The 72,089-nt window shown below is 30.3% G+C and overlaps 4 protein-coding genes across 4 annotated transcripts; 1 reads left to right on the top strand and 3 right to left on the bottom strand.

Moving 5' to 3' along the window:
• Positions 1–17,825: 17,825 nt before the first annotated feature.
• Positions 17,826–18,236, bottom strand: LOC148198673 (uncharacterized). Its single transcript, XM_088115890.1, has one exon. It carries the CDS (start codon positions 18,234–18,236, stop codon positions 17,826–17,828), a length of 411 nt encoding a protein of 136 aa, XP_087972016.1.
• A 13,043-nt stretch (positions 18,237–31,279) lies between these two features.
• On the top strand, positions 31,280–33,961 carry LOC124828371 (transcription factor DIVARICATA-like). Its single transcript, XM_047301656.2, has 2 exons — positions 31,280–32,736; positions 33,113–33,961. Exons 1-2 carry the CDS (start codon positions 32,309–32,311, stop codon positions 33,648–33,650), a joined length of 966 nt encoding a protein of 321 aa, XP_047157612.1. The 5' UTR covers positions 31,280–32,308; the 3' UTR covers positions 33,651–33,961.
• A 6,278-nt stretch (positions 33,962–40,239) lies between these two features.
• Positions 40,240–46,008, bottom strand: LOC124828372 (uncharacterized). The gene is made up of 9 exons (XM_047301657.2): positions 45,716–46,008; positions 44,728–44,932; positions 44,404–44,494; positions 43,728–43,873; positions 43,082–43,325; positions 42,056–42,160; positions 41,793–41,975; positions 41,135–41,336; positions 40,240–40,903 (listed from the first exon to the last, which is right to left on the bottom strand). The coding sequence occupies exons 1-9, from the start codon at positions 45,864–45,866 to the stop codon at positions 40,428–40,430; spliced, it is 1,803 nt and encodes a 600-aa protein (XP_047157613.1). The 5' UTR covers positions 45,867–46,008; the 3' UTR covers positions 40,240–40,427.
• An 11,298-nt stretch (positions 46,009–57,306) lies between these two features.
• On the bottom strand, positions 57,307–61,740 carry LOC124828374 (uncharacterized). Its single transcript, XM_088115346.1, has 5 exons — positions 60,564–61,740; positions 59,371–60,269; positions 58,556–59,181; positions 57,568–57,823; positions 57,307–57,453 (listed from the first exon to the last, which is right to left on the bottom strand). Exons 1-5 carry the CDS (start codon positions 61,735–61,737, stop codon positions 57,307–57,309), a joined length of 3,102 nt encoding a protein of 1,033 aa, XP_087971472.1. The 5' UTR covers positions 61,738–61,740.
• Between the last annotated feature and the right edge of the window lie 10,349 nt (positions 61,741–72,089).

Below are 72,089 nucleotides of genomic sequence, written 5' to 3'. Positions count from 1 at the left end.
TTGCACGTGTCCTGATATTCTTCTGTTGCAGAAGGGTTTACATAAATCTAAACTTTTATAGTGAATTTGTTTTGTTAATCTCACTGGGTCAATCATTAATTACTTAGCCCTTAAGTTGACAAACAGTTTTGTTTTGTCAAGGATTAACATATTTTAGTTGTTTAAATCCTTGCTTGCACATTATGTGGCTTTTTAGTAGGTGGAAGAGGTGCTTTAACACTAGCATAAGGTCTTTACAACATTTTAAGTCAATGATGCTTTAACATCATTGAGTTAGTCCTTGATCAACTCGATTTCATTAGAATTTGAAACTTCACTTGATTAAGGATTAAATTGACTTAGTTTGACTTTAGTTTAAGTCAACTCAATTTGACATGTTAAAGCTAACTCTTCTTGATATAGGTATGGGTCGACTTGACTTAATCCAGTTTTAGGTTAACTTATATCTTGATTTATATTTAAATGAACTTAACTCGATCTAGACCTAGTCAATTTAACTCGAATTAGATTTAGACCAACTTAATTCAACATAAATCTAAGTCAACTTGACACACTTAACTCAATTTTGCATGAGTCTTATCTCGATTCTACTTTACTAAGGTCTACTCTACATACTAATTTATAATTTATAACTTGAAATGATATAGATTCACCATACTTTTAGATCTTCAAATTTCAAAAAAATATTTAATACATATCAAATCTAAATTTAATTAAATGTATTAGACTTAAGACTCAAAAATATAATTTGAATTTAAGATAAATCTATTTAAATATACTTAAATTAATAATGTGAATTTCAATAATCTTATATGTTTTTCTGTGAAGATTTTTAGAGAATGATAAAAGACAATTTATCCTTATTCCGTGGTTAAGTGGTGTATTTTAAAAAACACATTCAAATTGTAAAATTTTGAAAGAAATGAAAAAAAAAACTTTAATAGGGTGAGAACTGCCTTTTAGAGATTTTAAAAAAGAAAATAAGAAGACTTTTTCCACTGTTTTTATTTATAATTACGTCTCATGTTTGATAAATTCATATCCTAATTCCCGAACAAACTCAATTCCAAATGAACTCAAACTCAATAAAATCTTATTGTAACTATTCAAATCTTTTTACTAACGCAGCCATCTTATAACTCATATATCATCAATTTAAAAAGTAATAAAACAATGATACAAATAAATATTCATAAAAAGTTAAATATTTTCATATATTGTAATAAAACAATGATACAAATAAATATTCATAAAAAGTTAAATATTTTCATATATTCATACGCTTGTAAAGTTTAGAGACCACAAATAAAGCTTATAAAGCTTTTTTAATCGGTAGGTAATTTACTTGTATATTATGATATGGATAATGATAGTTTAACAATATTTTTTTAACAATATTTTAACATCATCTACGTGTCATTCTGTGATTGGTTCAAAATTATTCCATAATCAATAATAATAATCATAAACACCAACATGGACCAATCACATAATAACATGTAGTTGGTGTTAAAATGTTGTCAAAGTATCATTATTCTTATGATATACTATTGATTTAGCAGTGTGGTGATTAAAATTGCATGCACTAAGTAAAATTTAATTAAACAAGAAATGATATTTTCACACATAAAACTCTTTTATATTTATTTAATATTATTTTTTAATATAAAAATTTATTTTTTTATAATCATTTTATCTTTATAATATATTTAATAAATATAAATGTGTGTTATCACATTATTATTCTTAATTAAAATCCTGACTGGATTGGCAGACGCGCACATGAGTTAGAAGCACTTCCAAACATAAACCTAACCCCACAAAGCACACACTGTCTCACTTTTATAAAAATGACAATCAGTAAGGGAATCTTTCCATTTATGGAAACAGCCTTCATTATTCTATTCATTATTTCATTTTAATAAGATTTTATTGATATATATATATTAAGAATTATTGGAGATGGTGTATATGTAGAGGTTTTATTTTACATCTTTTCCAGGATAATGATACTTTGAATAATATTTTTTTATAATATTTTAATATTATTTACGTATCATTTTATGATTGGTCCAAAATTACTTCACCATCAATAATAATAATCATAAACACTAACATAGACCAATCACATAATGAAACGTAGATTGTGTTAAAATATCGTCAAAAAAAATGTTGTAAAAGTATCATTATCTTTTTTATAATATCAACATCATCATTTTTGTTGCATTTTGTTTTGTTGCATTTTGTTGGATAGAAGTACTTGTACTAATAAATGATACAACATTTTACTATTTCAATAGACAAAATAGTTTTGTTTGCTTTTGTTCATCCAATAAGTGAATGCATACACTCCACATAACAATGTGAACCCAAAGTTTCAAAAGAAATAATTAATTATCATCATTCTGTTCAAAAAATTATCAAATGAAAAATCAGATTGATCCCAACATTCACCACACTGATATAATCATCTATACTTATTATTGATTAATGATGAATCTGCATCATAGTCTTAACATCTTTTAATATATTAACACAATGTATAGAATTAATTTGTATACAAATAAAACTGGTTTAAAAGAATATTTTATAATTTAACTAAAAAATTATTAAAAAGATAACATTTTTTTCAAATTTTGTTTGTAAAATATATTTTTTTAATGTTGTTCATACTTTTAAAGATTTGAGTCAACCTTAAATATTTTGGTGAAGAGAAAACACTTTTCAATTAAGAGACATTGTTTAAGGAAATGGTTGAATCATTAGAATTTTGTATGTAAGGCTTTTGAAGATAAAGATCAAATTGTTAATTTAGGAACGTGATAGTATTTTTGTTGTTGATTAAAATATTTTATATATAAATTTAACTTTTTTAATAAAAGTAGTGAAGTTTACAGTGTAAATTGATCAAGTTGTAAAAGTAGGGGAAGTTGATTAAATAGTAAATTAGAATAAATGATCTGCTGTATGTATACGACATAGTCACAAATTTTGAGTTTTGTGCATAAATTTTTAATTTTCTTAGAATATTCATAATATGTTGATTTTTGTTTATAAATTTTTAATTGAAATTATATGTTTAGAATATATTTAATGTTTCTGATAGATATTAGTATATGACTGAAATCTCGAGTTGGTGAATATATAGATAGTATTAAACCGGTATTGAATATATGTTTTTCAAGCTTAAGTACTCCAAATTATAGTAAATATAATATTTCGTATATATTTTATTAGTTTTATTATTTAATATATTTCATCATTCGTATATTTTTTATTTTTTATACAAAACAAAGTTAATTAGACTCTTCAAGAGTCTAAGACATTATTACATTTACTCACTAATTACTGAATACACTGTTAATTAAAATTATTTTTGCAAAAGAACTAATTAACCTTAAACAGTATAGGCTAGTTCTTAAACAAAGAAGAAAAACTTTAAATTTGGTTCTTAACACAATTATAAATAAAAAATACAAGAATATATGTTACTTTTTATTTGTTTTCAAGATTGTAATAAAGAAAAAAAAAACATGTATTAAATATTTTTGTTGCAATAAAATAATCAACTATTACACATTTAATATGGATAGAACAACTAACTCTAGAAATATATACAAAATGTTGTTCACTAGTGCAGAAAGGGGTTTTAACGTCTCCCAATAGACGTCCGTCCACAAAAGCCCCAACGTATATAATTGACCGGTGGCATATTAGTAAATAAGTGGAACTGTAGACGTCCGTCCTGGGTCGAGCCGGACGTCTATAAGATTATAGACGTCCAGCTTTGGCAAACGGACGTTTAATAGGGTGAACAATTGAACCCCTGTCAGCCTTTGAACGTCCGTCCTTGGTCGAGACAGACGTTTATAATGTTATGAACGTCCGTCCTTGGTGACGGACGTTTATAGGCTGAACAAGTGAACACGTGTCAGCCCTTTGAACGTCCGTCCCTTGTCGAGACGGACGTTTATAATGTTATGAACGTCCGTCCTGGGTGACGGACGTTTAATAGGCTGAACTAGTAAACACCTATCAGCTCTTTGAACGTCCGTCCTTGCCCGCGACGGACGTTTATAATGTTCTGAACGTCCGTCCTTGGTAACAGACGTTTAATAGGCTGAACAAGTGAACACGTGTCAGCCCTTTGAACGTCCATCCCTTGTCGAGACAGACGTTTATAATGTTATGAACGTCCGTCCTGGATGACGGACGTTTAATAGGCTGAACTAGTAAACACCTATCAGCTCTTTGAATGTCCGTCCTTGGCCGCGACGGACGTTTATACTTGATTGAACGTCCGTCCCATGTGACGGACGTTTAATACGCAGACAACTGAACATTTATAAGGTGAACAGTGAAAACCATGTGTTACCTTTGAACGTCCATCCTTGGCCAAGACGGACGTTTATACTTGAGTGAACGTCCGTCCTAAGTGACGGACGTTTAATAGGCTGAACCATGAAAACCATGTGCAGCCTTTGAACGTCCGTCCCTGGCCGAGACGGACGTTTATACTTCAGTGAACGTCCGTCCTAGGAGACGGACGTTAAAAGGCTGACAACTGAACGTTTATAAGCTGAACGTTTTCAAGTACCCATGGCAGCCCTTAAACGTCCGTGTCAGGGGGACGGACGTCTACGAGGCTGACACTGAACGTTTCAATTTCCCAAGTAGGGACCTTAAACGTCCGTTCTCGCATACCCGACGTGTAATGTACTGACAGGGTGGTTGGATATTTAATTCTCTTCAGGTCCTTAAACGTCTGTTTTGGGAGGGCTCGGACGTCTATAATATTATAGACGTCTCTGCCCGCATACCGGACGTTTAATGTACTGACAGGGTGGTTGGATATTTAATTCTCTTCAGGTCCTTAAACGTCCAATCTGGGGGGCCGGACGTTTATAATATTATAGACGTCCGGGCCCTCTTAGGACTGACGTTTATGGGCTGCCATGGGGAGTTGAAACGTTCAGTTGTTCAGTATAATAGACGTCAGCCCCCCCAAAACGGACGTTTATCATATTATAGACGTCAGCGCAACCAAGGACTGACGTTTAAATCCACCCGCGAATATCATTTTTAAATCCTCAAAGACGTCACATTAGTGACGAACCAGACGTCTATAATATTATAGACGTCCGTCCACCAGCTCGCCGGACGTCTAAGAGTATAATATCGTGCTCCCGCGAACCCGTGACCAGTTAACGTTTGGAAACGCGAAAACACTGTTCATCGTCTTCCTCTGCAAAACGCTGTTGCGCCATTGATTTCCAGGTGCATTTTCTCGTTTTTGGACCGTTTAAATTCATTTTCAATCCGATTACATTGCTCTATGATGAAATACCTTTGATTTGAACCGATTAAAAATCGTTTTCGGTCCGTTTTTTTGCAGACTCTTGCGTGTTCTTGGACGGCTTCTTTGACTGTTTTTGGACTGCATTTTAGGCCGTTCACTCCTCCGTTTTCCTCCTTTTCATTTCGAATCTACTTTTCAGGTTAGCTTGTTGGTTGAAAATTTTTTGTATGCATGTAATTGAGTTTTGTGAATGCACGTTTTTTACTGTAAAATGTGACTGTGTAATTGGCTTTTGAATATATCTGTATTAGTTGTGTTATTATATAAGTATCAAATCATTGAGTGACACTTAGTTCCCGTTTGAAATTTAAGACAAACGATTAATCTTTTAATCGTTTGTGTTAAATTTTGAATTGTCCGATTGGACAATTTGAGAAAATTAATTTCCATAATTTGCAATTCCATGTCAATTGGAGTTTAAGGATAAGATTGATAAAATTTCGGTTCAGTACTTGTGTTGTTCTCCGGATGCATATTTGATTGTGGTCATCGTTGACTACTCTCATTTCGTGTATTTCGGAGACCAATGCGAAATGCTGCCGAAATCTTATCAATTTTATGATGTAGACTTCAATGCACGTGGCTGATATAATTATGAAAATTAGTTTTTTTGAATGGGTAGGGCCTAACTTTGTGAGAGTTAAAACACTTGAACTAATGATTTTACGAACATAGTATGGATCGAAGCTGGATGAAGGAACGTCGCATCAGTGAAGAATATGAGAAGGGTGTTTCGAAGTTCTTGCAATACGTTGAACAAAATGCTAAGTCTGTCAACGGGACATATTTGTGTCCTTGTGTGCGTTGTCTTAATCAAATACGGCAAGACTTAGGCAATGTGCGTGACCATCTATTCATGTACGACATAATGAGGACTTATACCGTTTGGACTTGGCATGAAGAACTACTGGAGCAGCAAACCACGTCACGAGGAACGGATTATGTGGAAGAATGGATGAGTGACCATTTAGAGGACATGATACGTGATGTCGGTGAAGATAATTTTGGAAGGGCTAATTTGTATGATTCTCTTATTAATGATTCAGAGCAACCGTTGTTCCCAGGATGCTCGAACTTTACACGTCTGTCTTCAACTTTAAAATTGTTTAGTTTAAAAGCAAGGAATGGATGGACCGATAAAAGTTTCACCGAGTTGTTGGAGTTGTTGAAGGAGATGCTTCCAGAAAATAATACTCTACCTATTCGTAATTACGAGGCCAAAAAATTTTTATGTCCAATGGGTCTTGAATATCAAAAGATACATGCTTGTCCTAATGATTGTGTTTTGTACACAAAGGAGTTTGCTTCGTTAAAGTATTGTCCAACATGTGGTTTATCCCGTTTTAAAAAGAAATCTGACAGAGTCACTGGTGATGAAGGTAATGATGGTGCACCTGCTAAGGTGATGTGGTATTTGCCTATAATACCTAGGTTCAAACGTATGTTCTCTGTTAAAGAAGATGCAAAGAACCTTAAATGGCACTCTGACGAAAGAAAGTGCGATAATCTTCTTCGACACCCTGCTGATTCTCCACAATGGAAAAAAATTGATGATAAATTCCCTGAATTTGGTGCAGATCCAAGAAACTTAAGGCTTGCACTTGCAACTGATGGTATGAATCCTTATGGAAACTTAAGTAGCAAACACAGTTCGTGGCCAGTTATGTTGATGATTTACAATCTTTCTCCTTCGTTGTGCATGAAGAGAAAATATGTGATGTTGTCCATGATGATATTGGGTCCTAGACAACCTGGAAATGATAGAGGTCAATATGAGCTGTTGGTTGATGGGGATCCCCCACGCATTGTGGCTGTCGGACGAGTGCTTGAGGGAGGGGAGACCATTCATGGTGTTGCCATATTACCCCAGCACGTGCGTGTGACCATTGACGAGGTTCGGGATCCCCAGGCTCAAGTGCCTGTACCCACTCCAGAAATTAACTTTGTGGGGGAGGCCATAGGATCATTTATTGTATGGCCTAGAGCATTGATCATGTCCCACATCGCTACTCCACAGGTATAATGTCTTTTTCCTTAGTATTTCTATGTTTATTCTTCATATAATTGTTGACAAAGCTTTGACGTAAATTCTTATCTTCAGTTCACACGTCCTCAGAAGCAGCCAATTCATGATACAGTCATACATGAAGATGATGAGATGGCTGAAGCGGAGGATGATCCTCTATCAAAGTTAGTGACAAAATTACCCAGATTGAAGAAAGCATCATTAGAACTCTACTGGGATTTGAGGGTATTTGGTCTTCCCCCACATGTGCCAGTTTATATCACATTTTCTGATGCATTGGAGGTGATTGGGGGAGACAGGATGTTGAATATTTCCATCATTCAGCTGTGGTGCATGTAAGTTAGTCAATTTGGTCTTTCATATTACTTTTATTTACATTGTTATATAGTTTCTAACAACTTAACTTTGTTGTTTTAGGTACATGGACACAATCGTTGTAGACCAAGGTCGGTCTTTCATGTACGGATTTGTTGAACCTCAGACCATTCAACCGTCTGGTAACACACTTCAAAACAGACAAGATTATTTGCAAACATGGATGGATGAGTCAAAAAGATACGTATACCTTGTGCCATACATTGACGGGTAGGTGTTGTTATATGTGGTCAGTTTATTATTATAGTTTCGTTAATTAGTTGAATAACTATTTGTCCTTCATGATACGTCGCACTGGCAGCTGATGGTAATCATTCCCAAACAATGTAAAATTATATTTTTTTGTTCGTTGCACAGGAGGATGAAAACTGAGTTGAGAACCATGCTTCAAGGGTAAGTGTTTCTCCAAAAATGACTTTGAATTTGATGTTCACCTTCAACTTTTATGATAAAATAGTCATATTAATTATACTTTGGGTTTTCAATCTGTACAGAGTTATTGGTAAATCTCGTGGTCAACTGGTTCAAATTTTGTATCCAAAGGTTGTAAGTCATTTATAGTTTCCTTTTCATTTATGTTATTGAATGATCTAAATTCTTAACTATTTAGTTTGTTATTTTAGTGTAACCACCAGCTAGATTCATGGGAATGTGGCTTCTATGTGATGTGTTGGATTAAGACCATCATTCGAGCAGTCATTACAGATGACTGGAATGAGGTAATGATGTATACCTTAAATACATTACAAATCATATTCATCTTCAACTATATATGAAACAATAATGAATCTTTGTTGAATTTTGCAGCGCTTCAAGACTACATCGCCTATTACAGAAGACACAATTAAACAGATAAGGCAGGAGTGGACCGCTTATCTTTTGCAAAGATGGAGTTAGGAATAGTTATATTTGTTGTTGAACATTGTTTAGTTTTAGTTTAAGTTTTATGTTGATAGTTTGGTAGTGGATTGAACTCCACATTAAGTAGAACTTTGTTTATATAAAACGCATTTTTATATTATTGCAAAATTGTTCTGGGACATTTTTCTGCTTTTCAGGTGTGGTTTTATTGAAAAAATAAACTAATTTTTAAAAAAAAACGCCCAGTAGACGTCCGTTAGTGCACAGTCGGACGTCTATAGACGTCTGTCAGTGCACACACGGACGTCCACCCCCCAGCTCCTACCTAAAACATTTCAGCAAGGTAGACGTCAGGGGGGAGGAGGCAGACGTATATATAGACGTCCGTCCTGACACAACGGACGTTTATATAGGCGTCCGTCCAGACACAACGGACGTTTACATAGGCGTCCGTCCAGACACAACGGACGTTTACATAGGCGTCCGTCCAGACAAAACGGACGTTCATGTAGACGTCCATCCTGACACAACGGACGTTCATGTAGACGTTCGTCCTGACACAACGGACGTGCATGTAGACGTCCGTCATGACACAACGGACGTTCATGTAGACGTCCGTGCTGACACAATGGACGTTTACAGAGACGTCCGTCCTGACACAACAGACGTCTGAGCGATGTCACCCACATAAACGTCGGGCGTATGACGGACGTCAAAAGGCCAAAATATCGGACGTTAAAACCCCTTTCTACACTAGTGATTACCGTTATTTCAAGTATAAATATTTTCAAGTATAAATATATTTAAAACCTTTATGCTAAAACTAACATAAACTAAAGACACACTTATTAAGCTTTACATTCTACTTAATTTCCCTCTTACGTAGATTAATTGAGATGATCATTATAAAAAGAAAACAAACAAATACATAAGAAATAGAGAAGAAAATAATAAACTAATATACTAAAAGAACAATCATATAATATTCATAGAAATATAAACACATTTAAACATTCATAATATAATCATATCACAGTTTCAAACTAGACTCAGTTATCTAAATATGTATCCTTGAGTCAGACTAGTGAAGTTATTCATTTACGGTGATGAAATATTACTCAACTAAATATATATTAAATTATATTAAAATATGAAATTAAATTAAATAATTATTAAATTTTAAATAAAAAACAAAATTTTTAAAAAAATTGTTAATCAGATTTTGAAATCTGATTAACAATTTCTTTTTAATCTTTTTTAATTTAAAATTTAATAAATATTTAATTTAATTTAATATAATTTAATATATTTAAATATATTAAATAAGATTTAATATTATTATTTAAAAATATTAAATTAAATAAAATGTTTATTATTTTTTAAATTGAAAAAAATAAAAAAATTGTTATATGTATATATGTTAATGGATTTCGAGATTGACATTTCGAAATTTGATGGTCTTTATTAGATTTCGAAATTCTATGAAAATTTAATCAAATTTCAAAATTTGTTGAATGTTTCTTTTTGTATTTTAAGAAAAAATTGAGATGTAGGTAAACGTGTCGAATATGTTACAGTGGTTAAATGAGTTTGTATAACGTGAAGGACTTAACAATAAAATTAAATTGAGTTATTTTTGTTAATATAGGTTAATAATTTTTATCAATTAATATTAAATAAAATTTTTATTAACTTTTTAGTTTTTTAGAAGTTTATGGCATAGATCACTATATTTTTATTATTATTAATATTAGCATTTCTTAATCAATGTTGAATATATATTTAATTAAAATTGAATAAATAATTCAATTTTTAATCATACAACATAGAAAAGTCTTATAAATATATAAATTTATACGTCAACATATATTAACATATGAATTGAGAGATTTATGAAAAATGACTTGTATTAAGTATGTTTTAATAAAGACTAATACTTGATCCAAATTAAGATGTGAATTTATAAGTAACACACAAATTATAAAATCAGAATAAATTCATTACAACACATATTATACATCTACTTACGTGTTTTGATGTGAAAAAACTCTTCTCTTGGCTTTTCATGGCATGATATCTTAGTCTACGACTCAATTCATTTCTGAAGTAGGAAATATATGTTATAGAATAAGTGTAGATACTTAATACACCTTAAACAATTGTTTACACCTAAATGCATGACTTTAAGTTCAGATACATTCAATCAATTTTCAATAAGCCTTTTAATTCAAATACAACAAGAAGTCCATCAAATATAAATATTTATATTCATTTTGATTTTTTTCAAAAATATACATATTCAATAATTAAAGAAAATAAAATAAAAAAAATATTAGTACAAGTAAAATATTTTTGTTTGAGAAAAAATATCATTGTTTGAGCGAAAATATCCCCAGTGAAAAAAAAATAGGTAAAACCGAGGTTGAACTACAAATCTGTTTTTATTTGAGCAAAAAATTCTTAACTTAAGAGAAAATAAGGTAAAAAAAACTATTTTCAATTCTATTTTTGTTTGAGTGAAAAATTTTTGTTTTGACTTTTGTTAGATAACAATGGTATTGACACTTAAGACTTACATTGTTACGTGACAACACATGACACTATAACATCTCATACATAAAAAAATTTAAAAAATTTAAAAATATATTATAAACTGATACATCATATTTCATTAAGGTTATTTATATAAATTAATAAAAACTAAATTAAATTACTTTAATACAAAATATATCTTGCATGAAAAAAGAATAATAAGAGAACTAAACTGAATAAAATAAAAAAGAAAAAAAATTAACCTTTATTTTATTTTATTAAGATGGTGTATAAAACATTGAAAATGTACATAAATTAATAATATTGTTGAAAATGAAAAGTGAAGTGTGAACTAATTATTTAATTGGAAGAAGAAAAGGGGCACGGTGGTGAGCCTAGCAAGATACTTTGTGCCATTAAATAATAAAGACTTGTCACTTGCGAGATTCGGAGAGCCAATTTGAAGAACATTTCTCACATGTGTTTCAAATTCAAACTACTCACTCGATGAGTAAATACTGATTTGATCTGATCAATAGTTTTTTATTAGGGTTTTGTTCAGTGTCATAAAGTTATTTTAAATCACACAATTTTATAGGTTCTACTTTATATTATAATTTTTTGTATGATGATAGTTTCTACTAACATAAAAATTTTAATATGGAAAAAAATAAATGTAATAAAATTTGGTTTGGTTTATGGAATAATTAAATGAAAAGTATCTTTTTTAATACTTTTTTTATAATTCTTTTATAACCATCTGCGTAATAATTTGGGATAATGATACTTTGACAATATTTTTTGACAACATTTTAACACCATCTACGTGTCATTATGTAATTGGTCCAAAATTACTCCACAATCAATAATCATAGAATGACATGTAGATGGTGTTAAAATGTTGTCAAAAAAATGTTGTCAAAATATCATTATTCAATAATTTATGATTGATTCATTTTAAATATATGAACCAATAAAATAGTGACACGTAATTTGTTATCAAAAAGTTGTTAAAATATTATGGTCCTAATTAAATTTAGAAGAACATCCAGCCATGTTGATTCCTCAGCTTTTCAAACATTAGTTCTAATTTTCGAACATCTAGTTGCTCCCCTTCGTGATATCTCATTGCACTTTGAGAAGATTTCTTAATGGTTTAGGGTTTATCCAAAGAGACAATTTCCAAACATGATTTATCGTCTTTCTTAAAGAAAAATGTTTTAAAGGAGCAATCTTTAGACAATTATGAATCACCTCTTTTAAGCTATACAAATCTTTTATGTATTTTTTTTTCAGCAAATTAATTTGACATGACAAGTTTTGCAATCAGAATTCAGTTTTAATGATGCTAAAAAAGTTGTTAATTTTCTCTCTTGTCTCCTTTTTTTCTTTTGTTGATGTTGATTTATAGATCATAAAGAAAGGCGATACAAACCAATGGTGGACTTCACAAAAAAAGAGATTTGGTGGTTCAAAATAAAGAAAAATGGTCATACCAATCTTTCAAAGATAGCTAAAATTCTATTTTTACACATAAAAATCACAAGGAAGAAAGAAAAAAAATTACTAAATAGAAAAATTAATCACAATTAGAATTTACACATTTTTTTTTGTTTAAATATAGATAACAACGACAAGCATATGTTGATAAATAGAAATTAATACTATTATTACTACATTCCTCAACAAGAAATTGGAAAATACTGTAGATTTTATTTTATTTAAATCCGTATGAATATTTTCTAGAACTTCTTGACTTATGTTATCTCATCATTAAATAAAAGTTTCTTAAATTATTATTTCATTTCAAGTCAATAAAAAACAATAATTTATTTTACTCATTGATATGAAAAATAACCATTAATATTTTAGAATGTTTATAGTGTTGTAGTAGCTGACAAAAGTAGAACAAAGATCACGAACAATATCAAAACTAGCAAGGATTTTTTAAAAAGAGAATAAATAAACCAAGAATATTTTTAGGAAAAGAGAGAAAATGAAACTAGGAGAAAAGAGAAAGAGAGAAGAATGTTTCTGATCATTTTAGAGTGAAGGAGGTGCTCTATTTATAGAGTTCATGGACCAGGCCCATGATCCAAAAATCCAAAATATCTTCTATTAAAAAAAATAATTTTTAATCAAATAAAGAATATTGAAGCAAAATTATATCGTTGCAGCGTGAAATTTGGGATATATCTCTAAATCAAAACGTTGGAAGCTAAACTTTCGGTCCAGGCTCAGATTTGATGGCTCAAATCTTCTTTTGCAATATCAAATTCAAAAATAAAAACAATAATTTATTTTATTCATTGATATAAAAAATAACCATTAATATTTTAGAATGTTTATAGTGTGTTATGCATAAGATAAACTAATGTTTGTTTTAATTAATGTCTGACATTTATACTCAACTCTAGAGGAGCCGAATTTATGTATGTAGTTAGTCATATTTCGATTTAAAACTATAAGAATTGTTAATTACTATATTTTTAATAATTATATATTTGTATCCACGTAAATTTAAATATTTTACCCATCAATTATAAATATATATTTTTTTAAAAAAGCTAAAAAGATTATTCGATAAAATTGAGAAATACTTTTGAAGGAAACTGTTAAATTAAATTAAATTATAAAATATATTTGAAATATATATAACCTATAGCGCTATTAAAAATATTATTCAAGAACATTTTATAAAAAAGAAAAAAAGAACTTATTCATTAATCAATTCACAAACACTGTTCAGATTCATGAGTAATAATTGTAAATCATAACTAAAATTGGATTACTTTTTTTTATACAAGTTGAACTTTATTAACGAAGAAAAAACATGCAATTATTTGAATTGTTTATACATATATTCTTACTTCACATCATAAAAAACAATACTCAGTACGTGATAGTTGCAGACATACCTTTTATACACGTGCACTATAAAATAAATTATGAAATACATGATCAACACACTTTACATGTGCCAATCATGCACATACAAAGCTAAACACAAGCCCATTCACAATTAAAAAGAATAATTTTTCCACTTATAGTTTTAATTAGTTCACAACCAAACTAATCATAATTTAATACAATCTGTTTAATTATACTATTTTGTACCTATAAATTGTCGAAGCTAATATTTTATTTCAACGGTTGTGTATACTCCGAGAGCTTACGTAAGACAATTTGCATTTTACACACAATAGACAGCACGACATGGAAGGAGAGAAAGGGATATCTCATAATACCAGAAACACCCATGCAATGAAAATGACAATAGATTATTAAGAGGGGTAAAAGGGTAAAGTGGAGTCAAGAAGCAAAACATAATTGGAATTAAATGTGAAAAAGGTGTGAAAATGACGTGAAAAAGGGAAACGAACGCGAGTAGGTGAAGACGCGTAGATTGATTTTCCAAAAACAAAGAGACAAAGGCAAAGGCATGGGAGAAGTTGGTCACATCTGAAGGGGACCACTACGCCCTTTGGCCTTCCTTTCCCAACCGTACGCGGTGGAGTAACACCCAACACCGTGTCGCGTGCCTCCACGCTCCGCTCCCACGTGCAGCTTCAAAGATGCACATGCTCTGTTTCCTTTTGAAATAAATAATAAATAATTGTTGCAGTTCTTCTTCAACTTATTGATTGCTGTAAGGGTTCCTTTTGAGTACTATAATTGAATTACTTTTAGTCCTTTATTATACAATTATAGAATAAAAATACGTTTTAATGTCTTGGAAGCAAAATACTCCAATTGTTTTTTATGCATTTTATTATATAATATAATTCATTTTAATGTCTTGGAAACAACATATTCCAATTGTTTTATTTATTTATAAATGATTTTACAATATAAGATATTACATCCTTATATAGCTTTTTAAGGAATAAATAGTTTATTCTAAGACTGATGGATAACTCTTTTAGAAATATTTCATAATATTTATCTCGCACAGTTAGGAAAATAGATATAATATATAAGCATAAGAAAAACTATTGATACAAAAATGTTTACTTTCATTCCATCAATGCTAACAATAACTTCTAACTAATTATGGGTATTTAGTTGTAGAGTGTTTCTCCCACACTTTATTAACCCTTTGATAGATTTGGGGGAGAATAACTTAGTGGATTTGAGAGGATTTGAAAATAATTTTTTTATTGTTTATTTGAGTGAATTTGGAGGTAAGTGAGAATGAATTTGTAATTGATTGATATGACAGATTAAAAAAATTTACTTCTAAATCCACTCTCACCTACTTCCAAATCCACTCAAATAAAGAACAAAAAAATTTATTTTCAAATCTTCTCAAATTCATTCAATCACTCTTCCTCAAATCCATTCAAGTGAACAAAGACTAAGTTCATCCTGCACCTCCAATTTCTTTTCAATTCCAAGTGTACCCCTGTCAATAGCGTCAGTCCGATATTTTGGTTTTATAAAAAAACTGACCCATTTTCATACCTTCCTCTACTGCATCTCACGCTTCAAACCTTCAAACCCAACACCTCCTTTCTAAAACACTCTTTTTTTGTCTCCGCCCTCCTGTGCCACATTTGAAGCTTTCTCTACGCTCCTCCTGTGCTCCCCTCCTCCGTCGTTTTTGCTCTTCCTTCCACCTCCTCCCTGGTGTTGGTGTCCTTATGGGTTGTTGTTGCATGTATCTTTATGTCACGTACATCAAGCTTTCTGACGTCCAGGTTAGTAATTTAGATTTCGTTAGAGCTGTAGTATATAATGCATGATGCGTGTTGTTATGATAGAATATATGTATGTGCTTGTTTTTGGTTGATTTGCTTGAGTTTGGGTTGATCTGTGCTGGTTTTTTTCTGCTTCGTCGTTGCTGGCCGACGATGGGAGGAGTCGCAGGCTTAACCGCAGTTGGACTTGCGGTTAAAGCCTGCCATAGTTGGATGTGCAGACAAGTGTGTTCCAAGTTCGATTTGCAACCGCAGTTGGATCTGCGGTTGGGATTTTTAGAGAATGGCAGTTGGGTTATCCATAGTTGGAACTGCGGCTGAGACTAACCGTACTTGGATCTTCGGTTAGTTGTCGTCGCACATAGAATTGTGGTTTAGGTCTCGTTTTTTTTTATTACGTTAGTATATTTTATTTATTTTTAATGTATTGTTTTGTTTGTAAAATTTGATATTGATATATTCTTTAATTCTAATTTTTATGTTAGTTGTTAAATAAAATATAATATATTTTCGAAGTATATTTTGAATTATTTTATTTGTTTGTTAAACCTTGTTGAAATTGTTATTTTTTAAAAATTTTAAATTTTTATATAATAATATTATGTATATAATATTATTTAATTTTTTTTAAGTTTTTTATGATATTGCAATATTTATTAAATTGTTTATTTAATAAAATAATTATTATCATCCGGAAATTTTATTTTCTTACATATTATTTTTTATTTATTTCTAATTATTTAAGTATTATATATTTAATTTTTTTTTGGAATTTTATATTTTTCAATTACTTATTATTTGTTTGAATATTTTTATTATATAATTATTTATTTATTTTGTATATAATATGTTAATAATATAATTAGTTAATATGAATGGTTAGAATTAGAGGTGCATCATCTTATCGTGGTGAGCCATCATCTTCATCACATGATGAAAGAAGACGACCTACAAGATCTGCTCATAGAAGACATATAGAAGAATATTGCGTGGACGTCATTGATGAGCATGATTATGAGGAACAGGAGGAGTTTATACAACATGGACATGATAAGGATGATTATGTTGAGTAGGAGGATGCTCAGCAGTAGGATGACTCTAGTGAGGAAGAACATGAAGCTGAAGGTGAAGATGAAGATGAAGATGAAGATGGTGGATTCCCAGGAGGTCTACATGACACATCCTTACTTACCCACTATACCCAGCATGTTACATTTGCCATATGGCAAGACCGGGTTAGTCACCAACCTAAATGTTAATTGTTTAATAATTGTTAGATTATTTTTCTATATAATTATGTGTTTTTTTTAAGGATCGAAGGGGGATAAAGGTGGTCTCCCATGACAAAAAATTGAAAGCATTTTGGAATATACCATGAGGCCATTGAGCCTTATATCTCTATGTCGGGGTTGGGTTCTTTAGTGAACCTCTCATACGAGTATGCCGATCATGGATTGATCGTTGCCCTTTCGGAGAGGTGGCACCTAGAGACTAATACTTTCCACCTACTGATAGGTGAGATGAATGTCACATTAGATGACGTTCTGAATCTGTTCCACCTACCCATCATGGGTCAATTTTGTGAGGTTGAGGAGTTAGAGTATGATGAGGCTCGATCTCATATCCATTAAGAAAACAATATTAAATGAATTGACCAAGTGCACTGAATCGGGATGTGTCCAAAACTGTCACTTACCTCGTCATAATCGTCCAAACATCTACTTCTCTAGATGTATTTGTCTCTATCTAACAACATCATCAATTGCCGCATTTCAGTTCTCGACCCTCTCAAAGATCGTTTGTAAGTGTACCTCACATTATATATTTGTTTTATCGTGGTCACGTTATCTTCATTATGTTCTTTCAGAGTCAAAAGAATATTTGACGGCTTTACTTGACTATTAGTCATGTCCACAAGAATTGACTGTTCAACAACATTTAACCTCCCCGCGAAAGGATGACTGACCAAAGTCTATGCTAATTCATGGTTGTGATACCCACACATAACCTTTAACACCCAACCCTCTCCTTTAGGTTTACCCCTCAACCTAAACGGACACTCACATTTTCTTATGCCAGATACACTAGGTTGAACATCTGGCTTATACTTCGTATACTTCCCACTTCTTTCACAGCCTAACAAAATAAATGTCTTTCTGCCAGCTTCACCAGTTGCCGTGTCAGATCTTATAATGACGACAACAAATCCAAGATCAAATGCAATCTTTCGAACCCACTCAATTAAATCGGCGCGTGATGAGAATATTTGATCAGTGGAAAACTGATCTGTGTAATCACCCTCACCCACTTCATTTAGAAAAGAAGAAAACTCCGACATAAAATCAGAATTTATTTGAGAATCAAAAAATGGATAATTATCCATCTTATATAATTAAATACGACCTACAATAAATATTACAATATTAAAATTTAATAAATAACAAATAAAAAATTAAGGAAAACTTTTAAAATTAAAATCAAACTATAAAGAAGTTGTTTAAGCTAATCTTAGTGAAAACTTATATTTTTATAGAAATAGTGATTATGCTCCCGGAACTACTTAAAATATCTTTCTTTCCGAACTGCACCTTAAGTCCAATTTCCAGAATCAAAATATACTACATTTCTCATCTTAAAGCAGCACCAAAAATACAGAAATCAAAAGATATACTGTTAGCTTTTACTAAGGGGTAAGAAAAAGATAATTAGAGAAGGACATTGGGATGCTGGAGAAGGCAAAAGAATGGTGAGACATTATTGGAGAAGAATCGAGAAACCAATCTACGGCACAAGGTAAGAAGATTATAATGGACACTAACATTTTCACTATTGGAAACTTCATAACCCATCTAACTCAGGCTTACATAAATAAGTAGTTGATTTCACGTAGCTGATAAAAATCAACGACAGAAACATTATGCACACTCATGCAGGTTGCCAAACAAGTGGCTTTGCAAGCATCACGGTTACATGTTTCAATTCTCCCACTGAGCACAAAGATCTACCAAACCGATGATATTCTAAAAAGACTAAGAACATGAAAATACTAACAAAGCAATCCACGGTATTATACAAATACTAACAATATGAAAGCAGTCACACAATTTATCTGAGTGGCTGAGTCTGGGAGACGAAGGTTGATCTCTACTTCCATATTCACCTTTTCAACATGAAAATCATCTAAGCTAAAAATTACCCAGGAGGTTTTCCCCAACTTCGTGAAATGGAGGTCATTCATAACTAAAACTATGACTAATAACTAATACATCTAGCATAATTCATAAATAACAAATATTAAATAAAAAATCATATACCATAATACATAAAACACAAAGGAAATTAGGTTGCACAGTGGAAACGCACTTGAAAGTGCGAACCTTCAAAACCGCATATCGAAGTGCGGTTACGAGCAGCCGAAAATCGAAGTGTGATTGTCTATAACCGGCGTTCGAACGACGGAAGTCTAAAACCGCAGGTCCAAGTGCGGTTAAGTGTGTTTAAATGAAATGCTAACCTGTAATATGTGCTTCCTCTCGTCTAATGCCACAACACCACCACCAAGGATCACCGCCACCACGAATCAGAACCACCAACTCAAAACACTCGCCCAGTGAACAAAATGCCAGTAACAGTGAAAAAAATGCTACGCTACAGTGAGTGAAATAATGGGAACGAAGAAGAGGGGTGCATGTTAGGGTTTATACTTTAGAAAAATATTTAGGTTGTTGCTAGTTAGGAAAATTATTGGTGCTTAGGAATCATTAAGTAATCATTAATTATGTGATTTTATAAGTAAATTTATTGTTTCGTGGTTACCTTGAGGTCATTTAAGACTTAGTTGACTAGCTAGTGCATTGAAAAATCAGGTTTAAAGCATTAGAATTCTGATTCATGAGTTGTGAGTTATAGGTTGATTGGTTGAACCTTGATTCTTGACCAAATTACCAAATTGGTATCTAATTTAAGTTATAAACCTGTCTTTGAATCATTCCTAGTGCTAGGATGACATTTTGATCATTTGGATAGGTATTGGGGCAATCAAAGCTAAATTTAGAGGCTTTTACACTTTTGGTGTTACACTTCGCGATAGCCAACGACGCCTGAGCGCTAGAAAGCTGAGAGTATAACTTGTCATAGTCTGACATCAATACATATTACTCTTATCACACACACACACACACACACACACACACACACACACACACACACACACATATATATATATATATATATATATATATCCAAATTGGTCAAGTCTATAATTCTTATGTATGCTTATGACTGTTTTGGTTTGGAATTGAATGATATCTTATGATGTTTTATAATTGTATGAGATGATTCTTTTATAATATTAGGGTATCCTTCTTGTTTTGTTTTTTTTTTGTGCTTGTTGTGTGATTTGAAATTATCACTTGATGGGTGTCAACAAAGGGATATGAGATTTGTGTGGAGCAAACTCTAGAAGGGGATGATGTAAATGCATACTATAATTAATATTCTCTTTTGGATTGTACATTCTAGAAACATCCGTAATAATAAGATAGTCTTATTAGAGGTATGTATATAAATCTGATTTATAGTTATGTTTTGGATAATTGTACAGACACTTTTGTATACTTTCCGGATGGTTAGTTGTTCTAGTTTATTGACTGTATGATAATTCCTTAATAGTGTTTTAAACTATTGAAATAGGATGTTACAAATACCACTTTATAATTTTAATCAATTCAATAAAGGCCCTGGCACATTCAAATAATATATATGTGACCAAAAAATTTTGAATAATCTCTCATAAGTGAAATATTTATATCTTTACAAATATGTTAGACTTCATGAACTCAAAATTTGCCATTATATTCATTGGGCATAGCCACTTAATTATGTCTATTAATTATATCAATACATAGAATAAAAGCGTCATATGAATCATAACTAAGCCAATCAACGATCACTAATATTGATACAACCAAAAGACATCGACTCATATGCAAGTGGCCTATACATGTCGATTTTCAACTGGTCCTATTTTACCTTAATTAGATCAATCAAAACCATTATTATACAAAGTGTAATGATTGAATGTCAAAATTTATATTTAATCAAAAGAAATTATCCAAATACAAGAGTATGTATGCATAGTACCAAACATAAAACATAAATCACATAAATGATTAACTCCCATCGAACTAAAAATTGTTTAAAGTATAAAACGCCCATTTGAATGTGTGTTCATGAATGACCTTGGGTGGAAGACCCTCCATAAGAGGATCTTCTGTCATAGAATGTATCCCTATATGTTCTATGTAAATTTGTCCACTTTGTACCCTTTCTTTGATATATGAGAACTTGATGACAATGTATTTTGACTTGATCAAACTCTTATTAGTGTTTGAATATAAGACAATTCATTTGTTGTCACAATATAATTTAAGTGGTCTTTTAATTTCTTTAATAATTTATAGCCTAGTGACAAAGTTTTTCAATCAAATCCCATGACTATATGTCTCATATCATGCTATAAATTTTGCAATCATGGTAAATGAAACAGTAAAAGTTTACATGACATTACTCCAAGAAATTGCACCATCAACCAGCAAATAGATATAGCCTAAAGTGGATCTCAAACTATCCTTACCACTAACAAAAACCGAATTGAAATATCTCTAAGTTTAAAGTTAAAAAAAATATTAAATACGTTTTTAGTTCCTAAGTTTAGATGTAAAATTAAAATTCATTCATATATTAAATTTTGACATATTTTAGTTTCAAACTTTTAAAAATAAAGATATATAATATTTTAATTTAATAATAATAAATTATTTTTACTGATTATAAATTAACATTTGGGTTAAAATATATCACATTATATAAAAAAATTAAATATCAATTTGAAACATCATTTGACACGTGAATACATTTAAAGTTAAAATTACTATACTTATACATTTTTTAAGTTTGTATAAAATTATATTAAAATTTTAAATAAGCACGAATTTTAATTTAAAAGCTAATAATATTTAATCTTAAAAAATAATAATGTATTTTGTAAAAAAGAAATCCTAAATAAAAAGAGACTTTAAGCTATTGAGAAAGTGGTTAGAGTAACATAGAGAGAGATGACGACGACGTAGGGTGAACCCCTTGGCAAACGACACATGGCCTTAGGTGGATGGTAGTCATTGGCCTTCCTACCGTTGTCATCATCCTATATTATAAATCAAAGCTTAGAAGCTTGTTTAAAATAAGAAACATAATTAGGGCTAGTTAATTGGGTTGGATTGTTTAATAAGAGAGATGAGAAGAAAGAGAAAGTAGGAAAAAAGAGACTGGTGGTGGTCAGGTAATGTCAGCGAATGAAAAGTCGACACGTGTGAATGTCGGTTGGTTGTTGAAGGACCCACGTCCTATATGTCCTAAACGCACAATAATGTTGTGTTGTGAGTGTTAACTCTGCAACGGTACGTGGGGCCCACTTGCATCAACTTGCGGACTCTGTCACATTTTCCTATCCATCTCTCAACCGTTGCTTTGGCGGCTACCCCTTTTGGTATTACCAAAATGCCCCTTCTTCCACTCTTCAACTTTAAAAAGTCACCATGCAATACTTTCTCACCAATTCATATTAACATTTCTTATTTCTATTTATTCATTTATCCAACATTTAATAAATAACTAACATTATTACCAAAATGCCCCTTCTTTTAATAAATAACTAACTTTAATATCATCTACATTTCATTTTCTCATATTACTCTTATCACAAAGCAACATATATATATATATATATATATATATATATATATATATATATATATATATATATATATATATATATATATATAATTAAGTAAAACAATTAAAATGAATAACCCAACCCAATATCATTTTAGAAAAATATATATCTTTAAAAAACAGAAACATAAATTTAAAACTTTTGAATGAGGATTTTTTAACTCGATCGATTTTGTTTTTTCAAAAAATATTATTATATATAATAAAGATAATATTAATTAAAAAAACGTTCGATTTGTTGACTAATGCTTTAAAACATTATCAGCATTTTCCATACAAAATATTTTGTCATTCACATTCTCAGATCCAGAAATTCTCTTCATATCATCAAGAAAAGAAGCTTAGCATCAATTCCACGAACTGATTTCCAGAATTTAAAAATAATAATTTGTATTTAAACAAACTTATTTATTTAAAATATAAATGCATTAATGGTTTAAATAAAAAAAATCATTTCCAATATTTATAATCAATCTTAAAACTGATGTTAATAAACACTAATTTTTCATATAGTTCCCTTAAAATTTGAAGAAATCAATAAAAAAGGTTTTTTATTCAAAATTTCAGTCAAAATATGTTAATGATGTTAAAAGTAACTTAATATATTTTTTTTAATTCCTTAACTTATTATTTTTAGAACAGTAAATAACAGCCGAACAAGGAATTATATGTTTTGTTCTACAATAGTAAATTTTTTATGTGTTGTATGAGGACAGGAGGAATATATATATATAATAGTATTAATTCTTTAAAACAAGATGGTTTTATAAGCGTTTTTTTACTCAATCATAAGTTTTTTTCACTTTTTATTTGTTATGTATTATATAAATAATTATTATATCCTTGTTAAAATACATCTAAGTAGACATGTTTTTATGAATAATTAAGATTTTAAGTTATGTGAGAATATAGAAAATAGTCTAAAATTAGTAGTATATTTTTAAGAGAATATGGTAATATTTTAATACTAAGAGGTTTAAACTATAAATAGAATTTTTATTAATTTAAGTTTACTTTATAAAAGTCATCTTTCCATATCGTATTTCTAAACTTTCTCTTTACACCCTCTCTAGATATTTTTTTTAATCCAATATTCATCTAGATTTTTTTTTTAATCCAATATTCATCCTTTTGAAGAATCATAGAAGTATTATTAATGAAGAACTTTTCCCATTCACCTTATTGTAAAAAAGAATAAAGTAAGTTTACTTTTTACTTTTTTTTGAGGTTGTTTTTGCTTTGAGTTTCATGTGAACATTAATGTTATGCATGTGACTCAAACTTACTCAAAGTGAATCTTTGTTGCTATGTGATCATGGTGATATGTTTAAATTTTTAATTTGGGTCTTTATTGTCTAGTTAGGCCATCTTGTATTAAGTAGAGCTTTAAGGAGCATATGTGAGAGAAAGAATTGTTTAATCAAGATAAGAGAAACTAATCTTAATTCTTGTATTTTTTTTTAAGAATGATTGTTTGTTATATTGTGTGTGTGTTTTTGAATTTGTGCATTTTTTTAGAATGATTGTTTGTTATATTTTGTGTGTCTGTGTCTGTGTTTATGTGTGTCTGTGTATCTATGTGTATGTGTGTATGTGTCTGTTTATTTGTGTATGTGTCTGTGTGTTTCTATTTGTGTATGTGTCTCTGTGTGTCTGTGTTTGTGTATGTGTGTGTGTGTATGTTTGTATGTGTGTGTCTATGTGTTTCTGTTTGTGTATGTGTCTGTGTGTGTCTGTGTTTGTGTATGTGTCTGTGTGTATGTCTATATGTGTGTGTCTATGTCTATGTCTGTGTTTGTGTTTGTGTGTCTGTGTATGTTTGTGTGTGTGTGTGTTTCTGTGTGTGTGTTTCTATGTATGTGTGTGTCTGTATGTGAAATTTTAAGTTATTGAATGTAAAATCTGTTTTTTGAGATATGAAGTTGGTTGACTTTAGGAATTGATATATATGGTTCATGTTAGTTTTTTTTTAAAATTAACCTGCTTTTGACTTGAATGAAGAATGAGATCACTACTTAGAGCCAAGGGTGTTGTCTAAAATGCAGATTTGTGTGTTTGTGTTATGCAAACTCGTTAAGCGAGCTCTTTTCCTATTGGGCAAGTATTAAATTTGGGTTTGGCAGAGAGTTAGGTGAGGCTTGCTCACTAGGCAAGCAGACTCTTGCTGAGCGAAAGCCAAACTCAAGTTTGGCAAAGAGTCAAGGGATGAGGACTTAGACAAAGAGTCTACTCTCGTTGAGTGAAACTCTTGTTGAGTGAATAAATCAACATTTTGTTTTAGTGCTTGGCTCACTAGACGAGACATGAAGTCATTGAGCTATTTATTGTGCTTCTTGAGGATTCAAATTTAGAAACAACTGTACTTTTTCCTAGACAGGATCGTATCAGTCACTCACTTCTTTACTTTTATATATATGATTAGCGGGTAAGAGTATCCATAGTATAAATATTATGATATCCATACTCGTCCCCTTAACATGCATGTATAAAATATACATGTTCCTGTTACTAACAGGTATCCATTTATAATATCCATTTCTTACTTATTGTGAATTTTATTCGTGGCTATCCACAAGTATGATTTTTTTTTGACATACCTAATCTTGGCTCCACTCGACCACACACTCACACAAAAATAGTAGGTTATGGTTAACTCCTTGACTCTACTCGACACACACTCACACTTTTTATTTTAAAATCTCAAAACATTGATTTTTACATACCAAAACTTAAGATCACCTAATGAAACAATTCTAGAAGTTTTCAAATACTAAGGCTTGCTTAGTGAGCATCCTCACTCGCCACTTCTTAAGGTCTCACCTAGTGAATACTTGACTCGCTAAATATAATCCTCCTTGAACTCTTTAAATTTTGATGAAAAGAATTTTTCTCAGTGAGAAAATTAACATGCCCAACAAGCAAGTACTTAGAGTTTTTATCAATTTAATTTGCTTATCGAGATTAGACTCATCCAATGACCCAACCACCTTGAGCTTTATGGATTTTTATAAGGTGAATTTTTCTCAATGAGTGATTTACTTGCTCAACAACCTAAACTTTGTGAGCCATTTCTCAAAGTCATGTCAAGCAAATATTGCTCGCTCAACAAGTAAACGAGGTCGAGTTTTTTGGACTTTTAGAAATCTAATTTAGCTTAGCAAGTGAGCTACTCATCTAATGAGTTTGCATAAATCTTAAAATTTGACGAATATATCACTTTAATCTATTTGCTACAATTGACGTTTTTATCTCTTTTACAAATCACAGCATATACATTTCAGTTCTAAAATATGGTACCATGAGCCAATATAACCAAACTAATATATCTATCATCAATTTGTTCTCATTCACGAAACAATATCTCAAATAAACATCTTAATCAATATTCAATATTCATCATACCTTCAAGGACATCAATAGATAAATATAAGTGTAATAACTACAACTTTGAACTAGTTAAATCATTCAACTTATAATGATAATAGAAAATAGGCTAGCTTCCTTTACTTGGACTAAGTTTTTTATTTAACTAAGCTTCAAAGGCTCGAGTTTTAATATGATATTATATGTAAATATCTGAACATATTTTAACAATCATACACAAACAAAAATTGATTTGGAACTTTTATAACCTCCTTGTAATAACTCTACGGTACATGCATGCAAAACATCTAAAACTTAATACAAGAAAAAAAAGATGAATTTACTCAAAAAAAATCATGCTTAACATGATTGCTTTATTCGATGTTAGGACTTTTATAATGGTATTTGATATTTAATGAACAAGAGTAATCAAACTTTTAAAAAGTAATAAGAGAAAACATTCTTTTTAAAGAGAAGATGATTTTTATAATAAAAAACGTAACACATTAATTATTTTATTTTAATATGAAATTATTCAAATTCCATTTATAAAATACCAATGTTATTTCTAGTTATGTTTTAAGTCTTAAAAAAATAGTTAAATTATGAACTTGATGGAGTAATTAATACTTTTAAAAAAAATCAATTAGCATTAAATATAATAGCTTAATTAGCATTAAATATAATAGCTTAATTAGCATTAAATATAATAGCTTAATTAGCATTAAATATAATAGCTTAATTAGCATTAAATATAATAACTCGTGAATATGTTTGACAAAAATCATTTATAAATTAATTATTAAAGTGTTTTTATTGCACGAAGATATATAAGGTTATAAATTTAAGTTTTGAGATTTATATCATAAGCTTAATATTTCAATTTTATAAAAAAATAATATTGAACTATAAGTTTAAATAATATAGAATTTGTATTGTATATTATGTGTTTTAAAGAAAATTCTAAATCATAAGAATAAAATAATATAAATTTATTTTTAAAATATATACTTTTATCATTAATCAACTAAAACATTTATAAAACTCTTATATTGGAGTAAAAATAAAATTAAAAAATTGTTTAAAAGTTATATGACAGGCTGAAGTCCATAAAATGTTTTTTTATCTTGAACAAGAACATTCCATTTTTTTGAGCATTTTTTCCAAATTTTCATTAAATTAATTTTTTTCTTAATTGTGTTTAATTAAATCATTTCCTACTTCATTAAATTAATTATTTCTTCATTTTCATTTCATTAAATGTAACATTTAAGATTTTTAGCACATATATTAAGAAAACCAATAAATAATTAAATGAATAAAAAAATATTAAAAGGTTTTTATATTTCATTAATTTATTTAGTACACATTTAAACAAGTTATTGTTATATCTTCATATAAATACATCTAGACACGTTTTTATGCATAATGAAGATATGGAGTTATCCGTGTGCTATAGTTTGAAATGTATCAATAACTAATAAACAATTATATTAGTGTGAACATTTATTTAAAATAGTATTTTAAAGTAGAGTTATACTTGCTTTGTTGAAAAATATAAACAACAGTTAGTTTAAGAAACTGTTGGAGTAGTTAATACTATTAAAAAACATTAATTACATTTAATGAATATGTGTGTGATGAAATTAAGTTATAAATTAGTTATTAAGTTATCTTTGTTGTTCATAAATTAAAATTTTGAATTTTATACGATTATTTTTAATCAAAATATATATGAGTCTCGAACAAAATAATGAGTTATAAAATTAAATAAAAAATATTACTTTAAAGATATATAGTTGTGCCATCAATTAAATAAAATATCAATTAGAGTATGAGACGTATAACAATCCTACACTGATCTAACACAATAAAACATATAATAAAAGAATTAGATTTATCTAAGTTTTATATTCTTTATAAATTTATATACTTTCAATTTAGTTTTTATGAATTCTTTTAATGTATTGAATACTTAAAATTTTAAATTTTTTTAATTAAATTATAATTGACTAATTTTTATATTTTTATGTTATCTTATTTATTTGACTTAACATATATGATTTTGTTTTTAATTTAAAATGATATGGTGAGCAATACTAATTTATTAATGTTATTTTAATTTTATTTAAAAGAAAAAACTTGAATACAATTAATATTAATTTTTGTTAAATTTTTAATATTCTTCTTAGAATTTCATTATCATAAAAAAAACTACACACCATGATAACGTAACCAAAGACAAGACATTTCTGAATGTTGGAGTATTTAGAAAAAGAATCATTTAATAAAGTAAATGTAGAAACATTTAATCTATATTTGGAACATTAAAAATACATTTTTACTTATAAATGAGAATGAGGTAGTATATTTAAATTTATGCATACAGTAATTTTAATTATTTAAAATGATTATCCTTTACTTTTTTTAATGTAATAATTATAATTTTATTTCCACAGTAATTAAATCTTATTTATTATCAATCACACACGTCTACAACAGAAAATAACTTAATATCTTATTTCATTTATTTATAAGAGTAAATATGTTTATAATTTTTAAACTTAAAAACTTTAATATATGTTGCTATTTAAATTTTAAAAATGATTATTATAGTTTTTTTAACCTAATAATTTTAATGTTTGTTATGTGTTAAAATATATTTTTCACTGACATTTGAAATAAATTATGTTTGATATAAATAGTTTAAACACTATCTTGACATATTATTTAATGTAAGAACACAGAAGTTTGAGTATATAAAGTAGATGAATGTTTTATTTTAATGAGATCGACTTATTTTAATAATAAGAGTACATGCTTTTGTTTTTTAATATGTTTGGTGTGAAGTTGGTGTAACATTGAGAAACAAGGTTTTGATTAAGTCAGAAGTTAGTTTTTAGTCTAAATTAGGGGGTTTTAATAGATGAGTTGGAGAAATAAAGGTCTAAAATGAAGATATGGTAATTTAGGTTTTGTTGGATGGTTAATTAGGACTTGTTGAGTTGAGAATTTGGTAAACTTATGATCTAGAATAGAGTAATATATAATTGGTTATGTTTTTAAATGGTTTTAAGTATGTTTTGGAGGTTTGCAGTAGTGAGATTTTGAATTATAAGTTATGGGTTAAATTGGTTAATTTAGTTGGTGTTAGTAAGTCATTTCTGATTTGTTAGAGTCCTTAAGTTACATAAAAATGAGCTAGAATAGGTAGGATGTGATTTTGGTCTCTAAGTTGAGAATTTAGAGGTTTTTGAGTTGATGTCTTATTATAAACAGTTGATTATTAGTTTAAGATAGGTTATACACTTTTGTTTAAGTCTAAAATAGTTTATAATCCAATCTAGGAGTGTTAAAAATTGGTAAAAGTTGTTAGAAGAGGTAATTGGTGGTCTAGAAGTGCTAATTTTGCAGTTTTACTGCTGCAGAATTATGCAGTTTGGCTGGGCGAGCAGAATTGGCTAGTTGGATGAGTGTAGGGGAGTTTTGCAATGAGTTTTAGAGGTTGGGCGAGCCAGCTCACTTAGTTTGTTGTTTGGCTCTCGCTAGGCGAATGTTTGGGGTTTTTGGCAGAGAGTTGCAGTGATTAAGCGAGCCAACTTGCTTAGCTTGGGAAGCTTGTTGTTTCGCCTCTAGCTGGGTAAACATAGTCTATTACTGGACGAGTGGGTCTGCTTTCTTAAGTGTTTTTGAACACTTTTACCTATGTGTATGGTTTGAAAAGATATATTGGTTTGATGTATGATCTATGGAAATGTTTAGAAGTTATGTTTTGAATGGAATGAGATGCATAAGAGTCCTAAGGAGGATTCTTAAGGGTTGTATAAAATGTTTAATATAAATGTAAGAATCTGATATGGGGGTTATCCTGAAATTCTAATGATCATCCATGCTTAATTAGAGAATAATGAGTCATGTCGTAAGAGGAGCAGGAGGTCCTAGCCTGAGAGCCTTTCTTCATAGTGGCAAATAGCGTTTTAAAGGACTAACTTATTGTGGTAGCTTTGAGTGGGTCAGCTGTTCCACCACACAAGTGCAGGACCTTTCCATGGCTCGACATTTATACTATATTGTAATAGGGTTTGGCCAAGTCTGAGTCATTGGTGTGAATGGGAAAGATGCTTTACTATGTGTTAATTGAATTGTATGGTGAAATTTTATTTTTACCATGTAAAATTGTTTTATCATTAACTTACCATTGTTTTTGTTTTTTTTGTTAGTGTGTTTTCTCGTTTAGGATTATCACCTTAATTGGTGTGAACTTAAAGATGACATCTTTTCACTTGTTTCATTGTGAGGTTGAGGGTGAAACAAAAACATAAATAATTTCTTTTGTTCTCTAGGTATAGGTTTTTCTTTATTAGAAATATGTAGTTGTTAAGTTATCATCTATGTAACGTTTTATTTTAGTAGTTTTATATTATTAATATGTGATGTTACATTTAAAACGTTAAAAAAATTTCATACAATACTAAAATTTGAGGCATAAACAAAATTAAATTTTATACTAAGTTTTGAGAATAAAAGTATATTTAATCTTTATTTATAAAATGTTATTGTTATTTGTTGTTATAGAAAAATATATAATAATATAATTTATTTAAATATGTAATAACTACAGAAAAAAATAGAAAAAGAATAAAAGAATTTTTAAAAAATTTTATTTACTAATTTATTTATTATTTTTCTTAAACAAAAGATAAAATAAAATGGAAAGAGGAGTATAAAATTTATTTTGAAACAATAAATGATATTAGTCGAGAGTTATAATGGCAATAAATTATAATTATACCAGTAGTAAATGAAAAAAATTCATAAGTAGCAAATAGTAATTAGGATCATTAATGATTATAATTAAGATCATTAATGATATTGCTTAGCAATAAATTCCTAGACCATTTATTTACTCCATTTCATTTATTATGAATAAAAAAACCTTGAGGCGGTTACACGAAATTAAACTGAAAACTCCATAAACGAAGACTAGGTATGAAGGAAGCATTGATCTGAAAGTGGGGTGTTACATTGACCATTGCAACGCAACATAATAGCCAAGCTTGATGAACTAAGAATACTGGTTTCACGTAGAACGTCAACGAAAAAGACAAAAAGAAATTAAACGACTGAATAAAATAATAATTAGGAGTAAATGATGCATTAATAAATCATTAATTAGTTATTATTATTTTTAATAAAAAGTGCACAGAAGGAGGAGTGTGTGCGTATTATAATAAGAGGGAAACTTTTTATATGGTTGCAGGATCCACACACACACATAGCATCCAATCACAGCTCACCACCTTCATCCACTGCTTTTTGGTTCTCTCTCCCTTGGTGCTTCCCCTTTAAGGAGAGAGTGGCAAAGTTTGTTTTAAGATTCATTCTTTCAAGCTTCATCACTTTGCTTTTTCAGCTTCCATATAATTTCCATCTTTTCCATTTGGGGGGCTCCTATTCCTTTTTTGTGCCAAGTTTCTTTTCAGTATTTCTTTCTCTTTTCTTTCTCTTTTCTTTCTTGCTCAGCATCAAGAAAAAAGATTTAAAGAAAAAAAAAACAGTTTTGTTTTGTGTTTTTTTCTAAACAAGCTTTTCTTCTTTTTCTTCCACCACCCTCTTCCCTCATAAATTCGGAGTCTTTCTGCTCTTTCCTAATTGGGTCTGTACATTCATTGTCTTAGGCTGCACCCCTTTTGCTGTTCCTTGGTTTCTAATTGCTTTCCCAATTGGGGTAAACTCAAATTGAAGTGCAGAAAGACTTGTCAGATTTTTCCTCTCTGAAAGTTGTCATTTTTATTTTGTTGGGATTTGTTTTTTTGGCTGGAATTTTGCTGTGTCTTAGTTCCAGTTTTTGGTATCTGGGAGGAACTTCATTGGGTTTATAGATCTCATCATAAGTGGTTCTAGGGTTTTCCTTTGGACCAATTAGGTAATAATCTTGAACCTCAATTTGGAGCATTCCCTTTGATTTTTTTACAAAGTGGGTCTTTTATAGATTCCTCAAGAGCATGCCTCCTTTCCTACACATAAAAAAAAGGCTATTCTGATTCCTTTAAAAAAAAAATGCTTGTTGATTTATCCTTCATAGTGTTGTGGTAAAACCTCCACCTCTGCTTCTCACATATCTCCCTCTCTCTCCTGCTCTGAATCAACCCTGCTTCCCATAAAGTCGTGCAATCTTTCGAGTAAAATCCACAGAAACACACACAGACACAGCAAACCAAAGAACCATCTTGAATTGGCTCAAACCTTGTTCTTGATGCTCCCATAGTTTTTGTGTTCTTGTGTTGTGACTTTGGTGTGATGAAGTGGGAAATGGAGATCCTCCCTCCTGCCTCGCCTTACATGTACAACTCCAATTGGCTTTTGGATGATAACAGGACCAACACCAAATGGACCCCTGCAGAGAACAAGCTGTTTGAGAATGCTCTTGCAGTGTATGATAAGGACACCCCGGATCGGTGGCACAAGGTGGCTGAGATGATACCAGGAAAGACAGTTATGGATGTGGTGAAGCAGTACAAGGAATTGGAAGCAGATGTCTGTAACATAGAAGCTGGCTTGATCCCGATTCCAGGCTACAGTACCACCACCTCACCCTTCACCCTAGACTGGGTGAACACTCCTGGCTACGATGGCTTCAAAGGCCTCACTGCTAAGAGATCCTCCTCTGGCAGACCTCCTGAGCAGGAAAGGAAGAAAGGTGTGCCATGGACTGAAGAAGAACACAAGTGAGTCATCTTCTTGCTTATTCTTTATTACTGTTGCTTTTAAATTTTTATTTCCATGTATGTCTGAGGAATACCACATGAAGGATATTACTATTTAGTTATTGAAAATGGGAATTAGTCTGAAAAGAAAAATGGATGTGGTTAAGTTTATGATGTACTTTGTATGTGAACCTAGGAGTAGGAGCTATGATGCTGTCTAGTTTGTTATCAAGAGTTGGATATTTCTTATTTGTGTTAAGGTCTTTATAGTAGCCTTCATGAGGCAAGCTTTGTGGTTGGTTGGTTAGGTTAAATAAATAAATTCATGTGCTATTTATATCAGATGTTGGGTGTGTCAACTGGGAACTTGATTATGCTTTGTGAAAATTCTCCACAGGTTGTTTCTACTGGGGCTGAAGAAGTATGGCAAAGGTGATTGGAGAAACATTTCACGCAATTTTGTGATCACTCGAACGCCAACTCAAGTTGCCAGTCACGCTCAGAAGTACTTCATCAGGCAACTTTCAGGAGGCAAAGACAAGAGGAGGGCTAGCATCCATGACATCACAACAGTGAATCTCACAGAAACCACCAGAACTTCTTCAGAAGACAGCAGCAAAAGATCCACTTCACCACAGCATTCTGTGATGCTCTCACACCACCACCAGCACCACCAGCAGCAGCCAATTTCCAGTGCTGCCTCATCAGGAATGAATTTCCAATGGAGTAATCAGTCAAATGCAGGAATAGCCATGGCTCTCAATCCTGCACATGAACAAGTGTTTGTCTCCCCTTATGGCCTTAACTCATATGGGTTTAAGGTGCAGGGCCAAAGTCTGCACAGAAGTCCTCTCCATGAGTCTTCTTACCTAGGACCTCAGACACCAAACATGGTTTTCCAAATGCAGCCCTCCCAGCACTATTCCCATGCATGATGTGGTGGTGGTGGTTGTGTTGAATTATTTATCCCTAGAAACAGTGTCTTTTGCTCAGTGCACTCACTAGTACAGTGTCTGTGCCTTTTGCCATGTTTTTATGTGAATACCTTACATTAGACTATTAGTTAGTTATTGCCTTCTTGGTATATGAACTTGAAGGAAGGTGTTGAAATTTGTTTCTTCATCAACCTTACATTTGTGAAAGGTGAGAGCTGCTAGGCAAAAAGAAGTACCAAACTTTGGTTTTTCGTTTAAGAATATTGGATTTGAAGCTAAGTTTAGAATGAAATGTTAACTTTAAAGAGAAAGGGCCCCTTGTACTATGGCAAGCCATTTATGTAAGAGAAGGGTAGTACTATTGATGCAAAAATTGTATTTAAAGGGCAAAAAAATAGTAAGAAATTGAGAGATCCGTAATCTAGTACCTTAGCAATGGTTCTTCTAAGATAAGATTAAGATGCACGAATATATTTTACACAAAGTGAGATTCATGTGGATTAATTAGTTGTTTAATTAGAATAAATAGAAACATATGGTACAAGCGTGATTCATGTCGGATTAGATGGGTAATATATTCTTAACAAAGAATTTGGTCATGCACGATGTTGAGGGCACTGTTTGTGCACTGTTGGTTTCTACACTGTTCACTGAGTAAATCCAAACAAAGCATCATAGTCATTGTGATTCTATGTGTACGGAGCCATTCTGTTTAACACAATTTTAAATACTTCACTGTTCTCCATAATTTGCTTCAAATTGCTGATCCCATTTATGGAGACAACCTCAGCCTTTTCTATTTTTCCAAAAACAAGTTTTCAGCATTTATTAACCAGATATTATAATAGATGTGTATAGTCTACAACACCAACCTTATTTTATTATCATGCTGTAGTTTCTCACTATTTGATGATTAAAGTTCTCTGCAATTTTTTATTATGTTACTATTATATATCATTACATAATAATTTGAGTAAATTACACTCATCTTACTTGTGTAAGGTAGTGTTTACATTATGGATTGACTATCATAAGTAGCTAATTTTTGAATATTTTATCATTGACATTGGGATTTTAAAAGTCTGAAACATCCTCTTTATCAACTTTAGAACTTTAATCAAAATCATTATTTTTATCTTATAAAGTCTCTGGTATAAATACAGGGTAAACCTTGTTGTCAATGATATTCTGAACAATACACAGAAAACTCACCTATAAAACTTCGGTATATTAAAATAGTGGTACTGGTATGGTTGAAAGCATCTTTAAAAATTCTGCTGAAAAAATAATAATTCATGAAACTAGTAAATATTATAGATAAAACATCTGAAAAGAAAGTGTAACTTATTTCATGGATTGACTTTATGATAATTTTATTTGACTTTGATAAATGATTTAACAGTACACATTTACTCATTTATTATACACACACAAAAAGGGTTCTGGATTCTGTTTTTGCAGAGAAAATTCATTGACCACATATTTGTTTTCTTTGAGAATGAGAATGAAGAATCTTGCAATACTCATTCTTTTCCCTTCCTCAAAGAGTGCTTTGTGGAGATAATGATAACAAATAACAATAATATTAATAAATAAACAAACATCAATGATAAGTAAACATTGTGGCAGATAATCTTTGACATGAAAAGACTAAAGAAGTTGCTGATACAGTGTGTGTTGTGGCTACCTTCTAAGTAAGTTAAGTCTAGATTTTAATATAAACTATTTAGAGGGTGTATTAGCACTTATTCTACTTGATTAACATTGCAAAGTGCAGATGATTCCAAAATGTGTGCTCAATTGTACAAAGACACGCCTACACACTTTCCTTGGAAGGAGAATCTACAAATCAATTAATTACACAATTGATTCACAACAACCAAGTAAAGAGAAAGGTGCAATAATTGAAATAGAAGCTACTATGTGCATTTGATTAGAGATGCAAATCATCACAATAAGCTTTTTCTTCTTTGCAATAAGGTCATTTTGACCACATCTGCTCCACTTTCTACTAGCCTGGCTATGGGAAATAGGATATGCCAAGACAAATTCCCTGCGCACAATTCCACTGTTTCTCTGTTTTGGACCAATCTCATATATCTATTTTTTATTTTCAAGTAGGTGTAGCATATATGCTTCAATTTTTGCATAATGCAAAAGTCATGCAGGTGTGGACAAGTTTATTGTGCTCCAAAGTGTTTCGTCTGTTAATGACAAAGTGCTTCCTTCTCATAAAGGAGTGAATGATTGAATGTTGAACATAGCAATGGTGGTCTTCAGAGTACATTTTTATAGGCCAAATTCAATTTTCATAAAGTTGACGGATGAATCTAACAAGTATATATTTATATCAGAATGAAAATTAAAACAGAACACCAAAGTAAACATCAGAAGATGTTAGATTGTCAAACTGAAATCTAACTACACTTAGCAGTACCAAATAAAGAGACTTTGATCAGTGATTTATGATTTATTTTCTTATTTTTTTCACTAAGTATTTATAGAAAAGTTTTGATTTGATCATGTTTTCCATAAAAACGAGAGGGGTGAAATTATGGAATCACATGAGGAGTCATGGAATACAATTCCACATGTAATTCTACCTGCATTAACCAAAGCTTTCTTTTGAAGAAAAAAAAATGACCCTTTATCAAAAGTAGTACTTTCACTTTTTGTTTACTTTATTGTCAATTATTCATAGAAATTCCAAAATTATTGATGCATTTTAAAACGACCCTTGCAATGTATAAAATCTGGCAATTCAAATCTAATAAAAACAATGACACCATGCATGAGGGTATAAGTCTAAATGGTCCTGCTACATTGTTTTGCTACAGTATCTGACAAGACTAACCACCATCCTTTACAAAAGGAAAACCTCCTTTTTTTTTGCAAGTGGAATTAAAAAGCACCTTCCCCACTTTATTCTTATTTCCATCAACACTTGCACTATACTTATAACCAATTCATACAGTAATATAACTTCAATTCTTTGTTTTGGGATTTTGATTAAGGATGCTCATTAAGCAATTAATTTATCAGAGAAATAAAAACAGAGTCAAACAAGCTTCTTAGCATGTAATGAATGTTTCTCCTTTATTTGCATACACGGAAATTTCTTTGGTGGATATTATTTACTAAATAATCTTTACCTGCTAAGGAAAAAAAAAACCCATCTAGGTTGCTGCTATTGATGTATCTTTGTATAATGCATCATATTTAGTGTAGATTTTCAATATCTATACTACAATTTTTATTAAAATACATACATATTCACACACACGTATGTGTATGTATATATATTATATAGCACTTTTTTTGGAAATTATTTAGTAATATATGACTATTTTGGGTGTCTATCTTTCTGATCAATATCTATGTATCAAGTTTTTAAATTTATGAGAAAAAAGAAAACACTTAACTATATGTGAGATTAATATAACTAAATAATTTCTCTTTTTAATCTTTCTACTCTTGAGTTCTTATTGAAAAATTGTGTACACCATCCTAATTCTTATTAAATTAATATAATAAGAGAGTGACATGCACTACACTACAAGTTACATGGAAAACTTTTGGTATAAAGTGAAAAACTAGATTGACTAAATATGCATTTTATAAGTTTCACTTATAATGGTATGGTTGTTAACAAACATTAATCATAAAAATATGCTGAAAGATGTATGTTGGTAGCACTCTCGTACTATTTTATTAAATTAATAATTTCATTGAAGAGTTGGTTAATTAACAAGTGTAAAAGATATTATTTAAAATAACATAAATGATATTTAAACACATAAATTTTTACATTCATTTAATATTATTTTTATTTTCTGAAAATATAAAAATTCATTTTTGATTTGTAAGATAGATGGTGGGGTGAGAGATGTTTACAGATGTTAAATATTGAATGGAGCATGGCTGGCAGAATGGAAAGTTGTGTCTAAGAGGGTATGATGAGAAAGTGGGTGTGATTCCCTCCATGTTTATTGATTAGCTCAGAATCTGAGAATGAAGGCAGTTCAATAAGATTTGAGTTTCACACGTTGGAAAACAACAGAGAAGGACGGAAAGCTGCTGCATCAAATCTCATTATCATTAGGCAATGCAATTGTATCTGAAAGATTTCATATCCTTCAATGGGAATAAACCAGAATATTGGCAAGAAAGTTAATGATTTCAGATTATATAGACAAATAGAAAGGGTAAAGGACATGTCTTCTCAACAAGATTTTCAGATCTACCGAGTTCACAATAGAAAATTCAATAGTAGGTATGAAATATCCAACTCATGACATCGGATGGGACCCAATGCTTGCACTTTATCATTATTTTTTTCATGGAATTTTCAGTCCTCAAATTCTTCAAGTATGCATACAATGATCTTCTTCTATACAGCAAAAAAAAAAGGTTCACTTTGCCATTTTGGATTTCACATTAGAATGTGTGTAACATGATCCCTGAAATTGGTACTTATTTGAAGTAATGATCCCAAATAACAGAGCATGGATGTAGTTTATGTCGGTCATAGACTAGGGACATCAAGATACGAGATCTACTAGGGTTTCGATTGTTAGCAATAACTTCTATTTGAGACCACCAATGACTAACTGCAACAACAAAATCATTAATGGTATAATGAAAATACCTGAGTTTGCTATCACTATCTTAGACTAGTTCCTATATATGATGATTAAACATAGCATGTAACAAAGTATTATATAATTAAATTTGAGTTTTATTCTGGTATCCAAAAGCTGGCTTTTATGGTAAATTCTTCTTGTTATTTATTAAGATGGAAGTGTCCACGGAATTTACATATGCAAATAATGTATTTATGTTTTCCAAGTGGGGTTTTTTTTTAATTAGTAGTTTGTAGAAACTTAGATAGTATTGTATATGTAGATTAATGTAATATTTAAATTGAATATATAATTTTATGTATAAATATTTATTAAATATTGTTAGACAATTTAATGTATGAAATAAATTCAATGTTTATTTAATTGAATTTGTTGATTTTAAGATAAATTAATGTGATAAGATGATAAAACAAGGAATACCGTTTAAAAAAAAAAGACAATCTTTACATTGTCTGTTATAATATGTTAAATGTAAGCACATATAAATCTTTAAAAGAAAAAAAAAGTTTTTATAAGTATTAGACAATATATGTTATAATAGGTTAAATTTTGAATAGACAATTAAACAAATATCTATCATAATACATAAGAAATAGTAGGAGAGGTGAAAATAATTACGTCATAAAAGCTGAAATATTATGTCAGGTAAATTGAACTACGTCGTAATAAATTTGATATATTATGAAAGTATGTTATATATTGAATATATTATTTATAATTAATTCGTTACGTAATGCATAAACCTTTTATGATTTTTCAAACTATAATACCAAAACACTTGTCATAATATATCTAACTAATACTATAATCCTTTATAGTTAATCCGCTATGTAATATTTTTTTTTTTGTCTATTACCAAACCTAGTATTTGAAACATTTATTATAAAAACTATCAATTTATCATGGATATATATAGAGGGAAAAGGGAAAAGGGAAAATCACGATATATGTAAGAACAATATTTTTCACATATGCCTAAACCATAGACATCGATCTAGTGTAACTCACTACAATGATTTTGTGCATTATAAGCCGTGTAATTTAACCCTAATTTAGAAAAAGCCAACCTTGGGAGTCTACAGCTTCAAACAATAAACTCTCTTAAGCAGCAAAATATGGTTACCTTTTTCTTTTTGTTATAAAAATAGAATGAGACTAACCCTCGACCAATTACTATTTTTGTTTTCAATTTCATACACGGAGATGCTTGTAATACGAAAGAGATTTTAAAAATTGTAATAACATTCTAAAATAAAATATATCTTTATTACATAGCTTTAGGTAACATTCTTTGAATTCATCGTTTGTGTTACCATCCATCTTTTACAATCTTCTCTTTCTATATAAACTTACCTAAAAAAAAATCCGAAGATAATAAGTATTAAATAGTGATGCTATTTATAATTATTATTTTTATATATTTTTCTTGTTCACAACCTACTTGAGACATAGTCTTTTGCAATAAAAGGATAGGCAGTGATTGTCAAATAGGATTTTGTCCCCCACGATCTCCAAAACACATCCACAAAAAAATGAACTACCAATGCTCTCAATTAAGGAAATAAAAAAGTAAAAAATGGCGTTAACAACATAGACCATTTAGTAGAAAAATGAATGAATGAATGAAAAAGAGAAATCATTTTATTTATTATTAATAATTTTACTTATTACATATTTCTATTATTAGTTTAATAATTCTTTATTATAAAAAATAAAGATATAATCAATTATAAGAGTGTTATAATCTATTATTATGGAGACTCAAAACAACTATCACCACAATCTTTTACGTAATATTATCAATTATGTATATATAAGATAATTGAGGGTATTGAGTTAAGCACACATTTGTGAAAAGAATTTTTTTTAAGCATATTCTACAAAACTTTATTGTTATATTATCTATGTCAAATCATCCTATTTCCTCAAACAAAAACAAGCATGAGTAAATGCAAAGTGAAAAACACTTTTTTTATTTTATTATTATCATAGATTAATGTATTGTTTTTTGAACTTTAAATATTCAAACTCAGCCCTAGTGATAGGAGGGCAACAAATATTCTGAATCTGCCTTTACAAGTCTTTGGCTATCTATCTTAGGGTGCTTGAGAAAGCACTTGTTCTGTTAACTCTTCTAATATGTGAGACCAAAACCAAGAGGAAATAATGGTTCACATGAATTAACTCCATCACTTGGCTGATCAAGCTGTTCAACTCTTCTGAACCAATTCACTGGTAATTTACCTTTGAAATCATGACTGCCAAAGATAACATCTGTGATTCCTTCCCCTTCACTACCTGGCAACCAAGCAGCAACAAGAGCATCAATCTTTTCCAATAGCCATGCCTCTAATAATAAAGGTCTTCCAGATATCAGAATAACCACAGTTGGGATTCTGTCAGCAACTAGGCTTATGATATCAGTTCCATTTAAGGGCATTCTAAGCTCTGAATTGTCACCTAAGGTCTCAGCATATGGTGCTTCACCAACAGCTACAATTGCAAAAGCGAATTCGTTACGTTCTATCGTGCCCTTTGATGGATATTTCTCGTATATAACTTCTGTTTCAGCTCCCACAGTTGCCTTCACAGCATCTAAAATTGTTGTCCCTATAATGTTAGGTGTAAGATACATGTTAACAGCAATGTTTAACAAAGAATACTCTAGAAAGAAGAAAGATAGAGTATTAACATTAGTGACAAGGAATGAGAAAAACCATGGTTGAGACTTGAGAAGGAAGGATGCACCAAATGAATTTCTAGATTTATAAAATCAGAAACCAAAGTTTCTGTTTTCAAGAATCAACAGAAAACAAAAAGCAGCACAAAAGTATGTCTTACCAACTGTGATTCGCCCGCTCATTCCATACCAAGTTTTAGTCCAACCTCCACATTGATATCCAAGATCATCTGCGTGTGTTCCAGCAACAAGGATTCTCTTAGCAGTCTTGTTCAATGGAAGAAAAGGTTTGTTATGATATTTCCCGTTTTTCAACAAAACCAGGGACTTCTGAACTGCTTCACGCGCAAGATCTCTATGTGGCTGCAGAAATAGTATTATGTGAAAAACGGAGTTAAAACATGATACTAGCAAACAATAATCGAGGAACATAGAACATCAACATGCCACAAAAAATGGGAACTTGGGAGTACATAGTTGTAATAGAAATGTAAAATGGAATCCGTGTTACTAAATTTTGTTCTTTATCATATGTTAAAGCATTTGTTTCCTAAAGCTCTCACAAAAGTATAGTTTCCTTCCCTTTATTATTACCTCATTTTCAGGGGAAATTAAATTTAGGATACCCTGACAAACATATTTCTAGTTTAGAATGATGCACCAATAGATTGGTTAATCATAATAGTTACCGTAATTGCTTGATTAATCATTTTCCTAAAATATATCAAATGGTATACTATAAGTTGTTCTAGTTACAAATAAAAACCTAGCCTATACCATGGGTGAAAGAAATTCACTGTGCGCTGAGGTATTGATTACCTTGCTACCAACTGTATCTAACAGAGATCTGTCACTAACAGGAAATTCAAAAAGCCCAGCAGCGAACTTTACTCTCAAAATTCGCTCAACAGCATCATCAATTCTGCTTAGAGGTACTTCCCCTGTTTTAACTAGAGAGGTCAATTCTTCAATGAAAAGTTTGTATCTTAAAGCCACCATCACCTGCATATTTTATTGATAGATGAAAACAGATTAAGAAAAACACATTATGATAAAAGATTTCTTTTACCGAAGATCAATACCATGTCAATTCCAGCATTGACTGCAGAGGAGATGCAGGACCGATAATCTGACCCGTGAGGCTGGCAAAGTCTGTCAAGTCCCTCCCAGTCAGAAATCACAAATCCCTATAACAGCAATGGTCTAGGAATATTTTAAAACAAATGTTATAATCAAAACCAGAAACACACGAAAATGAAAAACAATTTCAGTCATTGTTATCATATCATACTAGAAGTTTCCAGATATTGTCAAGACCATTTGTTGTAAAAGCTTAAGTCACTAGGTGGAGGAAGCTTGGTAACAGCTCTTCTCACAAGATCTTTTTGAACTCAAGTGCACAGAAGGTGGGAGCCTGTTATACCATGTGCCAAAAATAACCTTTTACTCGAAGAATAGGGACAGTAAGGATTGAATTTTTTTACTACTGAGAGAATGTTAGGGTGAGCTATGAGCGCATTTGCAAACTGATTTTGAACTATCTTCATTTTACAAAATTGTTTTTGGTTTAAGTGAAATGGACTTATGTTTGAAAACCTTCATCTCAAAAGAAAGTTTCTAGTATGACTTAGTGTAAAAATCTGCACCCGACACAAAAGCTATAATCTTTTACTTAATCTTTTACTTCTCGGCTACTATGCTTTTAGGAGCAAAATCATGTTTGAAACAATTGACATTCATTTTATAGAAAATCAATTTAGTCTGTTAAACAGGGGTTTGAGGCTCCCTACCACAAATCCAAACATGCTATTAGGGAAAGCCCACTATGGTATTATGTCAAGGAGCAACTATACTAAAAGCTAAACCTAATAAGTGGAGCCTCTTGAATAGTTTTTATGTATAATAAAAAGAAAACCTGAAGATCCTCTATTTTTTTCAAAAATAAAATGGCAGAACATAAAATGGAAAAGTGATTTTGGTATTCATCCATGATATACTGAAAATATCTGTAACATAAAATTAGATAACATACTTTTCAAGCATATCGATTCAAATGCAACTTGAAAATTATCCAGTAATAAAGAGATAGATTTATTAGGTTATTTTACCTTAAAACCTAACTTGTCCTTCAAGATTTCAGTTAGAAGAAAATGGTCAGCATGAAGTTTGCGTCCATTCCAGCTAGAATAGGAGACCATAATGGTTGAAACTCCCTGAGAAATGCAGTCTAAGTAAGGTGCCATGTGAATTTGCTCCAAGTCTTCATAAGGTATTATAGTATTTCCCTCGTTCACACCTTTATGAGTACCTCCATCTCCAACAAAATGCTTGGCACAAGCAACAACATTGTTCCTGTAAAATAACTTTAACATAAGATGCATGATCAATAATTAGGAAAACTTTTTCAAAATAATTACAAGTTTAAGCCATGAGCAGAAAGAAGTAATGGGAAAATATACAAATCAGAAAATAGGTAACAAAATATCAATAGCATAAATAAATACAACAAATAGGTAACAAAATAGGAAATAAATTTTTGCAACTAAATAAAAGGGAACAAAATCTTTTCCTAAAATGCGAATTATGGAAAATGATATAAAAAGACAACAAATAGGAAGAACATAGAACAAAATGCTGTAGCCATCCTCGCGTCAAGTGTCAATATAATAGTTATTGGAACAGAAATAGCTAGTTTTCAAAACTCTTTTTAACAAAAATATTTTGTTTAAATTTATATATATGGATTTTGCATACTTTCCAGCTACAAAAGGGTATCCATGTTTATGTCCTTCTGGAGGCTGGCCTTGCAAACCTGATACAATGGAAGTCATCTTTCTAACTATTTCAGTATCCTCACTATAACACTCATAGCATCTTCCCCACCTAGGATCTTTTAAGACCTGCATATTTAACCAAGTAAAATGTCATTCCTTTATTGTTTAGATACCGAGTCTTAAATGGGAAAAATGAAACGAAAAATATGCCAAATATGGATATATTTTGATCATTCTTTGCGTTTTAACTCTTATTAGAAACTGATTTTAAGATAAATAGGCAGATCTTTTCAGAAAAATATAATAATACCCATCTATTGTTTTTAATGAAAAAAAAAATCTTAAATCTCTGGAACTGGTGCAATCTTTGAAAATTGATTGAAAAGTACCAGATTCTTGGGAAGTGGTGTCATTGTCATGCTACCTACCAGACAAGGATATACGAAGTTTATAATGGAGTCACTAATGAACATCAAAGACTGATAAATAGTGAATGCACCCGGGGAAAAACTTCATGCAAAATTTTCAAAATTGAAAAAACTTGCAGAAAATGGAGATCCAAGTCATTTTACTTTGCAAAAGCGGCAGGATCTATGTAGTTGTCTGGCGTAACCCATCTAGGCATACAAGGACTATAGTTGATTGCAATTCCTTACCGCTACACATGGAGCAAAACTATAGTGAATTCCACTTGCTTTAACTTCAAGTGCCGTAGCAGCTCCAATTCTTCGAACTAAATCACTGTCCCTATAAGCATTCCAACAGTGAAATTTAAGATTGATTTCAATGGCAAAAAGAGACACATAAACTCAAATGCCAATGTAATTCAGCACGTCCAGCAAACCATTGTAGCACCATTTCTCATGAAGTTAGCATCTTTGTATTTTATCTCTTTCAGTACCAGAGAATCATCCCAGTAGTGTAATAATATTACACTCTGCTAATTTAGTTTAAAAACATATGAAAAAGTGAGTACTAACCTAGTAGCTCCAAGACCAACATTGTGAGGAAATATAGTAGCACCATAGACGCTGTTATTACCATGAACTGCATCAATCCCATAGAGAAGTGGTATCCCCAGTCGAGACTGTAGAGCCAGTTTTTGAAAGCCATCCACCATATCAGCCCAATCAGACGACTGTGCATTTTCAAACGGTGAGCTACCTCCAGAACTCAGTATGCTCCCTATAATGTGCACATATACTACGTAATCAACTGCCAAAGAAGGGTCCAATCCAAGAACAATACAAGCACATTCAAGGGATATCGATAGAGCACTTGGTCTAAAGGAGAGAAGGGGATTTCAGCCCCCTCGTTTTCCCTCTCATCTAAGTTGTTCAACCAAACACACTGCAAAGTTCCCATTTTTTTAGGCACACTCTCAATTGGGGCCTCTCAAATTGATTTGAAATTCCAGCAAATTCAAAGTTGAACAAAATGTAAATCAAATATAGAGAAGTCAAAGTTCCCATTTTCAAGAGGCACACTCAATTGGGGTCCCACCAATTCATTTCAAGAGGCATACAAAATGGGAGCATAAATACCACAAATTGTTACATGGTTTGGGATCACCAGCTAACCATGGCACAAACAAATATGAAAAATTATTACATGGTCAGTGTCTACTTGACATAATGAGATTTTAAATTTACAGAAAAAGTTATTAAGATTCAATTATATGTTATCTAAAGATTCCATAAGACTCTGGTCTTGAACTATATAATCATTTCACAAATACAAGCATAATGAAGTTCCCATTTCCAAGACACTCTCAATTTGGGTTCCCTCAAATTCTTTTCAAACTCCAACAGTTCAAAGTAGCACAAAAACACACCAGCATCAAATTTCCCATTTTTAAGAGAAACTCTCAAATGGAGTCCCTCAAATTCAACCCAACACCAACAAGGTCAACCCTTCAGAAAATACCACATGGAAGAGGCACATCAGAAGAGGTAGGTTAAAGGGTACCAATGGAAAGATCCCGAATGGCATAATCGTTTGCAACAGTGCGCTCAATTTGGGTCATCTGACCAATCTTCTCCCTCAGAGTCATGCGGGAAAGAAGATCCTTCACACGAACTTCAATGGGCACGTTGGGATTCTTGTACACGCAAGCCATGGTTTGCTGCTGTGTGGACGTTTCTGTTGACAACAAGCCAAAGATGAACACAACACAACAACACAACAAACACAACTCAGTTTGTGTCCTCCGAAACAACAGACTTAAGTTCTTCCTCTAAATGTTACTTCACATTCCATTTCTCCTCGGTTTTAGAGAAAATATCATGTTTTGTACTGAGCTGACTAGATGGTCATTTCTTTTCTTTTCTTTTTTATTTTTCATTTTCATTCTTATAAAAATTATAGTTTTATTTACATTTAATTTACTTTTTAAATTTAAATATCTTTTTAAATTAGATAAATAAAAAGTAATTTATAAAATAAATAAAACTATCAATAATAAAATTATAAAAATTATTTTTATTTGTTTTTATAATTATAATTTTATTATTTTTTATTATTAAAAAATAACACATCTTATTTTACCTTAAAATAAAAAGGTTTAATGTCTCGTTAAGTTACTATTTTTGTCCAGAATCTTAGATAGGTCCCCTTCTTGTTCTTGTTTGACGTGTCAATTGGGTCCTTATTTTTTTAAAAATTGACTAACAATGTAGTTTTAATTTACGTGACGTTAAAAATGTGTGTGAATTGTATTTTTTTAATTTTTGAATTAAAAATGAAGTATACAGAGTGGAAATATAATTTAAATAAGGACAAAGTTGGGAAATCAAATTAAATTAAATGCTGAAAGCCCTGTTCTCCTCTGCAATTACGAAAACGAAATCAAATTGGGGGAAGTTGAGTTTTAGGGCTCTTGGATATATATACTTAAGGTGGAGGAATCTCAACTTTAATGTCGTTATCACCCCTTTACCTTGAACATAAATGGTATAATGTTTGGTACTTTAAGATTGAATATGGTGGAGAAGTAAAAGCTAATTAAAAGTTGTTTCCATAAATAAACTCTGAAGGGTGAAAATGATCAGAAATTGATTTATAAGTAATTTTCTGGAATTTGTGATTAATTGGTGGAAAAGACAGATGATTTGAACAGAAAGACGATGAAGCATTGACATAGGAAGTAAAAGAAAAAGAAGTAACCTGTACAGAAAGGAACTTGTTGAGCAAGAAAGTGAGAGAAAGAATGGAATTAGAAAAAAAAAACTAAGTTATTTAAATCGTTACTTTACAATAACTTCCAAACCACTGTGACTCACCTATCTACACTAAAGTCTGCAACCTGACTTGGTAAAGCAAGTGCAACAGTTAAAAGTTTGATTGCAATGGCTGCCCAAGACGCGAAAAAAAAAACAAAAAAAAACAAACCTAAATACAAAAGCACGGAAAGCCTAATTCAATATTCAATAGAGAAAATGGTGGTAACTGATTAATTTGTTCATGACTCAAAAAGGGAAGAGGAAGAAGGTGAAGATAGATCCGTTGGGAGGGTGTTGTGTAATAAGAAGAAGAAGCGAGATGAGGAAATGTCGATGGAGAAGTTGCCCCTTTCTTTGCAACAACGATTTTGTTTTCTTCCACGAACTCTAAAACTCACTTTCCCTTATTTCGATTTCGAAAAAGAAAGGGGCTGCTACACTTATTTTAATTTCTTTTGCACACTTTGACCTTGTTTAAATTTTATTTCCCCTTTGTGTACTCCATTTTTTAATTCAAAAATGAAAAAAATACACTTCACACACCTTTTAAATGCCACGTAAATTAAAACTACACTATGATCAGATCATGCCACGTAACGCCTCCTTAACCGTGTTTGATCAATTTGGAGGCAGACTTTTATTTGATTCAATTTTACAAAAATAAGGACCCAATTGAGAAGTCGAATAAGAAGAGATCTATTTGAGATTCTGGACGAAAATAGGGATCTAACGAGACATTAAACCAACTAAAATTAATAATCGTCATTAAAATATAATGTTACTGTTTTTACAAAAGTTAAATATATTTTTAATTTATGGGTTAAATATGTTTTTCGTCCCTTAAGTATCACACGATTTTGGGTTTAGTCCCTACTCGAAACTTTGATGGTCTTTAGTCCTCATAGTTTTAAAATTCTTACTATTAGTCCTTAAAATTGGACGGCGTTAACTTTTAGTAGATGTGACAAACGGCGAGGCCACGTCTTATGCAAGCTTGCCTCTTCACTCTTTGCCACGTTGCTTTTCTTTTTATCTGGCCAATAAGAATCTGACACGTGTCAGTCCCCTTCCACCCCAAATTAGGGTTTGCCAGATTGGGGAAACTTGCCCCTGCACCTCCGCCACAATTTTGCTCTTCTATCTTACGCCGTCATGAGCCAAGAATGCGAGAATGGAGTTTATGCTGTGTTTTTGGATTTGTAGGTTTGTTGCAGGTGATGGCGCCTCTGGATGACGGTGATGACGCGAGGGAGGATGTCGCGGCTTGCAAGGATTTTGCGCATTGAAGGTGGCGTTGATGGAGGATGGCGTCGCTGCAAGGGAGCTTGCGGGATGAGGCGCGATGGCGGAGAGGCTTAGGCGATTTTGGGTTCGTCGCAGCACTCGCGATTTGGGATTTCGCTTGGCCGTGGTTCTCAATTGGTCGAAGCGAACTCGGTGTGCGTCTTCCGACGCGGTGCGATTTGCGATTGGAGTTGCTCGTGTTTTCTGGTTTTGTTTGAGTTTTGTCTGAGTTTTAGGTGATTCTGGGAATGCCATGCATGCTCGCGTTTTCTGGAATGCCATGGAGCAAGTGTTGACGACGGTAGAACAGTGGACGTTGGCGGTCGTCTGCTTCGTCAAAATGGGGATGATAACCCCTGCTTTTGGTCGCGCTGAATCAGAGGAAGGGGAGACCAGTCCTCACGACTCTGACCGATTGTCGAGGACGGCGTCGGCGGTGACCATCCTGGTTTGTGGCTCGTGGAGGCTGGGCTCTCTCAGGCGGCGATTGGCGAAGGAACGAGAGAGCTTCTCTCTCACGTGCGGAGAAAAGGCAAGGAGGGAGAAATCGACGCCGCAGCCGGCAATGGCCCTGGTGGCGATTGGTGTCGCCGACGACGCCTTGGACTGAGTGGAAGGTCCGGCACGGCGGCTGGTCCGATGGAGGCTAGGCTTTGCCGGAGAAGATGAACGAAGTTCTCAAGCACAAGCAACGTGGCAGAGAGTGAAGAGGCAAGCTGGCATAAGACGTGGCCTCGCCGTTTGCCACATCTACTAAAAGTTAACGTCGTCCAATTTTAAGAACTAATAGTAAGAGTTTTAAAACTATGAGGACTAAAAACCATCAAAGTTTCGAGTAGGGACTAAACCCAAAATCGTGTAATACTTAAGGGACGAAAAACATATTTAACCCTTAATTTATTAATTTTTAGTAAATTAAAATTAGTTTTTTTTTAAAATTAGATTTGATTTAGTTTTTAATTTTAGAAATATGTGAATTAATTATTTTAGCCAAAAAAAATTTAAATTTATTTGATGTTTTAAATGTATTTTATAATAATATTTAATTTTTAACTTATTCACATGAGATATATTTTCGTTTCAACACAAGATATATTCTTGCTTTAATGTTAACTACGTATTTTAAAAGTAAAATAACTAAATTATTACATTTCTAATGTTAAAAAATTAAATTAAATTTAAAAAAATATTAATTCTAATTTTTATTAAAAAGTTATGAAATAAAAGCATATTTAAATATAATAATAACTTTTTATTAAATTTGTATCTTTGATTTAGAAGTTCTTAATTTGATGTTCTTTTCATTTGAGTGAAATTTATGACGTTAATGACATGACATTTTAGTGATACTAATCATGCTATTGAACTTATTTTAAGGTAAAATGACCATTTAATCATGGCATTAATATTTTTAAATAACAACACTCATTCTTTTATAATGTGAATTTGTTGGATATTTTATTTTAAATGAACACATTTATTATTCTGATTTTAAAAATTTTAATCTATTAAAATGTGGTTCGTTAAAATTATTATGATTGACTTATAAGTGATACAATATCCTTTGTACGTCACGTGAATAAAATAAAATAACGTAATTATGTTGAGATCATTTTAATAATCTTAAAATAAAAAAATAACATAAATATGATCTTCCTTAGAAAATGTTATCGAAAAGTTACTGTTAATATAATGTGAGACTAAATTCACAAATTTAAAAGACTAATGTTTTATTCACATATGAGGATATGATTTGGAGGAGAGTGATTCAATGGATTTGAGGGAATTTGAGAGTAATTTTTTTGTTGTTTGTTGTTTGTTTCAGTGGATGTGAAGGTAATTGAGGGTGGATTTGAAAGTTAGTGTAGGATTTGATTGATGTGACACATTTAAAAAAATTATTTAATTAATAAAAATTAAAGATTACCAAAATACCTGAGATTATTAAAGTAGTATAAAATGATAATTGTTAATGTTATATTTAATGGTAGAAATGTTTATAAAGAGTAAAAAATTAAAATTAATTTTAAAAATGTAAAAAAATTATAATTTAGTAAAATAAAATAATGTTTTTTAAATATAATATTTTTTTAATATAACTTACTACCAAGTTGTATAATTTTATTTTATTAAAATGAAATTTAATATTTATAAAAAATAAATAATTAACCAAAATTCAACTAACAATATTAACAAATAAAAAAAAAAGAAAGAAAGAAGGAAAGAAGTTTACGATATTAAAATTGTTTATAAAAAATCAATTATAGATTTGTTTATAAGAAAATAAACTCCGAACGTTCTTTAGTATATAAACTAAATTGTTTTAATATTGTTATAGACAGATTTTAACATATTATAATTTTCTTCATATAATAAGCCAAAGTAACAGTCAGGACTACTGCATGTAAACGTTCAGGGATAAATCAAAAGTAGTAGCACTGACTTTGTACTACACACAAGCTAGCTGCAAGTCCACCGGAAGACCACCGGAAGGAAGCATGGCTGCAAGTCCATTCCAAAGTGGAGGCTAACCAAAAAGACGCAAATTGATGATATGAAGAGGGGAATTATGATCCTGCAGCACCTCTCGGATCAACCCAACATCATTGAGTTCAAGGGTGCTTACGGAGGATTGGCAGAATGTGCATTTGGTGATGGAGTGGTGTTTAGGTGGCGAGCTTTTCGGTCGCTGCAAAGGGTAGTTACTCACTAAGCTTGCAAACGCATCAACCATGGAAGAAAGCATCAACGAAATCTTCACATGGTTGTGGAAAAAACAATACCAGGGGGATAGTGTTAACATGAGAGAGCAACCAAATACAGTTTTGGGGAACCGAATACATCCATTGTCTGCACTTCTTCTCTCCGGTGTAACCGAATACCACAACATGGAACCGAATACACGCATTATTTCATTTCTTCAATTAACTGGAACCGAATATGAATAGGTGAGAACCGAATACGCATTTCTTCTCCCAACTTCTTCTTCAACTCCAAATCTTCATGTTCGAGCTCTTCATCTTCGTCTTCATCCATCAACCTTCATCTTCTCCAACCAAACATTCCTCCAACCTATGCACCATGAATCTAAAACTACATAGTGTATACTCTGATATACACACAAGGAATTGTATAATTGGTTGAGGGCACATGTGACATTTTACTAACAATCCTTCCAAATCTCTTCACTTTCGCGGGTGATGAAAAACCCTTCCATCCCGCAAATCTGTCTTCAGCGTTTCTTGTTTTTCCTCTCATCCGAACACGAGTTCACTTTCATTTCATCGCTCGCATTCGTCTCTGAACAGTAAAATCTGTTCAAGCGAACACTACGTAAAAGGACTAAATTTTTCTATTTTAAAAGTAATTTGAATTGAAAAAAAGAAGAGAGATTCATAATGTTCTCTTTGTCTGCCAATTTGCCAATGTTTATTATAGATAATCGTGGTGGGCTTAATGTAGCATTTAGTTAAAATAGTAATATTAGTGCCGTCAAAATGGGTTGAAATCCGTGAGCCAACCCGGCTCATTACGGGTTTGAGTCGAGTTGAGTTGGAAAAAAATGTGAAAATTTTGATGTGAGCCAATTTTGACCTGGCTCGCTAAGAACCCGGCTCACCCGCCAAAAAGCCATTCACTTGAAAATAGGGATGTCAAAGTGGGATGTGGCCTATGGGCCAACTCGCTAGTCCGCAAAAACAAGGTGGGCTAGGTTGCAATTTTCAACCCACCAGCCCGTTTTGGCCTCACTGCCTAGCCCGCCAAATTGGCGAACAAAAGGCGGGCCAACTTGCCCCTAGCCTCGTTTTGCTTTTTATTTGTTAATTTATCTTTCTAAATTATAAAAATAAAAAATGGTGGGCCAGTCCGCTGATCCACCCTATGGTGGGGTGTGTTGCAATTTCTTGCCTTTTTTTTATGGTCCAGCCTGTTTTTGCAAGACCAAGGGCAAGTTGAGCCAAAATGGGTCAGACTGGTATATTTTTCCACCCCTACTTAATAGTCGTTGAGCATGACAACTCTTTGTTGGATGACTTATGAGTGATTTAATATTTGTGAGTTCTAGTACTTCTATCGTTGAACGAGACTTCTAGTCACTGAACAAGTGGACTTTTAGGAACTACTCGCTGAGCGAAATTAACATGGTTGTTTAATCTTCCATGTTCAATATTTTGTATGTTTAATGTGATTTTATAAGTTGTTAAGGAAATTATCTTTATATGTGATTTGTATGAGGAAGGGTGGTTTTGATCGAAAGAGGATTATGATTTGCTTTTATTAATGTACTCATTGATGTGAAAGTCTATATGTTAGAGGTTATCCTATCAATCTAATAATCATTCAAGCTCAAGTATAGTAGAATGATGTATGTGGTGAGAGGTGCAGAAGGTCCTAGTTTAGGGATTTTACTTTGACCAAAGATGTTAATGGACTAACCTTTTGTGTGGTAGAGTGAAACTCATTGGCATGGTTGTGCAAAGTAGTAGAAGCCACCACAAGTGCAAGACCCTCCGAGATTTGACATCAATTCTTGTATCCGGATAATTGAGTCTTGTTTGAGTATTATATGTGGTATGCTTGTCTTTACTAAGATCTGTATGATTGAATAAGTATGTGAGATCAATGTTATTTCCATTGTATGAAAACTCTTTTGCATATTAACTTATCTTTCTTTTGTGTTATTTTGTCTTGTCTGGTTTTTCTTCTTTTGCAATGATTACTGTATTTGTGTAAATAAATAAAGATGGAAGTGTAGAGGTATGCTGTGGTTGAGGAGTCAACCATCTAGATGATTGCACGATATTAGATCATGTTAAATATAATTTTATAATAAAATCATAGTATAAAAGTTTGAAAATGTATACATGTGATACTATTATAGTTTTATCTTAAATAATTGTACTAATATACAATATACAATGAATGATTTGTTTTGTAAATATTCATAAGAAAATTTTTATTTTAGTAGTTTTATATTATTAAATGAGATGTTACAAAATTTATTTATTATTTATATTTTAAAATTTTCATTTATAAATTTTTTTATTTAAATTTTAGTTCATATGATATTTTAAATAAATCCAAGGGAGTTGTGCATCTCTTTCAAAAAAATATAAGATATATAATTTCTTATTTAAAATCTGAGTCCATTTGATGTTCTTTTTATTAAAAATATAAGGAGAGCATAATGTCTATTTTGAAATTATGGGGACTATTAATGTTTTTTAATATAATTTCATGAGAATAAGTATGATGAAGATAAGAGAGGTTGATATGTGGATTTAAGATATTATCATTTGAAAGTAAATAAGGTAAAAACGTTATATTCTTAGCATAATGTTCATTAAGTATAAAATTTATGTCTAATCGTGTTTATGTTTATAACTAATGTGAAACTCTCTTAGATATTAATCAAATAATTTTTTTATAAAAAATAAAAATTACAGTAAAAAATACATGTTATTAAATAACAATTACATGAGTTAAACAATTAGTCCTATTATTCGTTACATTATATTATTTATTTTAAAAACAAATACACAAGTCGTCTTTGAGGAATTTTTTTAAATGAAACTATTAAATAATTTAAAAGGGAACAAATATATATACAATTATACGTATAAATTATAATAAAAAATATAACTTTCTTCTATGCTCAACTTTACTGACGACTTTTATTTTTAACTTGTGTATTACATTATTATTGTAGTTAAAATGAACAAAAACACAAAAAAAAACGGTAAACTAATAATTTATAAAACATAATATACTCATTTATCATAATAGATATTTGTTCATAAACATCAAAAATCAAATTTTTAATAATAAAAGTTTATTCGACCCATTCAAGTAACAATCCATCTAGCTCATTCAAATAATAATCTATTTGGCTCAAACTAGAAACAATCAATTTGGCCCAAACTCATTATAGATATTTGAATTTACTTCTAAAAGACTTTGTGTATTGAATTTGACTCAAAAATTCTATAATTGTCACATTACCTCTCGCTCACACAAAGTCATATATATTTGGAGCTAAGTCCTCCATTCATATGATAATGTGAATTCCTTTTTCTATGACACAGTTCTTTTACACACCTTTCCTCCAAATTGTAGGGATTTTCATCAACTCTCATCACTTAACATCTTCCTTTATGTGAGTCAAATGTTAATAGAGTCAAGATAATCTCATACAAAATCACTAATTAAATACACCACGACCTACTACATTCCAATATAGTATTTTCTCTTTGGAAATAATTATGTCCACACCATACACACATCAATCATGAATCACAATAGATTATGGCTAACGTCCTAATTCAACTTGACCACTCACATACAAAATAGTAAATTATAGCTAACATCCTGACCCTACTCAGCCACACACCCATCTAGTTTATTTCAAAACTCAAAACATTAATTTTCATGTACAAATTATTCCCCTCTGCTCAACAAGCACATAAGCTTGCCTAGCGAGACAAAGCTGGGAGTTTTCAAATACTATCATCTGCCTAACGACCATTACCTCTTACTAAGTGAGTCGCCTTTATAGGTATGTTGGTCTAGCAAATACTTGACCCACTCAACAATCAAATCCTTCTAAGCTTTCTAGATTTTAGATAAATTATTTTTTCTCAATGAAAGAATTGACTCGTCTAGTGAGCAAATATTAGGAGTAAAAGCAATGATATTCGTCTAGTAAGACAAGACTCACCTTGCAACTCAACCATCATGAGCTCTCTAGATTTTTCATAAAATATTTTTGCTCAATAATGGTTTTACTTTCCTAGAGACCCAAACCCTTGAGAACCTTTTTCACAAGGCTTGTCTAGTTAGTAGAATGACCTAATCTTTTTGGATTTTAATTTTTAAATTTTTGTTCAAAGACTAGTTGGCTCGCCCAATAAATGTGCATAATTTCAAAAATCTAATTTGTATATTAGTTTAGCTTATTGGCTTCCATTAGAGTGTATCACTAAATAACTCAATTTATTACTAATGACATAAAGTGAAATAAACCTAAAGTAAGACTAATGGAAAGTGCAACCAATGTATTATAAAGCTATAAATGTGTGTAAAAATGTGTTACCACTTGTTTTTTTTTACATCTTTTACAAGTCATAATATCCCCTTTTGCACTAAAATAAGGTACCAAAAGCCTATAAAATTAATCTAATATACCTATTCTCCATTTATTTATATTACCTTAATTTAAAGACTCAAATGTAAGATAAATCAACATTTTTATCACAAATCATCGTCTATTAGCATAGAACAAATTGCCTCAAGGTAAGTAATAGATACAATTCCTTTTAAAATCAATTTGATCAAAACTAAAAGTACTAATACAACATAATCGATTCCCATATCTGAGCTATGTCTTAAGATCCTATCATAGCTTTTAAAGACTCCACTCACACAAGATACAATACTTGTACATAAAAAAACCCATCAACAATTTGATCACACCATAATGATCACATAGTGACATAGATCCATTTCGAACCCTTTTGAGTCACATGTAACCACAAAAGCACCACACCTTAAAATGACTAGGTTACTAGGTGAACATACTTTGATGTAAATTTTTAACTAATAAAATTGTTGTGTTTAAGGTCATGGCTTGTATAGTTGTTTTTAATCTTCAAATAGATAAGTAAAGAAGTAAAAAATTAATAGAAAATATAGATAAAGGGAAGAGAATATTTTAGTAGTGAGATGGTATATTTTATAAAATAAAACTCAATTAATTGATTTTTCATTTATAATTTGATCTTTTAAATATAAAATAATCGAGTTTTATTTGTAAAGACTAATTGTACATATAAAGTCCTTACAATTAAAAAAAGAAAAAAAGAATAAGATTTGTATAATAAGAGAAAAGTTCTTCAACTAAAAAAATTTAAAAACCGAAAATAAAAGAATTTAGGTAATAAATTAAGGATTTATGTACTTTAATTTGATAAAATTGAGGTTTACATTTCATAAAATGTAATACATCATTCAAAGAAAACTACATGGTTACAATAAAAAAAAATGTATTATGGAAATTTGAGGGACCTTGATAAATATCAAATGAGTTAAACAATTGTGAAATAATAAAAAATTGTATAAAAAGACGACGTCTCAAATAAAATAAAACAAATGACCAAAATAAGCAATGAAAATAAAATATTTAGGGATTTATGTAATTTAAAACGATAATAAATATAAGAAGAAAGACAATATGGATATCCACATACTTATATTTTTATTTATTTTTTATCAAAATTAAAATTAATTTGAATATGAAGACATGTTTATTTAGCATCTCTAAATATAAATTTAACTATATATTTTATTACTAATACACATTTTAAGATATTTTGACTTTTTTCTTTATTTTAATATTCTCTTCTATTAAAAGGTTTCTTCTTGCATATACGAAAGTATAGTATAGAAGCAAATTATCAATAAAATAATAAGAATTTGATTTAACAAAAGACCTATATTGATCTACAACGTGTTAACTAATTTATTTTTATTTTCTAGATGTTCTTAATCAAATCAAATGGCATTATACATGTTCATTTGCTTGATAAATGAAAACAAAAACTTAATAAATTGGAATCAGATCACAAACTCGTCACTACTCAAAATAAAATATTTAAGTCAATTAAAGTATTATATAAACATGTTTATTACTATCATATTTACTTATGAATTGTGAAATTAGATGATAGAGAAATAAACATATGTATACAACTCGTTTTTGTTTTATTAGTTTGTTTAGAACAATATTTATTTATTGATATTTCATCTTAAATATCAATTTTTATATAACAACTGAAGTAAATACTAGTGGGTAATAAATAGAGTAGAATAAAAGGATAAACAAATAATAGATTTCATGCATTTAAAAAAAATTGAATATGTAATTTTTCATTTGTATTATACATTTCATTTACCTCAAAGAGTTATCTATTAATAAAAAAAAGATTAAGATAATTTCATATGATCATTTAGATTTTTTTTACTATTTTTTGAAATTCCTAAAATTTATCGTTACAATCAATCAAATACATCTGATAAGTAACCCGATTCTCTATTTTGAACCATTCGCTTGGTAACCCTTTGTTTTGACAACTCACCATGGACATTATTGCTATTTGATTGTTCGTCATTCTTATCATCTTTAAGCATATCCGTGGATGACACCTGCTGAATTTACAAAAAAAAATAAAATATTTACAACATAACTTGTATATCTAATGTAATATAATATAGTATAAATGTACAATAATTATAAAAATGTTAAAGAATCAATGTTACTTTATGATCCACTAAATTCCTTGATTTTTCATTCATATCTTCCAGAGTTGTTGTGTCACTTATTGGGTTGGTTGATTGTGTAGTAGCTTCTTGACTGTTTAGGTGATTAAAATTGTCTTCATTGTTCTTTGGCTTAATGTATTTTTTCTTGTTGTCAACTTCATCGTTCATGTTGCCAAAGATGTTATCTTTTTCATTAAAATTCTCTAGAGGACTAGTCTGCATGTCACATGTAATATGCAAATAAGGTTTAAAGCTTTTCTTATTTAATTTGAGAGAGAAAACTTAAAAGCTTATTTTTTCAATGCATTTAAGAAACTTTAGCATTTGTCTATTAAGTTTTATTTAATTTGTGAAAACATTTTATACTTTTAATTTTTATTTTCATTACTTACTATAAAGAAGTTTTACTTAATTTCTTGTGTAAAGAAAATGTACATAGTGCAACATTATGAAATTTCATATAAAAATTAAAAGGAAAAGAAAAAGAGGTAACTTTTATAATACATATATAAACTCTTAGTCACACACACACACATATATATATATATATATATATATATATATATATATATATATATATATAACTAATGAAAGTTATAATTTCTTTTATTAAAGTTATGAATATAATAATTAGATGATCATTTTCTCAATCAATTTATGAAATATAATAAATATTAAAAAAATCTTGCAAATTCACGGTAATACTTGTATGTTAAAAAGTCTTTAATGATAAAATCATCTAATTATAATCTAAGGACATACCTGTAATTGATTGAAGATAACATTATGTAATTTATCAGTTGTATCATCTATTATTAGTTGATCGATATGAGGAAAAATGTTAGGTGGACTTTCAGTGGTTGAAGTTTCTAGGATCACACATTCTGTTGTAGATTGTTGAGGTTCTGTAAGCATGAGTCGATCAAAATTTGACAATAAAATGTCATTTACTAAACCATCCATCATTGGTTGCATTGATTGAGACATGACATCATGTGGACCTTCGTTGTTTGAGCTTTCTTCATTTACACCATCCACAATAGATTGTTGAGGCTCTATTCGCATGTGTTGATCAAAATTTGATGATGAAATTTCATCTATTAAATCATCCCTCATTGGTTGCATTGTTTGAGGCATGATATCATGTGAACTTTCATTGTTTGAGCTTTCTTGGATCATACCATCCACTATAGATAGTTGAGGCTCTACATGCATATGTTGATCAAAATTTGACAATGAAGTTTCATCTATTATATCTTCTATGATTGACTGTCTAGCATGAGGCACGATGTTAGGTGCATTTTCACTATCTAAACTTTCTTGGGTTAAACCTTCCCCAATAGATTGTTGACCATCTAAATGCATGTGTTGATCAAAATTTGAAAATGAAGTTTCATCTCCCATTGTTTTCTCTGGTAACACAGACCTTGGTGATGATGAAACTGAGTAAATGGAGGCATCATCAACTGATTCTTGTCGCATTACTGATGTGTCAAGATCTTCACTATTTCTTGAGTTTTCTACGTTATCTTGATCGATGGTTGCTAAGTTATTCATGTCATTGATAAATCTTGTCTCATTTGTGACATTCTCTGTGATGTTGTATCGTTCCTAATAGTATAAAAAATGATAATAATGTAGTGTATAATCTTTTAAAGTCTTTCTAATGAAGAAAACAAGTAAAATGTAGTGATTGAATTCTTACAAACATAAATTGACATATTTTGTTCTTTTATGTGAATTTATAAACAAAAAATTTCATTAACAATTTTATTACAAAATAACACCAAGGTAACTTACCTTTAGGTTTTCTGATTGTGTTTCATTTGGAAATTGATCTAGAGCATGAGAAGAATTGGAAGATTGCGATGCTTCATTTTCCCCCATAGGATGTTTCAAATAGTCAAATATATTATGATGATAGTTTGTTGCATGAGTTGGAGTATTTTCAGGCACATCATATTTTGAGGATGATGAGCATATATCAGTTGTGTTTTCTCCATCTATATAGCATGTATCAAAAGGTGAAACAACACCCTTTGAAGAATTGTTCACTTCTACATCATTCTCTTCATTTTTAACTCCTTCTACTTCTTTTACTCCATGGTAAGAGGCTCCCCACAACTCTTCACTACCAGAACTAATGTCTCTATCAATGTCCCCATCATATACTATTGAGTCTCTATCAATGGAAGAATTAATCTCAGCATTCTCACCGACAGTTGATGTTGGTGAACCAATTTCAGAAACCTCTACTTGTAAGTCAGAAGCCACAGAATGTGTTGGGGTGTGACAAAGTCTCCCATTGGTTAAAAACATATTTTCTTGTCTTTTATCAACTACTGATGTGATATTCTCATACATAACTTCATTTATATTACTACTAGTAGCACTAGTGTTATTAGTAGATAATGGTAAATTGAAAACCCTCCCATGAGACTTGGGAAACTTAGGCCATTGTCCTGATTTCTCTGGTTGTGCTTCACTTGTTTGATTTGACATATCTTTTGTTTCACACTCCACTTTCTCACCTTTCATGTCATTCATATCAATATTATGTTTCCCATCTTCTTTATGTGTTGATTCTTCTCCCTTTGTTAATGGATTTGATGTTTGCAATCCATTTTCTCCACTTTTGCTACTTTCGTCACTTTCATTGTAAATCAATTGGTCGATTAGCCAATCATGAGTTCCCTTATCTGCATGAGTAAAATACATTTAGTTTTCTTGAACAACTTTCACAATAATTTCTTTTTCTTAATATATTCAATAAAGAACATAAAATAATAATTTAAAAAAAATAATTATTATTTTTCACAACTTTCTTTTTTAAAAAACATTATTATTACTTTCTAATAGAAGTATTTATAAAAAATGTCATACATCATTTTTCACAAGTCTAGTTTAAAATTTGTATTTATCACCTTATTTTAAGAGTGATAGAGAAATAAGGGGAAGAAACAAAAATGATGAGGAGAAAATATGACTATCACCTGTATGACTTCTTCTAAATCTTGAATATGTAATTGTATCAGAATACTTCTTTCCTCTATTATGGAAATAATGCTCTCTAGCACCGTGATCTTGTTTGGTTTCCGATGTGAAAGGGTGCTCTAAACTGAAACTTTCATGCCTACATAATGACATGTTGTTTTGACTAGAGAATTCTTGGGGAAAACTATCTTTTATGAGGTTAAACTTTTCTTCAGAATGATCATAAGGAATGCTATAAGGACTTCTTGGTATGAGAGAAGGGGCAGAACCTGGCACTTCTAAACCATCATCAACCTCTTTTGAAGAACTTAAGCGATTGTTTCTTTTGATAAACAATGGTGCAATTGGTTTTTTATCATTTAGACCTTTCTCAAGTTTCCCTTTAAATAACTTTTTTTCTTTTCTTCTAGCTATGACGCTCTCTAGCCTTTTATTTCTCTCCATTTCTGAAATTCCAAGATACATTAGGTTCTTCTGATCATCTTCTGTCCATTCTATAGCTTTATTCCTATCCTCTTGTGTTTCTTCCTCGTCATCTCCATCCTCTATCTTTTTCTCTATCTCTAAATCACCATATTCCACCAAATCAATCATTGAAGGTTCAGATCTTAAGTTTTGCCTCTTTTGAACTTGAGTTTTTTTTGCAAACAACCTATTTTCTAACGAGCTTTCTCCCTTCTCAAAATATTTGCCCCATTTGTTCTCCATGTTTCTTTTGGTGAACTTATTATAAAATATTGTTGACAAATCTTTGGCCTTTTCATCTAAACCACCATACACATCCCAATTCTTATCATTGAAGTTTATCCTTCGACTCGTGGCATTTTGTGATGGATACTTATGAAGTATATCTAGTTTCTTATATTTTGGTACCTTTGGACATTTTTCTTCAACCTTCTTCTGCTCTTCTTTCTCATCCTTGATTTTAACATACTTGAGTTGAGTTTTCTCAGAACTCCAAAATATTTTTATAAAAATAATACCACACAGAAAGAAAGGAGACATGTAAACCAAGAAGTTATAAATATAAGAAAGGAATATATATAGACTGAAAAAAACCAACAAGGCACTTGAAATTATTAGATGACTTTGTATAAATGTGTAACTAGACTTGGTTGAATCATGGATCACTTTAAACAAATAAAGTTGAATATCCTTTACATTCAAACCCATATTTGGCACTCTAAATATTTGTGCAAATGTTAAATTGAAATGCTTTCAAGGTTGTAGGCAAATGTATTTCTCAGAACTTAACAATGAAAAGCTCAAATTGTAAACACTTTGTTAATTTCCAGGTTCAAGAAAGTAATCGTAATTATTATAGTAATGGATGACATACATGTTTGCTACAAAATTTAGAGAAATGTTCAATGAAAATGTTATTTTTTTGCCAAGAAAAAAAAAGTATAACGGACAAGAAGAACAAAGTAAAGTAATCAAAATTTTGCATGAAAGAGATTTTGTTGATGAAAACCATTTTGAAAAGTAAATGTTGAAGGATCAAAAGAGAAAAACAAGGTCAATTAGACCTCCAATAAGTGGTTAGCAATTAACAAATGTTCGATCTTCCCTAACAAATGGATAGTCATAAAGAACTATAAATATTTAGTTTGCCTTTTTAAGGAAAATCTTTTATTGGCTAAAAAGTTCATAGATCCATTTATTTAGAAAAAAGTTATAAAAAAATTAGAAAAAATAGTAGGATTTTGATTTCATGAATTTTCTATTAGTCACTTAATATGGTACATGATTTAAGAAATACTAATAATTGAGAAATTATTTTTGTCAAAATAGAAAATGAACATATATATATATATATATATATATATATATATATATATATATATATATATATATATATATATATACCAAAAAAGAGCGTGAAGACTCCGAAATGAAGCAAAAGAATTTGACTACTAAGTTATAAGTAAAAACTAGAGAAGAATTCATCCACAGAAAATTCTTTAAGGCTAAGTTAGCAAGAACACGAGAAAACTATAAATATACAAGAATGAGTATAATGAATGAGTATAATGAATGAGTATATCCTATAAAATTATATAATATTTAAATAAGATTTTTCCAATTGTAGCATATTTACTTGATATTGTTATTAATTAAATATAATATATCATTCTATAGAAAATATTCACTCGATCTTTTATACTCGTTCTTATATATTTATAGTTTTCTTGTCTTTTCATTGACTTGAACATAAAAAAATATTTTGTAAGAGAGTTTCATTTTGGTTTTTATACTTGCTCTTATATATTTATAGTTTTCTTGTCTTTTCATTTACTTGAACCTAACAGAATATTTTGTAAGAGAGTTTCATTTTAGTTTTCCCTTGTAATTTGATGATTAAATAATTTTTCTTCATTTTAAAAGCTCCACATTCTTTTTAATATATATATATATATATATATATATATATATATATATATATATATATATATATATATATTGTTTTATTGACCATGTTTTATAGTTTTATGTCTAACTTAATGTTGAAAAATTAACATATTTTAGTAAGATGTTACATGAATTTTATATTTTTTTAAACTAAGTGAAAAATTTCTTATATTAATAGAAATGTATTTCTTTTCGGTTAAATTGAATGTCTCAAGGCACAAAATAAAGTAAATGAACAAATTAGTTTAAATTAGTCGAGTTTAATAGCTTATTTTAAATATGTAACTTTTTATATACAGAAATCTAATAAGAAATTATTCATGTAAATGTACATTAAAGTGGCTCATCAACATTAAATATAATTTATGTGGCTCATCAATATTAGATATAATTTATGTTGTTATGATCAAATTTGGTCTATTACATTCATATTAAACATTTAAAAAAATAAAAAATAAAAATATATATTGAATATTGAACCATAGGTGTTTGTATTAGGAGGGTTACTCCCTACACCACCCCACATTGATCCCTGCACCACCACATTTTTTATAAATTCCAAAATTATCTTTTATATTTTGAAAGGGTTAAATATGTTTTTCGTCCCTTAAGTATCACACGATTTTGGTTTTAGTCCCTACTCGAAACTTTGATGGTTTTTAGTCCTCATAGTTTTGAAACTCTTACTATTAGTCCTTAAAATTGGATGACGTTAACTTTTGTTTGACATGGCTAACGGCCAGCCCACATGGCATGCCACCTGACTACTTTTAATTGACGTGGCAATAAAGGTGTTGTGGTCGGCCACTCGGTCTAGTGGTCGGCATGGTGGTCTTTGCCCATAACCGTTCGGCCTTTTCCCAACATCGTTCGGTTTTTCATGTGTTGCACTCCACCCGTCACCATAATCGTTCGGTGTGTGCCCAACACCGTTCGGTCTGTGCCCAACACCGTTCGGTCTTTGCACAATACTGTTCGGTGTTTCATATATTGCACTTCACCCGTCACCATAACCGCTCGGTCTTGGCGGAACACCGTTCGGTCTTTTATATATTGCACTTCATACGTCACCATAACCGTTCGGTCTTTACCCAACACCGTTCGGTCTTTACCCAACACCGTTCGGTCTATGCCCAATACCCACTAGGCCAACCGATCACTAGACATTGTGGCCGACCACCCACCAGGCCGACCAACCACCACACTTTTACTGTCACGTCAATTAAAAGTAGTCAGGGAAAGTGGCATCTGTAAGATCCTTGAAAATATTTGTTAGATACTAAAAAAAAAAAAAAAAAAAAAATTGTGAATAGTAAATTGTGAATAGTAAATTGTGAATAGTAAAAAGTGAATAGTAAAAAAAAAATTATTTTTGGAAAGGATAAGTGTTACACGTAGCTTTGAGATCAGAATTCACCAATTTGCAAATAAAAAATTATTTTTGTAATAGTAAAATGAATAAAAAAATGAATAGTAAAAATGAATAGTAAAAATGAATAGTAAATTTTTTTACTATAAATAGCCAAGGGGGGAGGCTGGAAATTTACACCAAAATTCTAGAGAAATTGTGAGAGAAGAGAGTTGGAGTAAATTCTAGTTGAAGAGGGGAAATTCTGGAGGTTTCCGGAGAACGGTTTGAGAAGAGGAAACTAAGTCTAGAATAGAGGTAAGGGAAGCTAACCTTGAGTATCTCCTTTTGTATTATCTTGAGCCTTGAATATGCTATATTTTGCTTTTGTCTGATCTTAAATCTTGATTATGAAGTATTTTGTTTCTGTATGATTTTGAATTTAAATGAGAGTATGCTTTTGTGTTGATATCCAAGTGTGATAGTTGTAAAACGTGATATTGATTATGTTATGCCATTTGTATGTTATTAGTTGTTTATTTTTGTATTTTGGAAGGATTAGAAATTGTCTAACCGGCTCTGCCAGATTCAATTTCTTGTTTCCCCAAACATTCTATTGTTTCCCTTATTTATTTTTATTGTATTTTGGAAGGATTAGAAGTTGTCTAACCGGCTCTGCCAGATTCAACTTCTTGTTTCCCCAAAGCTTTGGTGGTTTCTTATATCTTTATATGGTATTTTTGGAAGGACGAGAAGTTGTCTAACCGGCTCTGCCAGATTCAACTTCTTGTTACCCCAAAACTTTGGTTGTTTCTTATATCTTTATATTGTATTTTTGGAAGGACGAGAAGTTGTCTAACCGGCTCTGCCAGATTCAACTTCTTGTTTCCCCAAAGCTTTTGTTGTTGTTTTTTTATATCTTTATATTGTATTTTTGGAAGGATGTGAAGTTGTCTAACCGGCTCTGCCAGATTCAACTTCTTGTTTCCCCAGAAATTTTATTGTTTTATCTATTCTTTTTATTGCATCTTTGTGGAAGGATGAGAAGTTGTCTAACCGGCTCTGCCAGATTCAACTTCTTGTTTCCCCTGAATTTTTATATTAATATTATTTTGATGGTAAGGGCAACTAATTATTTTTGTATTAATTTATAAATATACGAATGTTGAACTGGTGTTCTCTTGCGAAACTGATTTATGACTTTTATTATATTGGGTGTTATAACTGAAATTGTTAAATTGTACATGTTGAGATGCGATGAATTTATTGAATGAGTTTGTTGGCTGGAATTTATCTTGTTGGAAGGTCTGGAGTAAGGGTTCTGTAATTGCTTATATATGAGTATTAAATAGATATACAGATACTGTTTGAGGTTGTTGTGAGATGAAGTAAAAATATTAAAATTAGACATTTTAGATTTAGAGCATAAGACAACAAGTTAGATAAATTAAATAAATAAATTGATTAATTATTGAGGGCCTCCCTTTGTTGGTAGGATAGAGGAACCTTAAAAACCTGAGTTGGCACATCCCTGATCATAGAGCAGCCCTGGCCTGGTCCAGTCAGTTGTGACTAGTCATATGTGCTGGCGTCGAAGGTGAGTTTGATGCGTTCAGACATCTGGGTCCTCTCCGGTGACCAATTGGGGTAAAGAAAAAATCTCTACTAGGATGAAAATAAAATAAAACAAGTTGATTGTAGATGCATAATATTATCATGGTAAAAATTTCATATATATTTTATTTATCATTACATTGAGCCCAGACTTTAATATGTAGTTCCTACGATATGTTGATATACTTCGGTTGATCCATGATCGTTGTTTGGTGAAAATATGTTGAGTTATACTCGTTATGGGCAAAATGAGTTTATAATATGAAGCATGATATATGGCAATATGTTTAATTTATTGATACCAAAACGGGTTATTATGAATTCATGATTAAAGAATGAACATGATTGAGTTAGGTGGATAAGAGGGTATGAATTGTTGGTTTTATGAAATGTTGGAGTGGATATGAGAAATCATTACTTATGAAATGATGTTTACTACCGGGAGTAGTATGTTCGAGTTATACCATGAGAGTTTGGTATGAGCAAAGTAACACCTGAGGTTTATGAAAGCAGGCAGAAAGTGGTCTGACCATAAGGCTTTGACATAAACATATGATTCGTAAGTTATATAGAAGCAGGCAGAGAGGGGTCTGACCATAAGGCTTCAGAAAGTAAGACATAGTATATAAGTGAGGCTTAAGGAAGCAGGCAGAGAGCGGTCTGACCATAAGGCTTCATGAGTAAGCATGGTACACTTGTAAGATTTATGGAAATGGGAAAGATGACTTTGATAATGATGAATTAATGACATCGGAATAATGATATTTTATCAATTGCAGAAATACATGATTATAATATTTTTATTACAAGTTTAATGATTTTATGATAAGGTTGGCTTACCCTTATTTGTTTGTACTATGATCATATAACTCATGTTATATGTGATTAGATAATGTTGCAGATGCGGTTGAACAAGCTTAGAGATGAGAGAGATGCGGGGAAAAACTTTCAGGGGTTTTTGTAAAAAGAATAAATTTGTATTGGGAAGATTATGTTGTGTAAAACTTATAAGTTGAAATTTCAATGGTGAAGACTATATTATTTAAAGTTTGTAAGTTTGGTATTGTACTTTGGATTAAATGAAATAAAGTTTGATTGTTTATAAGAGATATCAAATTAATTTAGTCTCTACTATCAGTAATACCCTTTAAAATAGTAGGGTGTTACAGCATCACACGTGGGCTAGCCGTTAGCCACATCTCCTAAGAGTTAACGTCGTCCAATTTTAAGGACTAATAGTAAGAGTTTCAAAACTATGAGGACTAAAAGTCATCAAAGTTTCGAGTAGGGACTAAAATCAAAATTGTGTGATACTTAAGGGACGGAAAATATATTTAACCTTATTTTAAAATATCCTACACCCCACCTTTTTTCTTAAACGGATGTCGACATCTGTTGAGGTTTTTATTTAGTTTTTAGTTTTTTAATCTATTGTATTTTAAATTAATATATAAATATTATTTAATTTTTTTAAAATTATTACTTAATTATTTATAAATTAAATTTATTTTATTTAATAAAATAATTATTTTTAATTTAATTTATGTATTATTATTTAAATAATAACTAAAATATTTTTTAAAAATTTATTAAAACGGGTGCCACATTTGTTAAGGGATGTAGGGATATCCGTTGAAGTTTTTTTTTTTAGTTTTCTAATTTATTGTATTTTAATTAATATATAAATATTATTTAATTTTCTTAAAATTATTACTTAATTATTTATAAATTAATATTATTTTATTTAATAAAATAATTATTATTAATTTAATTTATGTATTATTATTTAAATAATAATTAAAATACTTTTTAAAAATCTATTAAACAAATGTAGCCACGTCCGTTGAAGTTTTATTTTTTTAAGTAAAAATAATAAACTAAAATATAAAATATGTAAACAGATGTCAACATCCGCTGAAGGTGAAACGTACAACATCCGTTGAAGGTGAAACGGATGTTGACATCCATTTTATAGCAAGGGCAAATTAGGTATGGGGTGGTGCAGGGAGCATTTGGCGGTGGTGTAGGGAGCAACACTCTTATATTAGAGCTGTTAAAATGGATCACAACCCACGGGTCAATCCAGCCCACCACGGGTTCGGGTCAGGTTGGATTTGAAAAAATGGTACTTTTTAAATGCGAGTCAAATTTCAACCTGACTCATTTAAACCCAGCTCATTCGGGTTGAACCCGTGGTGGGTCGGTTTGGCCCACCAATCCACCTACCTAATTTTATTTTATTAAATTTTAATTTCAATTTTATAAAAAAATATTTATTATTATTTTTTGCTTGAAAAAATTATTTAAGTTCTCTATTTCCAAAATTAATTAAACACGGGAATAAAATTTGGGAGTGAAATTTGTTTAGATTTGAATTATAGAAAGTTTGTATTTTTTTTATTTAAAAAAATTGTAATTAAGTGAGCGAGTGAGTCGTTTACCCACCAACTCGTAATGGGTCAGGCTAGGTTCGAATTTTTCTGGCTCGCTAATTAATTAGCCAGAGTTAGATTGACTTACTAAGTGATCAACCCATGATGGGTCGGGTCAGATCGGACCGAATGACCCATTTTGACCGCTCTAGTTTACATGTAATGAAAGGATTTTTTCACCTTCCTCTCTAACAAAGAAAATCTTAGATACTTTCCAAGACTCCTAACCTCGTTAATAAAAGACAAAGCCTAGAATTGTCTTCTAATTCTCCTTTTCACAAAATTCAAGCACATTAATTAATTTTATTAAGATTTTCTGAACCTAAACTCCTTGTAAAAGGTTTCAAACATGGAAGAAAGAAAATTAAATTGAGATTCCTTGTCTTTATGAAATAAAAAAAATACCGTATTAAAAAGAAGAGATTTAAGGAATAATAGGAATATTACCCTTGAAATGAAAAACCCCATGTATCAATTGTTGAATTGTTGAATTGTTGAATATAGAGATGTACTTCTCCATTCTTCATTCTCCACGCACATAACAAAAAGATAAGAAATAAAACACATAACAAAAAGATAAGAAATAAAAATCTCCTTCTCTTAGGCTTTGTTCTCTTGAATAGATTTGGGGAGAGTGATTGAAAGGATTTGAAAGTAAATTTTTTTTGTTGTTTATTTGAGTGAATTTGGAGGTAAATGAGAGTGAATTTGAAAGTAAATTTTTTTAATCTGTCACGTCAATCAAATCCTACACTAATTCTCATAAACTTTACTTCCAAATACATTCTCACTTACCTCCAAATTCATTCAAATAAATAACAAAAATATTTATCTTTAAATCCTCTCAAATCCCCTCAATCACTCTCCCTAAATCCATTCAAGTGAACAGGACCTTAGTCTCCAAGTAGGTTGAAAAATCTTTAGTGTATAACCATTTCAAGCTTGATAATACATGCAATCTCATAAACTCAGATTTTATTAATTAACAAATTAATTAGAACTAATTAAGTATATAAAATAATTTTATTTATAAAGATTATATAAATTATTGTTGGCTTTCCTTCCCAATCTCCCTTTTAAGATCAATAATCTAAGTATAATTTTAGTTTTTATTTCTGAGTACAAAATGAAGTAGTTTTATGAGAAGGTAACTCTAATATATATATATATATATATATATATATATATATATATATATATATATATATATATATATATATATATATATATATATATATATAATTGACTTTCTCAAAAGGTGGCTTCATGTGAAAAGTATACAAGTTTATCACACATTCACTACAACTAAGATACAAAACTATAATAATGTCTAAAACTTAGAAAGCTTGACATCTCTTATGGTGAGATGGTCTTTGTACTAAAATATGTTTGAATATTTGTGTTGCTTAAGTCAATTTTCTCTTTATGTGACTTTACATAATTACGATGATGCAGTTTTCAAAATTCTTTGTGTATAATTACTTTATTTTACTTGTCCATCAAGTTTGAGTTTTCTTATTAAAGATATTGTGTCCTATTTTAGTAGGTCCTATTTTAAATACATATAATCATATAAAAGATAAAGATAAGTGATGTAAACTTAATTGACATAGAATTAATTATTTTTAATATAAACCTATTTGAACGTTACTTGAAATATTTTGTTTCTTTATGAAAAGATATTAGCACGTTGAATGTTATTTAATGTGTTTATTCATTCTGAGTAAGATACAAAATCAAATATGTATTGTTTTATATAAAAGTTTATCAAGTGCAATTTATTATACTCAACTACAATTTGTTATGTTTTAGATTTTCTTATAAGTATTAGAGTTTTTCTACACATTCATTGTGGGTTTTAAAAGATCTCAAATAATAATCAAACAATGCACCACCTCTCATAACTTTCTTATTACTCCATCGAATCAAACTTCACCATGTTTAGTGTGAAGTTTCACGTCAATTATTATAGTTTTCATATTATTCATCAATTGAATGATTTATTACATTTTTATTACATTTTCAACTAGTATTTTATTATATCTAACTTAGATATCATTCACCAAATCTTTACATCAAATTTCTTACAAGTAATATCCTCTCATCACTATTTTTTATCCTTTCTTATGAAAACATATACGCACTACGCGTATTTACATTTTTTTTATAACAATAACAAAATAATAAAATTATAATTATGAAAATAAATATAAATAATTTATATACTTTATATAATTTTTATTTATTTTGTAAATAATTTTTATAATAAATAGTTATTATAGTTAAACAAATAAATGAATTTGAAAAAAAAAACACCTCAAATTAAAAAAAAAACCGTTAAATTTTAAAAATAGATAATTAAGTAAGATAATTATTTTAATTTAAAAAACTATTTATTAAAAGATAAAATTGGAAAATAAATATGTAAGAATATTTTTTTGTGTGATAGAACAAATGAAAATAAATATAAATAATTTTTATAATTTTTATTTTTTCTATAAATAATCTTGTATTATAAATATTTATTTTATTTAAAAATTAATTAAATTTAAAAGAACAATCAAATTAAGAAAACTGTTAAATTTAAAAATTATTTTAATTAAAAAACAATTATATACTAAAGAGTTAAATTGGAAAATAGGTGTGTGTTCTAAAAGGATGAGTCTCCTTTATACAATAGTGTAAATATAAATATTTAGATAATTTAAAATCTTATTTCAAACCTAACATTTTAAATTTAAAATCCTTTCATACTACATTAATTGAAAATTTCTTGCAAGACTTAGTTTGTTAGAATTTGTATAACGGATTAATAATCGACGTTATAATCCACTCCGTCATTTCTCCTCAATTAAAAAAAAATTACTTTACTTATATTATATTATAAACAAGAAGAAAAAAATATGAAGCTTAAATGATAAAAGAAACTTGTGTTTTTATAGCCGATTAACCCGACCCGTACTTAGTCGGTTTTTTCTTTTTATTTCTTGGAAAAAAGAATTTGACGAAGATGGAGAACATCAATTTGAATAGATTTGATGGTAAAATTTATGGTATTTTTTCAAGAGATTTTGAGATAATAGTGGTATGAATTTGAGAATAAAACTTTTAAAAGTTTACAAAAGATTTAACTTGTGTGATAAATTAGAAAACGTTTTAATAAATTAAAAAGTAAGATTATCAAATTGTTTATAATATTAAAAGTATTATAAAATGATATTTAGATGAATTATAATTATTTTAGAATTTTTTAGTGAATAATTTTTTTACAAAAAAATATATTAATTGAAATAAATAAATAATACATTATACTTTATCTAACTTGTCACAACACATTTTTTTTTAAACAAACCAAAGTTTCTGGAATTGGTTCTAGAGAGAAGATATTTCAGTACCTTAAAATCAATTCCAAACAAAAGAGAATAAATTTGGAATCGGTTGCAAATTTTCTAGATTCGATTCCCAAGTTTTTCAAATCCAGTTTCAAGTTTTCCAAATTAGATTTTAAGTTTTCACATATCCTACTCCAAGTCTTCACATATTTTACATCAACCCTTGTTATAGATTATTGAATCGAGCTTCTCGAGCTTGCTTGCTGAGCTTCTCCTTTATTGTGAAGCTTGATTCCACTTAACAACTATTGTCACAAATGAACATAAATCATGTTACACATACTTACTACACTCATTCTGAAATTAAGAATCTCTCATATATTTTTC

This window comes from Vigna umbellata, chromosome 5, assembly GCF_029865625.1.
Source record: "Vigna umbellata cultivar VRB3 chromosome 5, Vumbellata_1.0, whole genome shotgun sequence".
In the NCBI taxonomy this organism is placed as follows: Eukaryota; Viridiplantae; Streptophyta; class Magnoliopsida; order Fabales; family Fabaceae; genus Vigna; species Vigna umbellata.
This window is presented reverse-complemented; position numbering and strand designations above follow the sequence as displayed.

What these genes read in the sequence shown, in the direction of transcription:
- LOC124828374 (XM_088115346.1), bottom strand. Translation starts at nt 61,737, where the DNA reads ATGGGTTTGAATGTAAAGGATATTCAACTTTATTTGTTTAAAGTGATC. An exon ending in GAAGGTCCACATGATGTCAT is followed by an intron (nt 57,824 to 58,555) that starts GTCTCAATCAAT and finishes AAATAAGAAAAG; the next exon opens with CTTTAAACCTTATTTGCATA. An exon ending in GGAATTTAGTGGATCATAAA is followed by an intron (nt 57,454 to 57,567) that starts GTAACATTGATT and finishes TAAATTCAGCAG; the next exon opens with GTGTCATCCACGGATATGCT.
- LOC124828372 (XM_047301657.2), bottom strand. Translation starts at nt 45,866, where the DNA reads ATGGCTTGCGTGTACAAGAATCCCAACGTGCCCATTGAAGTTCGTGTG. An exon ending in GTTGGTCTTGGAGCTACTAG is followed by an intron (nt 44,495 to 44,727) that starts GTTAGTACTCAC and finishes GAATGCTTATAG; the next exon opens with GGACAGTGATTTAGTTCGAA. An exon ending in TACCCTTTTGTAGCTGGAAA is followed by an intron (nt 43,326 to 43,727) that starts GTATGCAAAATC and finishes GTTATTTTACAG; the next exon opens with GAACAATGTTGTTGCTTGTG.
- LOC124828371 (XM_047301656.2), top strand. Translation starts at nt 32,309, where the DNA reads ATGAAGTGGGAAATGGAGATCCTCCCTCCTGCCTCGCCTTACATGTAC. An exon ending in TGGACTGAAGAAGAACACAA is followed by an intron (nt 32,737 to 33,112) that starts GTGAGTCATCTT and finishes AATTCTCCACAG; the next exon opens with GTTGTTTCTACTGGGGCTGA.
- LOC148198673 (XM_088115890.1), bottom strand. Translation starts at nt 18,236, where the DNA reads ATGGATAATTATCCATTTTTTGATTCTCAAATAAATTCTGATTTTATG.